Source organism: Salvia miltiorrhiza, chromosome 2 (genome assembly GCF_028751815.1).
Source record: "Salvia miltiorrhiza cultivar Shanhuang (shh) chromosome 2, IMPLAD_Smil_shh, whole genome shotgun sequence".
Lineage (NCBI taxonomy): Eukaryota > Viridiplantae > Streptophyta > Magnoliopsida > Lamiales > Lamiaceae > Salvia > Salvia miltiorrhiza.
This window is the reverse complement of record NC_080388.1, coordinates 69,625,271-69,694,342: the sequence shown is the minus strand read 5'-3', so window position 1 is coordinate 69,694,342 and position 69,072 is coordinate 69,625,271. Positions and strand designations below refer to the sequence as shown.

The window sequence follows — 69,072 nt, the reverse complement described above, 5'->3', positions numbered from 1 at the left end:
CTCTACAAAAAGAAATCTTAGGGTTTTGCAGTGGAGGCGGCGTGGGAGGGTGGTGGAGACGCGAGGCGGTGGAGGGTGTTGGAGGCATGAGGCAGGAGGGTGGTGGAGGCGGCGCAGGAGGCGAGAGGCCTGAGGGTGGTGGAGGCGCGCAGAAGGGTGGTGGAGGCGGTGGAGCGCGCAGGAGGATGGTGGTAGCGGCGCAGGAGACGGGAGGGTTGAGGGTGGTGGAGGCGCGCAGGAGGATGGTGGAGGCGGTGGAGCGCACAGGAGAATGGTGGAGGCGGCGGAGGAGGGTGGTGGAGGCGAGAGAGGTCCGAGGATGATGGAGGGCGCAGGAGGGTGGTGGAGACGATGGAGGAGGCGAGAGGCTTGAGGGTGGTGGAGGATGGTGGAGGCGGCGCATATGAGAGAGAGAGAGAGAGCAGAGAGCGGCGGAAGGAATTGAGGAGGAAAGATGTAGATTTAGGGTTTCTAATTTTGCTTTATATAGTTGCCTTAATTAAGTTGTTAATAGTTCCCTAATTATGTCCCAAAAAGGAAACGAGCCAAGTAGCTTGGGACGGCCCAAAAAGGAACACGAGCCATGAATAATGGGACGGAGGGAGTAATAATTAAAAAATCAAAATAGAATTAAAATGTAACCCACCCGGCCACCCCCTCCCCTCCCCTCCCCTCCATTCTTTTCTTCTCCCACAGGCCGGCACTCATCTGCTAAAATATTTTTGGTGGTTTTCGCCGCTGCTTCGCTGCCTGATGCGAGTGTGTATGTCGAGTCATGGGTTGTCTATGTTGACTAGAGGAAGGAGACGATGAGAAAGAGTTGAAGGTTTTTTTTGTTAATATATAAATTTTAAAATATAAGAATATTTTGGTAAAAGTATTTACAATTAATATATTTTTTATTTTTATGGTTATTATTAACCTTTGCTTAACCAAAATGGTTACTTTAATATTTGCTCAAAATGTGGAGTAAAATTATTTTTTATGGATAAATGAAACTTTTTTTCCTTTTCTTTTTTCGTGTAAACGGGATTATAAATTTTCAGATCCCAAATAATTGCCGTAATGGCTGCTCCGACATACCTCCACTCCACCGCCCTCACTCACACACTCCTCCCCTTCCTCCGCCCCCTATCCCGCCGTGCTGGTTCCTTCACCCCGTCTTCTCGCGGCCACAAGCTTGCGGTCCGACCAGTACTTGCGCAGGCACGGCGGAGCTCCTCTCCCGTAGCTAAAGTTGAACAAGTAGCTTCTCGTAAGTAACCAGAACACGATCATTTCTATTTATGTGGATTATGCACTTCATTACTGCTAATTTACCTGATAAATTATTGGATTGAAATTCGTATAATTTTTGCTTATTTTGGAACAGCCTCTGATTTGCTATTTAAGGGACCTCTTGAAATAATTAAGTATCCGGACCCCATTTTGAGAGCAAAGAACAAGCGAGTTGCCTCGTTTGATGAGAACTTGAAGAGGCTTGTTGACGAGATGTTCGACATAATGTACATGTAAGTTTTTTATTTATTTATTTTTAACTAAATTTTTCATTTTTGCTTCAATCGAATTTTATTTATGCTCTGAAATTAATTACTGGATCAGTTCGGAGAAACTAACAATGCACAGATATAACTTTCAGATTCTATGCACATTGATTTGTGATGGGGTTTGTGGTTTCTATCCTGCAAGATCATCAAAATATTGAACAAATAAACCTCGAGCTCCTTGGTGATAGTGTTGAGTTGTGTGATTTTCTTAAGTATTTTGATCTTGAATCTGATATTTATCATAATTTAAGTCTTATTTTTTAAAAAAAAAATTCATGTAATTTTAGTTTCGTTGCCAGAATTATAGGGAATGTTTGCAAATCCTGATAACAAATAAATAAATAAAATCCATGAAATCTTCGCAGAAGAAATTAAAATTTGGTGGGATGGTTTATTGATTTCACGATTCTTTGTGAAAACTAAATGAAGAAATGGTAAGAATCTTGTCCTTGTTGTATAGCGGACTTGCCATGTTAGTCTTATAGTGTGCTTGGCTAAGCTTATTTTAGAGCGCTTATAAGCTCCAATAGCTTATAAGACGTTTCAAGAGCTTATAAGATGTAATGTCTCGGGAGCTTATAAGTTGTCGAAGTGTTTGGATAATTGAGCTTATAAGCTAGAGATTGTGAGTTAATCTTAGTTGGAGAGAGAGAATTTAAGAGAAAATGGATTTGGATGCGTATATGATGTATATAGCAAACCGTGGTAGGATTACTTTTGTAAAATGGATCGTTGCTTATAAGATTATAAAAAAATAAGTTGGGTTGAGAAACTTAGTTTTTGGGATCTAATTTTGGCAACTTATAAGTTGTTTATGAACTTATTTTACTAAACATTTTTCAAGAGCTTATAAGCTCCTAAATTGCTTATAAGCTGTTTCAAGAAGCTTATAAGCTCAGCCAAACACCCCCTTAATTGGAGATTGTTGGTAATTACAGGAATGTGAACAATAGTTGTTGGCTTGCTTTTCCACAGAACTGATGGCATGGGGCTCTCAGCGCCTCAAGTTGGGATTAACGTTCAGCTCATGGTGTTTAATCCAGCTGGTGAGCGTGGTACAGGAGAAGAGATTGTTCTCGTAAATCCACAAATCAAGAGATACTCAAGAAAGATAGTACCTTTTGAAGAGGGTTGTCTATCATTCCCTAATATTTATGCTGATGTCAAGGTAACCTGTCCGTTGCACTACTTCTTAACTTATAGTAATATGTATTTGCATACTCCTTAATCTGCCATTATCATCAAACTGTTTTTGCTGCTGTTATCCAGTAGGAGATAGTTTAGCATTGGACTTCATCCGATGCTAATTCATGGCTTTGATTCCTTGTGATGGTCTTATTAATCATCCTATACTCGGTGCTTTACAGAGACCAGACTCGTTGAAGGTTGATGCACAGGATGTTAAGGGTGCAAGGTTTGAAATGAACTTAACCGGACTTGTTGCCCGAGTGTTTCAGCACGAATACGATCATTTGCAGGTTCATACACTCGGAACTGTGATACTCTTGATGTAGAAACCAAGCCTAGACTATCCTGGATTCCTAATCACTAGTCCAGCGTTGGAACTGACATCGTTAAATTGCAGGGAGTCCTTTTCTTCGATAGGATGGGCGACGAAGTTCTTGAGACTATTCGTGCACAGTTACAGGCAAGTTATGCTTCAAATATTAGATTAGATTTTCAGAGGGTTATTTGCCAAATAGACATTTCAATAATGAAAACCAGTTTTGGGTTTTGAGTTTGAAAGGATTACATTCCACACATGTAGGAAATTTGAGTGAGATAGAGATAGAGATGGAGATACTGTGGTAGCATGGAAAACATTTATGCCGAGTCAACTAAAAATGGGGTGATTTGTGGTGTGGGTTTGCAGGCATTAGAAAAGGAATACGAGAAAAGAACTGGATTGGAGAGCCCCGAGAAGATTGAAGCAAGAGAAATAAGGAAGAAAGCTGTTGGGTTTGGAAAATCATGATCACAAAATCTTGGTGTTGATAATTTACTTTTAGGGGTGAATGATTGAGTAAATTTTTAGTTTACTACTATTCAATTCTTATAACTACAAAGATCATTGAGGATCTGTAAATCAATGGATTGGGGAATTCATACTCTGCTGGTCGCACAAATATACGTCATAAAAATTTAAGGGCTCACATATAATTATTTTTATATTTAATGGATATAAGATTTGAACATAAATTTTAATTTCAATCCCATAAAATTAAAATTAAGGCGCGAGTATAAGGGTAATTAGGTTGTTAAGTGGTATTTGTCCTAATTCCATTGGGGACACTGGAATGTTGGGGCCCTTGGGGGTGCTAAGTGTTTTTTTTTTTTTTTTAATATTTATTCTGTAGATAAAAATCAATTTCTAATTTTTTTCGTACAAAAAAATCATCTAAATATTTATTTTTGGTATAAATTATGATGTACTATCTAATTAGTGGATTTAATTTAAAGCTCTTTGTAGTGGACTTATAAAAAATTATGATTTGAGTTTTTATAGCTCACGTTGAAAGAGTTCTATTAGGATCTGTTATAAATGAAGTTATATGCAACAATATTATAATATGAAAAATGCATAAATATTATGATAGTTCAAGAAAAGTATGGCATTATTTTTTATGTCCATCAAAATTCAAAAGTATGATATTTTCTTTTATAAAAAGAAATTAACCTCTTAATTTGTTATTTTGGTGGACCTAACACCACTAAAGAACAAGAATGACTTTCATTTGTGAGACTGTTAGACTAAAAATACTCTTATCAGTTCACAAAAAATAAAACACATTTTTTGAGCATGAATTTTAATAAAAAAGATAGTTAGCGGAGAAAGAGTATTATCAATGTATTAAATGAGTAGTTGAAATTGAATTAAAAATATTTTTTTTGTAAAGGGGAATGTCCTATTTTTCGTGTACGGTGGAGATGTATCTTCTAATCATTTTATTAAAATTCGTGTTTTTATGGACAATATTTTGTTTCAAGTATAATACTCCCTCCGTCCCATGAAGCATGACACACTTCTTTTCGGCACGAGAATTAAGAAATTGGTATTTTGTGTGTTAAATGTGTTAGGTGGAAAAGTGAAAATGTGAATAAAGGGTAAATTTTTTGCCATTTTTAGAAACGTGTCATGCTTCATGGGACAGACCAAAAAGAAAACTGTGTCATGCTTCGTGGGACGGAGGGAGTATTGTTTACTTTTAGTATTTATATATGAATACACGATAGATAGGGAAATTGATAAAATGGAGGTAAAGTATTTAGCAAATTTCGTCCAAATTAAATGCAACCTTTAAATCCAAATCCGAATTCAAATCAGGGCCCATCACATTTCCAATCGAGTCAACGCAGCCCGTTGGCTCACCCCCAACCGTCAGCAGACACGTGTCATCTATTTCAGCTTTCCGGGTTCCTAAACTCTTTATGAACTGCAGTTGATGAGATCCTTTGAGGTCCGTCCAAGCCAATGTTACTTCACATGATATACACAGAGGAGCATCCCACATCAAACAACCACAGAGAATCTAGAGAGAGAGACAGTGTGTGTGTGTGTTTCTACCCCAGTCAAAGCTTTTGTGGAAAACGAAAGCTCTCTGTAAGCTCGCCCACCCCGACCCCCTCCCTTCACTCTTCTGTTTGTATTTCTTACTATTTCCCTAAATCTCTTTGGCGCAATCGTTTGATTGCTTGAATGCGGGCTCTGTGTTGATCCCGAGCTTGGTGAGGTGGAAGATATGACTGATCAGTAGATGTAGGTATGGTTTCATTTTAGTTACTTCACGAATGCTGCTATTTTGCTGCTTTCGGTCATTCTTTTTATTTTTATTTTTTTCAAGGAAAAGTATACTTCCAGTGCCTGCTGTCTCTGATTTTTCATGTGGTTATTGTTAGGGTTTGAAGCTGCATCTCAATTTGTAAGTTTATCTACGTTTTGCGTTTAGAGGTATGGCTTCGGGTGGTGTAGCGGCTGATAAGCCGAAATGCGATGCAATGCTTGTGGATAAGCTTCCAGAGGAAATCAATGAGATGAAGATCAAGGATGTGAAGGTTGAAAAGGTGGGTTTAATGGAATTGTGTAGTGCGTATGTTGGATGCCTAGTCTAGGTGCTGGTGTTTTGTACTGATTGATTTTTTGGTTTTGATTGCAGGAAATGGAAGCCGCTGTAGTAGATGGAAATGGAACTGAGACAGGGCACATAATTGTGACGACTATCGGTGGTAAAAATGGTCAGCCTAAGCAGGTATTACGATGGAATTGTTTTGGTTTGAAGTTAGTGTTTAGGTTTAGGAAGTGTAAGTTACTTTGTATCACTAAGCTCTTCAGTGACTGATAATTTGAGAATTGAGGTAAGTAGAAATAGCTGTTATCTCTCTAGGATTAGTTGTTCTGCTGGTTTTGTTGTAATTGTTGCCGTCTACTTGAAAAAAATTTCAAAGAACTATCACGAGCTTAATAATTCAGGGGGTCTAGTTCGAACTTGACTTAAGATTCCAATTTGGAGCAATAGAAAATGGGGCGAAAAAAATTAAAGATAAAAAAGAAGCAGCAGAAGAAAGTTTCTTGCTATATGCAGGATCTTCTGTTACCTTCCTACATTGTATTAGATTGCACTTTTATGTTTTTGTACAACTATACAAGTTTATAATTCATTTGTCATGTGATATGGAGTGCATTACAAATTATGATCCTTGAAAGTTATTCTACAGTCAGGTGGTTTAGCTTCTAGATTTCTTATTTACTGAGAAATCTATGAAAGTGAGGCTTGTGGATCTGTTTATATAAAATAAGTTGGGAAACACTCTTGCACTTAATACATTTGCTTCCTCGCTTCTCAAATAAAACAAATATCAGTTACCTTACTCTAACAACTAGCTATCTTCTCTTGTTTTATTATGAATGAAGAGTGTGGTTGAATATTAGCCTTTCATTTGTTGTTGTCCTTATTTTCTTGTGAAGTGTGTGCATGCAAGTGTGTGTTATGAAGATCATGATCGATGCCTGACCTGTGTGTTATTTCTATTTCCTTTTTTATCAGACTATAAGTTACATGGCTGAGCGCATTGTAGGGCAGGGTTCTTTTGGAATTGTCTTCCAGGTACAATGTTATTCTTTTATGTGTTCTTGCAACATATGATTTTGAAATTCCCAGTTAGTGATGTTGACTGGATTCAGTTTGATCCCTTTTGGAACAAGAAAGGGTCATAGATTTATAAATTTGTTCAATGTATACATACACTGGTGTTGGTTTGATTTTTATACAGGAGATGTTAAGAGCTATGCTTGTTACATTGCAGGCCAAATGTCTTGAAACAGGTGAAACTGTTGCAATCAAGAAAGTTCTGCAGGATAAGAGATATAAAAACCGTGAATTGCAAACGATGCGCCTCCTGGATCACCCAAATGTTGTATCTCTTAAGCACTGCTTCTTCTCGACCACCGACAAAGATGAACTCTACCTTAATTTAGTTCTTGAATACGTGCCCGAGACAGTCTACCGTGTGACTAGACACTATAGCAAAGCAAACCAGCGAATGCCTATGATATACGTCAAGCTTTATACATATCAGGTTAGCTAACTTTCGATTATGTGTGCCTGCCTTGATAGAATCATCAAAATATAAGGCATCGCTATTTATATTTGAACTTTTTATAGTAGTTTGAATGCCACATAAACTTTTTATTTGAAAGTATTAAATATAGTGAAACATTAACTGCAGTCTCACAGTGTCATATGAATTCTGGTACATCAGATTTTTAGAGCGTTGGCATATATTCATGGCATAGGAGTCTGCCACAGAGACATCAAACCTCAAAACCTTTTGGTATGTAATTATTGCACAAGTAGTTAAGAAAATTCAGATACTGTCATTTGACTAATTCAATCTATTGCTACAGGTCAATCCCCATACACATCAGCTCAAACTCTGTGATTTTGGAAGTGCAAAAGTTTTGGTATTAACTTTATTCAATCCTTGTAATTTTGCTATTGCAACTGATGTTTCAATATTGACCTTCACCCTCCTCAGCTCTGAGTTGATGAAATTACATCAGACTACAAATTTTGCTTGCTTTTATTTTATTGGAAATGAGAAGGATCTTCCTCCAAATTAAAATTGAATAATACTTGCTCCCTCCGTCAACGAAAAGTGTGATCGTTTTGCATTTTGATCCATCCACAATAAGTGTGGTCTTTTCAATTTGGTACACATACCCTTATATTTTCAACCTCATTCACACACAATATTTACCAAAAACCCAACACTTAAAATACTCAAAACCCTTTGTGGGACCCTAATACAATACCCTTTGTAGGACCCTTTATCCACTCAAAACCCATCTCTCAATATTTTATTAAAACTTGTGCCCTCCAAACCACATCACCCTTTTGGGGGATGGAGGGAGTGATGATTAATACTATGTATTTCACAAGTTCTGTGGAACTTTGGCATAAAATGTAACTGTTGTGCTGTTTCTTGTCTAATGTTTCCAAATGTTGTCAGCACTGAACCTAAAAATTTCCTGTTCATGATGAATCTTGATGCTTTTCCTGTTTCCTTAAAGAATCTTGATGCTTTTCCTGTTTCCTTAAAGTGGGAGTATTCTTATCCACCAAATAGAAGCTTAAAGTATTCCATCACATGTAACAGGTGAAAGGTGAACCAAATATATCATATATTTGTTCCCGGTACTATCGTGCGCCTGAACTGATATTCGGGGCAACGGAATACACCAGTGCAATTGACATCTGGTCTGTTGGGTGTGTCCTTGCTGAACTTCTTCTCGGCCAGGTTCTTAACAAGCTAAACCATTTATGTTCTTAAACATACACCATATCAAATATCAATGTTTTATATCTTCTCTTTCTGTCCTTTTTATTGGTTTGGTAGCCTCTATTTCCTGGTGAGAGTGGAGTTGACCAGCTAGTGGAAATTATCAAGGTAAGCATGGCAAATTACTTTAGAAGAACATCTTGGTACTTCCTTTTGCTTTCCTCTGATTTCTGAATAACTATGTTCAAACTATTTTGGTACATGTATTGGTACATCTAGGTTCTTGGAACACCAACTCGTGAGGAAATAAAATGCATGAACCCAAATTACACGGAGTTCAAGTTTCCTCAAATTAAGGCCCATCCATGGCACAAGGTTGGAATATGTATCTGTTGATCACTATGCTTGCAATGCTTTAACTCTTTGTATGCTGATTATATTTTTTCCTTGCAGATTTTTCACAAAAGGACTCCCCCTGAAGCTGTGGATCTTGTATCTAGGCTGCTTCAATACTCTCCAAACTTAAGATACTCTGCTGTGAGTATTCTATTCTTTTGATGCATCATCATCTCTGTCTTCGTGGTCTCATTTTTGTCGTTATTCTGTGCTCAAAGCCAACTGGGGTGACTTTTAAGTGAACTGTACTTGTCTTAGCCACATGTCAATAATTTCTGATTGGCTTGTACTGATATCTTTGTACTTTTTCAAGGTGGAAGCTTGCATACACCCATTCTTCGATGAACTCCGCGATCCTAATGCCCGGCTTCCTAATGGCCGTCCATTGCCTCCACTTTTCAACTTTAAACCTCCAGGTCCTGCTCTCTTGTGTATTGCACTTTCACTTGATTCATCTTGAGCTCTGTTATGCTGATTCGACTCGGTGCATTTTCAGAGTTAAAGGGAGCGTCGTTGGAGTTGCTGTCGAAGTTGATACCGGAGCATGCTAGGAAGCAGTTCCCTCTGTAGCTTCCTAAGGTTTCTGGATATGTTGAAAGACCAATTTGTGTATTGTGTATGCTCACTCCCTAGCTATCTAACATCTGACCTTGATTGTCTCTTTATCTATTAGGCCTTATTTTGTTCAAATTTGGAGATTCAGTTCCAGTTTTTCCGGTTCTTATCATCTTATGGGATTCTGCAATTCTTTTTAATTTGAAGACTGTCGATTTATTTCATTTTGAATTAATTGAGAGTGGCATGTGATGATCTGGCCAAGATGAGGGACGAGTGAGTGAGATAAGAAAAATGAAGGTTAATTACGCTAAAAATCATGAACTTTGGTTGGATTTCCAAACTTTCCCTGAATTTAATCGTCTGAACAATTTTTTCATGATTTTCAAAAATTCCCAAATTGAGTGCTGGCATGGCATTTTTCAGTGACCGGAAATTTGGCATGGCACTGTCGGACGGGAACCAAAACGATGTCGTTTAAATGGGAGATAAAACGACGTTTTACCTTAAATTCCAGCAGCAGCCGCGAGCCACCGCGGCGAAGGCGCGGAGTTGCCGCGAGCCACCGCGGCGGCCGCCAACAGCAGGGGGAGGGGGGGGGGGATATCGGGCGAGGGATGGAGATCCAAGGGAACTTCGTCAAATTCACTGTCAATTCATTCTGGAAATCATCGCCGGTAATAGCAACAGCCCATGACTCAACGTTCGATTTTTGTCCTCTATTTGCAGAGCCCTCTCAGCGGCAGGGGATTTTCGATCTGGGAGCGGGAGGGGGATTTTGTCCTTTATTTGCAGAGCCCGCTCAGCACCGTCGGCGGCAGGGGCGGCGGATCTGGTGCGGCGGCGGGTGGAAGGAGGGGAAATTAGGGTTTGGAGGTGGGGGAAAGGGGGGAGACGATGGGGGTGGGGATTTTTGATCTGGGAGCCGCAGAGCCCTCTCAGCGGCGGCGGGCTAAAGGACGGGAAATTAGGGTTTGGGGGTGGGGGAAAGGGGGGAGACGATGGGGGATTTTGTTTCTTTTTGTTTTTTTTTTTTGCTCTTTTTTTTCCATGTGTCAATTTTCAGTCATAGTAGGCGCCACGTCGGTGCCATATCAACTCGTAATTGTCATGTCAGCTCGGAGCTTCAACGGAGCAAAAAAGGTATGGAAAAATTGTTCAGACGATTAAATTCAAGGAATTTTTTATATAAAAAAAAAAAAGTTCATGAAAAGTTTGAAAATCCGACCAAAATTCATGATTTTTCGCGTAATTAACCCAAAAATGAATAAGGTGATGAGGGATAAATAGAAAATAAACAATGGTTTAGGATTTGGGTTTTTAATTATTAATTTACCAAAATAAAATAAAATGAACAATTGGTTGACAATGCCATTGATCGACTTGTTTGGATGGTGAAGAGGTAAAAGGGTTATCATCTCTTCTGTTTTGTTCTCGTACAATCAATGGGTTTGAAAATATTTGAATAGCCGTAAAGATATGTTTAAAAAGTTATTATTAAATTACGAATGTTGACTAAATTTCCACTATGAGCAGGATTTTCCAGTTGATTGACATCGATCGGAATCCTTTATTTATGCAAGGCCCACTTTCAGTTAGACAATCATCATATGTCAATTCCTGTCTTCTTGATCAACATTTTTAATGATACATTTACATAGGAAATAAACTACAGGGTGTATTGGTTCAAGATTTTTATAGATTTCTGCATACTTTTAAAGTTTGAGTGTATTTGTTCAAGACTTTTAAAAGTCTATGAAAATCTGAGTGTATTCGTTCAAGACTTTTAAAAGTCTTTTAAAGTTTGGGTGTATTCGTTCAAGACTTTTAAGAGTCTATAAAAATCTGAGTGTATTTAAAAATCTACGAATTTTATCATTGGACTGATTTCCATGGATTTCATTCAAAAAATATACATGAACAAATCCGATCTCGAACCACGAAAATTCAAATCTTGAGAATTTCCAGCGCTCGCTGGGTACCAGCGGACGTGGCTGAAGAAGCCAGCGCCGGCTGGCACCTAGCGGCCGTTGATGGAGGAACTACAACGATGGCCGCTGGACCCTAGCGGGCGCTGGGTATCCAGCATTCACCGGAACCCAACGCTCGTTGGGTTCTTGGTATGTAGTGGCTGACCGTCTATATATGATTCTTGTTAAGGTCTTCTATCCAGGACCTGGAGCACAAGAAATTTATATAACTGAAAGTGATGAAATAAAGTTGCACGGTAACCAAGATGAATTTTGGAATATTCTCCCACTTTCAGAAGGTGTTAGTGCTAAGAGCAATTGTAGAATGTTGGATGCAAAATCATATGGATTGGGAAAGCTTACAGCAACTTTGGCTTATCACACTGGCCGTGATGTAAAGAAAGAAGTTCTTAAGGTTGTTCAAGAAGTCATGGTATGCGATCAAATTATGTTCATTATCGAAGGAGACAGTAGTGTTTCAGACAAAATTCTCCTTCCATGGGTCCATGGTATCCAGCGGCCGCTGGGTGCCTGTCTATCGCTCGTTCAATCCCCGCGCTCGTTGGGTTTGTGGATTTTAAGTACGAAAATATCACGTCAAATTCTTGCTAATTTATTAAAAATCCAATTAAGAATTCATTCAAAATCATGAAGAATCCGTGAGAATTCTATAGACTTTTAAAATCCACGGACTTTTAAAATCTATATAAATCTTGAACTAATACACCCCCTAAATGATATACAATTAAGAAGTAGTGATTGCAAAGAATAATAACAAATTTTACTTATTTTTACAATATGGCATTTAAATTTTGGCACAAGAAACATGACTTTTACATTATTTTCGGTTAAATTAAAATTGATGTGGTTGTCGAAAAAATATATGCAAATTAACCATACATGTTTAAAAATTGCAACGATATTATTTAAGAGGATTGGACTGCCAGTCACATATACTTTTCAAACCATCACTTTAGCTCTAGTTCATCCAATTTTGATCAATATTGTAAATTACATAAATTATACTTCCTCCGTCCTTGAAATAAGTTTCTCTTTTTCCTTTTCGGGACGTCCCCCAAATAAGTTCATCTTTCTTTCTTTCCATTTTTGGACAACTACCACATCACTAATAATACTTTATTTATTCTTACTTTTCACTTTTTCACCACTTTCAATACTAATTATAATACTTTTTCACATTTTCACTACTCTCAATACTAAATAATATATTTTTCTTTACTATCAATACACTTTACCATTTTTCTTAAAATTCGTGCCGTTCCCAACGAGGAACTTATTTTGCAGGCGGAGGGAGTAAACGTCATGTTTTTATATGAATTTTTTTATTGCCACGCACATTTCCTGTTGTTGAAAAGTTGGAAAATCAATGGAAACTCGAAGAGCAGATCAACAAAGGGCACAAAACACAATGAAACCATCATTGCAAACACTTTTCATCTAATCAATTTGACGTTATTGCGCAAAACTTTTATAGACCCTACGCCTACCAAAATGTGTTGATGGAGTTCACATTTGATCGATTATTAACAATATTAGATTACATCACTAACTAGTACTATAGCTTTTATTGATAACAATGTCGATTTTTATTTCTATTTTCCTGTATTCATATTCAATCTTTGTTTTGCACTCCCCCATAAAAAAAAAAAAAACTTTGTTTTGCACTTGGCATGTGGATGATAGTGGTGGGATCATTTTATGGCCAAACTCAAGTATTGGTTTAGACCGTACACTATTTTATAACCATAATTAGAATTATTTTCTTATAAAATACTCTCTCTAGTATTTATTTTTTCTTTTCTAATCCTCTCATATTTTAGTATCCATTTTTATTTAGTAAAATTAGATGCGATCTTTGTTCCACTTCAATTATTTTATTAAAATTCGTATCACTCTCAAATGAATACTAAAAATTGGACAATATATCCGATGATAAAGTAATTGCAACCTATTACTAGTCACCAATTTTTATTTTCAAATACACCACCTAATTCTTTGCTAAGTTCAACAACGTTACAGCATTCACAGCAGATCTTTCAAATTTTTATTCATAAAAATACTCCTAAAGTCTTCCCTAAATTATTTTTAACTCCTATTTTACAATTGCACACAGCAGCTCTCCTATTTTTCATTATCAATTTTATAAATTTAGGATTAGATTTAAGGGGGTGTAAATTTAGGATTAAATTTGAGGGGGTGTAATTTTTTTTATGGGCCCAAACTTAATATGGGTGATCTGTTAGATGATCATTTTATCTCACTTTTTATTATTTTAGCTCAAATTTAAAGTTATGATTACTTTTGAGAGATCTGCTGTGGATGCCCGAATTCCTAAAAAAATAAAATCTAAAGAATTATTCCATACAAGTCAAAACGACATCCTTGAGTTATGTGATATGATGTACCCAAATCAATATTTATCTTCTTCACCCACGCCTGAATCCCAAATTTCAAAAATGAAAATAAAAATTTCGTCTTATAACAAAAAAAGCAGATGCATATTTATTTATTCTTATTTTTAACTTTTTATATAAAATAATATTGTTTATTCAAATGATGCTAACAACAAATGTAAAATATTGGAGATTGAACACCATTTTATTACTCCATCCGTCCCAACTTTTTGTATCCACTTTTAATAGTATTTACTACTAAAAGTGGATACAAAAAGCTGGGATGAAGGGAATATTAAAACTGCTGTATAGTTGCAACATACTTGCCCTAACGAAATTATTATACTTGCTCTTGCCGCTCCTTAATTAAGGTTTATGATATAAAGCACATATTCACGAAATAAACTTCACTATATAAAATAAAAGACAATACAAAAAAAAAATGGATGATTTCAACGGCACAATTTGTGTACTTGCAAGTTGCAACATAATTGGAAATTCCAAGAGCAAAGCCCTAATAAAGCACCAAGGGTAACACCTCTTTTACACGATCAAACTATTGCCAAATTCTTTGCATATTGTATACTACCAAAATGCTTCATGGACTTTTACATTTTATTTGAAATTAGATTGTATTAATATGTGTATAGTTTAATTTGATCGAAATTTCAAATTCGAGATCGTTAAGTAAAATTCTAGATATTTTTTAATAATTGATAGGCTGTTCAGTTGGATATAATACATGAATATATATTTTTTTTAATTGTAAATGTACTGTCAAAGTTAATTATAAAGGACAAAATAGCAATCACCTTTATTTTGCATCAGTTTCAAGAAAAAAAAAACTTACCCACACCCGAGTGTATAGAATTCATGCTACTTGCTCTCCCTTCCCACACTTACCTACATTTTAAAGTGGTCAAGCTAGTCAAAGAGACCTCTAAAATTCAACTACTTAATTTTTTGTTACTAAAATTCGAAATAAAATAATCATTTATCCAACTTAATAATTAAAAGACATCTTAAAAACGAATATAAAATCTCAATCTTCAGTTGCTCTTAAGTATTTTATTTGGTTCATATCTATTTATTCATTCTTTATTGTTTTTGACCTTGGCGCGTGGGTTTCAAAATATTTGTACATAAACAATTATTCTGTTTTCTTAGGCGCACAAGGAAGTGGTGGGAGGAATCTCTCTTTCTTTCATCTTCTATTTTTTCGTTTCATAATTTCGCTACTGATTTTATTCCTCCCCAATTCTGCGCTCAATTCTCTAATTCAGTTTCGTTAGATTCTCTCTCAGTCCCGATTTTACAGGTGCGTGCTCTAATTAGGCGATGAGCGATTCGTTTTGGCTTTTGTTCTTGTTTAATTGTTCACTGGCATTGTGATTTTCAGCCGTCGCATTCGTTTTCAGTTGACCTAATTGTATCAATCTGTTTTATTGATTACGTTTTGAATTACTGTCCAGAGAAATTCTTGTCTTTCGGATTTTGTTTGAAGAAGAGGTAGTGGAGAATTGGCGTTGGGCTTTGGGGAGTGAAGTGGTTCGGAGAGCTCTCGTCTGAATTCCTTGTAAGTTTGTACTCTTTTTCCGTTCTTTCTTTTGTGGTATTTGTGTTTGGCGCATTTTGATTGAGTGTGGAAATGGAATTACGACCATGCAAAAGATGAGAGTGTTGAATAGGGTTCATTTCTGATCAGTGGTGTCACTGATAAGGGGTTGCGACCTAGGTTTCTCTTTGAGTTTGGATGACTTTTAGGGTTTAGTGAGTTCATTGGAACCAGCTGAACTTTGATTTAGTGTTTGTGTATGCATTCCTTCTGTTTGCTTTTATTTATTAATTTATTTTTGATAGACAACTAGGCTTTGTAGAAATTGTTAATTGGCTGTTTATACATCTCAATTTGGCTGTTTTGTTGGCCAAAATGGAAAATTTCCTGGTGTGTGTTTATGTGATATTGGGGGCAGCTTTTGTCCTGTGGTGTTGGTTCATATAAAACAATGCCTATGTTATTTGAATATATAAGATTCAATGCTTTATTGAAATTAATGGCCTTACTCCAATTAAATTCTATATTGAACAGGTAGAGGGTCTTTTGTTCAGTCGAAATTTGGGGAGCATGGTACATTTTTCTCCTTTCTCTTACTTTTTGTATACATTTTCTATGGATAACTTGCTGATTTCAAATTGTTCATTTTGTTGTCATTAATAGATACTAATGTTCCTAGTGCCTATTCAGGATGAAAATGTATCTGGAGGAGATGTTTCTGATGTTGATTGGACGACAGATGACGAGTCAGAGATTAATTTGAACCCCGTTACTACTATTGTTGGCAATGAGGAGGTAAAGTTGCATTCCTGTGTATGAAGGAATCTTAGTTATTATGTCTTCTCGATTGCTGCATGCATATCATCTTGATTGCTGCACGCATGTCTTCTCAGTTACTATGATAGATAAATTAACTTCTTGTTTTGTATGAAGGCTTGCTCCTCAAGAAGTGCTTCCCGTTCCAAGATGTTTGATCATTTTGTTGGAATGGGTTTTTCGGATAAATTGGTTTCAAAAGCCATTGAGGAAAATGGTACAGACTATTTTATATATTAACTAAGATTTGTTTGAGATATATGTTGGCTATTTTAGATTTTCAATTGTTTATCATGCAGGAGAAGAAGATTCAGACTCAATACTGAACTGGCTCTTAACATTCTCGGTGAGTGATGTGTGTTATGTTATTAAGTTAACATTGAGTTTAAATGGTTCCAAATCCCTTGACATGCTATCTCAAAATATTATTTGCTGTTTTCATGGGATACTGGGGACATGTAATTTCTTGTGCCTTTAATTTATCCATTATGGTTTTGAAAAGTTTTTGTCATAATATACCTTGTAACAAGAAATGACTGCCTTTTCCCTTGTGGCCTCAGATATTTTAGGTGTTAGTTGTAGTTAATGATTTATGTTACCTATACAATGCTTCAACTTTTTACTTGGATGTTTTTAAAATCGTGTGAGTAACATTACTTCAGAAGTAAATAGAACGACTGACAATATGAAATCAAATTGGCTCTCACCTGTCCTTGTCTTCATTTTTGTTCCCATGAAGTCAGTTGTGCCATTATTTAATTTTGTGAATTTTTTCAAATTCCTTCTCTAGCACACTGTTTTTGTTCCCATAACATTCCTTGGTTATGTATTATTTGGTTTTGCAGAGTCTTGAAGACTCTCCTCCACAACAGTTGAGTACAAATTTTGATCCATGCTCTTCTGATTACAATGAGATCTTTCCAAATGATCTTTCAGATATGGACAGCTGGTCTGACGATGAAATAGAAGTACGTGAGCTTTACTAGTCCTCTCATACTCCACATTCTATCCATATGCTTTCAGATGTATGCATGAGATGATATTTTGAGCAACTCTTAAGTGCATCTGTTATTGCTTTGTTATTTAGGTCCTTTGCAAGGCTACGTTTGACCAGGAATTTGTCTTGCTTTAGTTTCTTTTCGGTATATTATAATTTTATGTGTAAAATCAAAGACCATATGCTGTCATTGGTGTATACTGTTTAGCCACCTAAGTTTGCAAGATTAATTTGATATCTGGACTTCAGTTTATGGCACAGTATGTAATTATATTGCAAACCACAATAATAGAACTAAAGGATCCAGGCCATCTTTTTTTTTTTTTACCTTTCTGAAAATGATCCTAGTTTGGTGACTGCTTTGTGAATACACTGTTGCTACCTGCTACCAGTTTCTCCCATTTGCTATAAGAAGAAAGTTATATATATTTGAGGGACAAAGAAAGGTATCAAGTTGAATATACAGATACTAGCCAAAAAGACAGAAAGTCGTTTTAGGAAAATTCAGCTGATCTGACAGAATATGAACCAGTGGGACCGGAGATTATATATGTCCTATTTACTCCAAATCTTGAAAATCCATGCACATTGTCTTGAATTCTAAATGATTTTACTCTTATTATTATCTAGAGCTTCATTTGACAGTTATTTCGTCATTAAGGTCTCTATGCGCAGACATGTATACTCTGCATTCAGTTACAATCATTGACATTTAGTTATTATAATTTGTGACCATTTTAGTGCGTTTTATACTCCTGGCATGTAGGACTGCTTGAAGCCCAATGGTGCTCCCAATGGTGCTGCCAATGGTGTTTATAGATCAGAAAAGCACAAGATGTTGTTGTCATTGGCTGCATCTGGATCATTGACAGAGAGAGAGGAAAAATTGCTCTCCTTAGCAGATATGGGATACCCTCTGGAAGAGGCTGAAATTGCTCTGGAAAGATGTGGTGTGTACATTAATATGCTTCCTATTGTTTCTTTATTTTGGGGCGCAATCTGTGATATAAATACATTTTTGTGTTTATCTCCTTTTACTGCATAACCTTTTTGAAACTTGCTTTACGTTTTCTGGATAGTTTTCCTTTGATTGTGGGTAGTAATTGTTGCAGATTTATACGTGTACATTTTACCTTGTCTCACAATTGTGTTACCGGCATTGGGTTCAGTTTTGAATGTCGTGTGAAGTCAGAAATTGTTTGTGTGTTTTAATGTAGGATGATATATGTTATATGTGCCCATGGATTATAATCAATCAATATAGGTCTTGATGGTTAAGTAGGAAATGGGGGTTTCATCCTGATATTGTCCAGCTCTTGAACTTTGATAGATTATGAGATTCATAGAGTGTTTGAAAGATGCTGTGTTTGTTTTCGAACACTGTCCTTTTTTCTCATTCCTGATTTTACTTATATTCTTGAATGCTTTTGTTTGTTCCCTCGTAGTATTGCAACGCTGTCTGTTTGTTCTTAGTGTTTAATATTCCCCATGTAGGTCCAGGAATAATATTCATGGTAATCGTTAATCTTTCTTAAATTCTCGAAGGCATGCTTTGATCATAGAAAGATCTTAGAATAATATTTACTTGCTGCTACTTTTCAGGGCCAAAAGCCTTAATTGGTGAGTTGAGTGATTTCTTATGTGCTGCTCAAATGGCTAGAGAGGAAGACTGTTATTTGCCTGATGATGATCTCAAGGTCAACTTTCTACACCATATCTTCATTTCTATTAGATTATAGAGAATATTGCTGACCACTTTCTACCATTTCTCACAGCCAAAGCATCTTCTTAGTGGGAGCAGCAAGAGCAAGAAGAGGAAATTTCTAGAGATGAAGAAGAATGTCATTGAGGAGTCAATTCGCCTGCCTAATCCAATGATTGGATATGGTGTTCCTTCCATGCAGCTAGAGCGTGTTCATCGTTCCTTGCGAGATGATGCAAGAGCGCCCCCCTACTTCTACTATGAGAATGTAGCCCTTACACCAAAGGGGGTCTGGGACACCATCTCACGGTTCCTCTACGACATCGAGCCAGAATTCGTTGACTCGAAGTTCTTCTCAGCCTGTGCAAGAAAGAGAGGCTATGTCCACAATCTGCCCATCGAGAACAGGTTTCCCCTCATCCCTCTCCCACCCCTGACCATCCAGCAGGCTTTTCCCTTATCAAAAAGGTGGTGGCCTAGATGGGATCCACGAGACAAGCTGAACTGTATCCAGACTGCTATAGCTAGTGCAAAACTGACAGAGAGGATCCGCAGTGCGCTAGAGAGGGTTGAGAGTGAGGCTGACCCACCAGAGTCAGTCCAGCGCTATGTTATGGAACAGTGCAGAAAGTGGAATTTGGTGTGGGTGGGACGAAACAAAGTTGCCCCCCTAGAACCTGATGAGGTGGAAATGCTTTTGGGCTTCCCAAAGAACCACACGAGGGGTGGTGGGATAAGTAGAACCGACAGATACAAGTCTCTTGGAAACTCTTTTCAGGTCAGCAATCTTTAACTCTGTTTTTTTACTTCAGTTTTTATAATATGCCATTTTACTTATAAGAAAAGTCCGCATCTTGATCCTTGGTATATTGTTTTGGGTTTCAACATAGGTCGACACTGTGGCCTATCACCTGTCTGTTTTGAAGGATATATATCCTAACGGCGTCAATGTGCTGTCCCTCTTCTCTGGTATCGGTGGAGCAGAGGTTGCACTCCACCGACTTGGGATAAAATTGAAGAACGTTGTCTCGATTGAGAAATCTAAAGTCAACAGAGACATAGTGAGGAGTTGGTGGGAGCAGACCAACCAGACAGGGATGCTGATCGATTTCGACGATGTGCAGCAGTTCGACGACACCAGAATAGAGCAGATTATTGGGAGCATTGGTGGGTTCGATCTGGTGGTTGGTGGAAGCCCTTGCAACAATCTGGCTGGAAGCAATCGAGTCAGTCGAGATGGTCTGGAGGGGAAGGAGTCGTCGCTGTTTTATGATTATTTTCGTATCTTAGGTTCAGTTAAGTCGGTCATGCGCAACAATAGGTTCGCGTAGATGTAAACTTTATTGAAACCAGATGCTTTTGCACACTGTATTCTCATTTGTTTATGAAATTCATTTTGTAACTCGAGATGCTACACTTCCCCCCTTCTCACCACCAATTATTATGAACCAATCAAATATTATTTCGCCTTTTTCTCTTCCCAATTACAGCTGCATAATTTCTATGCAATTACAAGTCACATTGTTATAATAATACCTATGAATCATAAATTTTTACTAGCTTGATTACTTCTTTATAATGTATACTTATGATATGATATGATATGCATAAAAAACAAAAATGTGAGATAGGTCGAATAGACTCTTGGTTTTACCTGCCGTGTACAAAAATATTTCCTCTATGGTTTAAATACTTTCCAAGAAAATTTTAGATTAAAATCTAGAATTTTTTTGTATAAGCTCGAATAGACTCTATGGTTTAAATACATTTTACTGGGTTCCACCATAAATTGGTCAACTATATGCCAGTGAAAATAAATTGCTTAGGCTAAGAGAGACGCGTATTAATGAATTATTTTTGTATACAAAGATACAAGATTGATGTATTTGTACCCAAAATATTTGAAGAATGATCATGAGTCTTGAAGGAAACATCAACGAAAAAATACTTGAAATGTTAGAGTTGAGCTTGGGAGAAAATATACATTAGTATTTAATCAAAATATACTAAGATAATAAAATATAATTTTCTAATAGGGAAATATGAAATGAAATATAATAACAACGCAAACGAGATCGATGATATAAGTTGTAGCAACCCTTTTCTCGAATCACACTTATGACTTATGAGTTGTAACTGTTGTAGCAATGCACAAATTAACACATGTTCATGAGAATGAGTTATTGAATCGTAATTCCAGTAACTGATGAGTATGTTTTAGTTCAATTAGACCCCAAACCAAACTTCTTTCCAATAATAATAATAATAATAATAATATATGGTTATCAATGTCCCAACAACATTCTTCTAACAAGCCATAAATCTATAATCTATAATAATTCTAAAATACGTAACATCCCCTACAGCTTCCCAAACTTAATAATTCAGCCATTGAGTAATAAATGCACAGACTATATATCTAATTGTATATGAATAAATAATTGATAAAATAATTAATATAATGATTTTCATCAAATCTAGTTGCCAATTAGAGAGCTCAAATAATGAAATAATCATCGAATCCACAATTTTCATTAGAGCATTTTCAATGGGGCTCACTGGACGGGCTCGGGCATCAATGCCGAGTCCGGGAGCTCGAGAGGAGGCGCAAGGGGGCGAGTCGGGTGCGAAGGCAAAAATTTCGTTTTTGTTTTAAAAATCAACTGTTGACTATTGTTTATTTATTTTTTATTTATTTATGCCGTTGAATGACTTTTTTGTAATTTATTTAAATTTCCCCCTACAATATCTTTATTATAAACTCATTCCATTTATTTTCACACCAAAATCATTCTATTTTAATATTACTTATTTTAAATTTAAATATTAGTACTATTTAAAAAAAAAAATTCTCAAATTTTAAAAAAGAAAATGAAAAATCTATATGGGCCCGATTACAGAGGGATATCTCTATAGAGATGGCCCCTATATAAAGCCCAAAGGGAGCTCCAGCATTGAGGTTGCTCTTAATCTCTCGTCTTAGACATACAAAATGGAGTATTATCAAATTATCAAATCACAAGGTTTGTGTCTGTGTGTAGTGTGTACGAATTAAATTACGTATTAATTTGGATACTGTTCATATATACATATAATTAAAAAAATGTTTACAGAATAAAGTCGCATCCATCCTTTCTCTCTCTTGAGTTGCCCACTTCTGCTTTCTCGAAGGCATATACTCTCACTCTCTCTCTCAAACGTAGAATACATATATACGCAGAAGCTTAGAATGTTGGTTGCTTTTTAGAGAGAGAAGAAGCGGTCCTTGGAAAGCCACCGCGGAGAGATCATTTCCTTTGTGTGCTCTGTTCTGTTCTGTTCTGCTATTTTCTTTTTCTTTTTTCGAGACGACGGCGTAAGGTACCTTTGCCACCCCTTGCCCTGAATCTCTTGTACAGTCTTCACGTTTTTGTTGTTAACCTTGAACACTGATCTGAATGTAATGCTTGATGTTATGCATGTTTTTTTGGTAAATGCATTTGTGCATTTTCTTATTTTTTTAGGGTTTAAGATGTGAACCTTCAATGCGGGTTTTTTTCCGCGTTATTTCTTCTTCCTTTTTCGTATTTCTATATCCTTGCATTTTTGTGTTTCGTTTCTTTCGTTTTTGTTCTACCTGTTTCTTATGCCATTTGAAGGGTAAGTGTAACAGCTTTAAGTGTAACAGCTTTACGAGTAGGAAATTTCGAATTTATAAGGCGTTGATGTTAATGCATGCAGGCTTGAGTTCATGTTCTCAGTTCTGTGGTAAGAGATGGGCAAATTATTGTAGCGAATTAGCTTTACGGGGATATTATTTCATGTCCATGTTAATGTTCTCACTTCTGTGTGTGTGTTTTGTTTATCTCTATCCAGTCAAGAGGTTGTAATGTTGTACTGGTATAATTATGTGTGTATATTTTTGGCTGTACTTGGATTTGCTTCTTGCGTTCCTTATTGGGGGTTATTGGCTTGTGGCTTGAAACTAGTGCTCCTGTGTGTTTTGACTTTGAAGCAATACTCCTATCTTATATTATGCATATGTTTTATTGGATGTGGTGCAAGCTTGATGACCTTTGAGTGTGATGTTTATTCTTCATTATATGTTTTGTTGGGATAACTGCAGGGTACGTAAGAGTGAAGCTTTGATATGGCTGCAGCTACGGCAGTTGCATCTTCTGCTAGTGTACGGTATGCACCAGAGGACCCTTCGCTTCCAAAACCATGGAGAGGACTGGTTGATGGTAGGACTGGAAATCTTTACTTCTGGAACCCCGTGACTAACGTAACCCAGTACGAGAGACCTGTTGCCTCCTCGGGTGTAAGCTCGGAACAGTCTAACAATGCTTTGGGTTCATCTGCTGCTCAAAAGGACCCACAGTGCCGTGGATCTCATGATGAAGGCAGATATAGCAATGCTGGTTCAGCAAAGTACACTTCTGATCCAGAAATTGACCAGGTGCTTCAAGTTGTTCTCTCATAAATAGACTCAGAAACAGAAAGTTCTCTTATCCAATTTACATAGATCTTCTCTATTCTCTTGAGCATATGGAGCTTCATATTATATCTCCTGCATTGTTTTGGAGTAATTTAAGAGCTTTTCTTTGCAATTTTTATGCATGTGATTTAACCTATAATGCTTGATGTATAATTTGTCTGTGTGTATTTTGTAAGAGGCTGACAGTGTATAGCTTCATTTACATGCTACTGTGTTATAGTCTGCCAGAAACAGACCAGATTATTCACAGAGTGATCCAGTTGTGGCAAAAAATGCTGTGCATAAACCCATTGAATCTAAAGGCCCAGAAACTGGGTTGTCTGTGGAGGCATATTGTCGTCGTCATGAAATTTCTGTAACTGTAAGCGTTCATCTATTCTGTTTACGTATTATTTGTGTACTAAATTTTTGCAGAAGTGACGTTCATCTTGGGACCCAATACTCAATTGAGAATTTGAGATAGATGACTCATGACTCCTAGCCTCTACCAACTTACCTCCAATCTGGCTCCATCTAACTCCGAATTTGTGCTTAATCAAGAGTTGAACCAATATTGTTTGTTGGATTTTGATCAGAGATGCAATATCTTGGCAACTAGGGAATAATGATATTTATTGTAGCCACATAATCCGAGACCTCTTATGACTGACCTCATGCTTAGTAAAGCTTGGCAATCTTTTATAATGATAATTTTTGTATAACTGAGCTATTTACAGTTCAGATTTTGCTGTTTGCAAACTTTTGAAACCTAATTTTATTTTTGAAATGTATCATTTGAGACCGCACAAGAAGAGGCATAGATATTATTCTAGTTATGGTGTTTCCTTTAAGATGTTCTTACGGAGTTCTTTCGATCTTCAGTTTTTCTTTTACCATGTCTACATAATCAGATGAGGTCCAAACCTGTTTAAGTTTTAGTTTCAAGTTCCTTTGTCAGTGAACTTAGTCCTTATAAGGATTAATCATTTATTCCTTTCTGATAATATAGTCTGTCTTTTCTGGTTATCCCTATGTAAGTTACTTTCCTTTGTTTATTTTGATTATTAATTGTTATATTATTTCTCAATAAATCTGAATTTATTGGTTGTATTCAATTGGCTAGGGAGGAAATGTCCCGCCTTTCATGTCGTTTCAATCCACTGGTTTTCCTTCAGAGATATTAAGAGAGGTACGGGAACCACTTTTATCTCAAGAATTACATAGACAGATGCTCTCATGAATCTGAATTGTTGATCAAATGTTTTTGTTTTTTTGTTTTATGTTGAAGTGCAACTAGAGATCCAATGAGGAGTTTTAGAACTCATGACTCATGAGTACACTATTTTTCATTTAAACTTTCTGTTGCAGGTGCGATATTTGCTCCAGAGAGGAGCCAAATGTCGTACACTGTGTCACCCTTCTTTTGGGACTTGCTTATTATTGGAGTGCTCTTACAGGTCCTTCAATTCATGTGAAGGGCTTCTTGACTCACACTGAGGACTTGCCTTCTTGGTGATTTATAAACTGGCCTCTGGTCAGAAGAGAAGAAGAATCATACTCTCACTCTTGCTCACATCAGCAAATAGTGCCTGATAACGCTAGAGGATGAGGCTTCTTCTTTTCTTGGAAACTTGCATAAGTTCATGACAAGCCAGTCCTATTTGGAGCAGTAGTGCACTACATCTGCTTATAGAGATCCTTAATTTTCTTTTCTTCTTTTTGTTCCCCTTATCTATGCTTCTCGCCCTCTCTCTTCCCCCATCACAATTCCCAGGCACAACAAGCTGGTTTCTCTGCTCCAACTCCAATCCAGGCACAATCATGGCCGATTGCTATGCAAGGTCGTGATATTGTGGCCATTGCCAAGACAGGATCTGGGAAGACTTTGGGTTACTTGATTCCTGGATTTCTTCATCTGAAACAAAAGCGAAATAACCCTAAATTAGGTCCAACAATTTTGGTGCTCTCACCAACAAGAGAGTTGGCCACACAGATACAAGATGAAGCAGTGAAGTTTGGGAGATCATCTAGGATATCTTGTACGGTATGATTTATCATGGCTATGTTACAGTAGTGTATTATTTCTTGTATTCTATCCATTTCTTCAAATCTCCTTAGAAGTCATATCCTTTTGACATTAACAGAGGACTTTTTGTTGGGCTAAGATTTTCTTTATCCTTTTGGGTTTTCATCGTTGATTGTAAATGTGGTTGCATTTGAAACCCATTCATGTGGATGTGGTCATTTTCCTAATTTCTCTGCTTCATGTTGAATTTGCTGCCATTTTTGTTTAATAGTGTCTGTATGGGGGTGCACCAAAAGGACCTCAGTTGAAAGACTTAGACAGAGGTGTGGATATTGTGGTGGCTACTCCTGGTCGATTGAATGATCTTTTGGAGATGAAAAGAGTTTATCTCCATCAAATTTCGTATTTGGTATTGGATGAGGCAGACAGGATGCTAGACATGGGCTTTGAACCCCAAATAAGGAAAATTGTGAAGGAGGTGCCTCCTAGTAGGCAAACCTTGATGTACACAGCAACATGGCCAAAGGAGGTGCGGAGAATTGCTGCTGATTTACTGGTGAACCCTGTTCAGGTTAACATTGGGAATGCTGATGAGCTTGTTGCCAACAAGTCAATAACCCAGGTAAAGTTTAATTTCTTATCATGGTCATTTTTTCTTTTAATACACTATATATTTCTCCTGTTTGGCTGCATATGAGGTTTAATTTTGAATTGACTTGTTTTTTGTTCTTAATGTAACAGCATATTGAAGTTTTATCCCAAATGGATAAGCGTCGTCGTTTGGAACAGATATTGAGGTCTCAACAACCAGGATCAAAGATAATTATCTTTTGCTCTACTAAGAAAATGTGCGATATCCTCGCTGATAACCTAAACCGGCAATTTGGAGCTGCTGCTATTCACGGTGACAAATCTCAGGATGATAGGGATCATGTGCTGAGTCAATTTCGAACTGGAAGGTCCCCAGTGCTTGTAGCCACTGATGTTGCTGCTCGTGGATTGGACGTTAAGGATATTAGGTTGGTAGCTGTTAAATTGATGTTGGTATATGCAATAGGCATAAATCAGTTGTTAGGATAGACTTCAACACATGCATGATAATGAGAGCCCCACTGGAAATTTTTATCATCCACCTCAGCCCATATGGGTAAACTCGTAGTTTTGGCATCTATACAGTTTTCTTTACTTATCTGTATTTTATTTTGTTACTTCTTGTAGAAAATTCATTGCACTAATATTAAATTATATGCTCCAATACATAAGATTGTGTGATTGATGTATCAAGATTTTGCTGGATACAAAAGGTTGTCAATTCTTTTGCAATAACAGATGATTTGCACCATTTCTGTATTTTATTTGTGGTTCATCTGATGGTAATGTAAGTCTCGATTTTGTTACAGGGTGGTAGTAAACTATGACTTCCCGACGGGAATTGAGGATTATGTTCATAGAATTGGAAGAACTGGACGAGCAGGTGCCACTGGAGAGGCTTACACTTTTTTTGGTGATCAGGATGCAAGGCATGCATCGGATCTTGTCAAAATTCTGGAAGGAGCAAATCAAAATGTCCCTGCTGAACTTCGTGATTTGGCATCACGTGGTGGTGGGATGGGAAGAGGGAGGCGCCAGTGGGGCTCTGGTCCTTCCGGACGTGATGTCGGATATGGTGGACGTAACGATTCTTCTTATGGTGGACGTAATGATTCTTCTTATGGTGGAAGGGGAGGCGGAGGAAGGGGAGGAGGTTGGGGAACACCATCGTCTCCTGATAGGCAGGACAGGTATATGTTATTTTCATCCTTTTTGACTGATTGATTGCCTGCCTGCAGCATATGGATGGTACTTGATTTGATTAGTGTTATTATATGTTATTTGGGCTTGTGATTTATTTAATATTGTCTTCATATTCTTGCAGGTATGGTTCTGAATCGTTTGGTCACAACTCAAATGCTACTGGAAGCTTTCATCAGAAGAGCTTTCATGAGAGCATGATGGCTGCTTCCAAGAGCAGAGATAGAAGTCGCAGCAGAAGCCCCAACAGGAATTCAGAATGGGCTAACAACTCCAGCGCAGAGAAATTTGATGGAGCTGCCACCAACCAGCGCAGTTTTCACGAAACCATGATGGGGGCAGCTCAACCACCACCATCTTTAGATGCCCGAGCCTCACCTAATGATGACCCTCAAGAGTCATTGCCAGAAATCAACCTCCTCTCCTGATGTTCAGGATGACGCTGCAGCTGTGCAGTCAGGAAACGGTCAACTTGACCACGAACATAACTCCAACTTCAAAGGGGATGATGCATCAATCAAACCATCAAAGGAGGATCAACCTGCTTTCGTCTGACTTGACATCCTAGGTACTCTTGCATTTTGTTAATATCTGCCTGAGGGGTAACTCGTAAGTAGAACTTGGAACACGTTGTAATTGAACCCCCTGAGATGCCCCCATAAACTCTTCTAAAGTGGGCAATTTTTTGCTGTACATGGTTAATGCTGCAGTAGGCACAGCTTACATGGTCTGACACAAATGCTGCTGCCATAGACAATGTCTCTCTTGTTGGATACTTAAATCTATGGTAGCTAAAACATATATATTTTGTTGCTCCACATATCTAATGATTGGTATTTTATTACTGATATTATGTTTTTGTATGCATGTACACATTAGATTATGTACACAAGTAAAAAAGATATATAGCCTATATATCTATTTGGATTGTGTTATTCTTTAATGAGTATGAACCCTAGTGGGAATGTCACGAACTGCCGGCGAAAATTGAGCCTGCAACCAAATCTTGCAGTTTTATTTGTGGTCTGTTCATCATCATCTGGAATCTATTGATACTTTCTATCAATATCTTCAATTTAAGCAGCTTTTGGCTTCATCTTCTTTGCTCTGGAATACAAGAAGACTCCGGCGAGAGCCAAAGCAGTTCCTGAGCCGTAAATGAATGTAAAAAAAAGTGTATTTCTTTAGGTAAAGTTAGACGGGAGATACGAGTGTGATAGATACCTAAAGAATTTACGAGTGAGACAGGTGTTCGGAAGAAGATGACTGAGGACACGATCACCGCCACTCTCTTCACACTGTTTCCGACTGCGTGTGTCACCGGATTCACCATTCCTAGTATATAGTAAGAAACCTGCCCACAACAAAACACATCTCAAATTCCATCTACATTGTTGTTCTGAGTTATTTTGAGAAAGTTACCTGCTGGTAAGAATGGAAGCACAAACCAGATAGAAGAGCTCTCACACACAACTCCTTCACATTCAAACCTTCACTTGCCTAAATCAAAACTAGATAAATCAATCAATCTCATCGTTAAATCCTAGTGAATTCCTATCTGTTACTTACAGCATATTGGAAGTATGAAGGGCCGAACTTGACACCTTCCATGATAATGGCAGCAGGTAGAAGAAACAAGAACGATATGATTGTTATGATGGAGAAGAGATTGACGTTATCCAAGCCTTCCTGTTAATCAGAGACCAACAATTTCTCATTATCTAATCTTCATTTGTAGATTATATTATAACACAGGCACAGCAGATATACCTCGTTCTTGCGCATTAGTTTTTTGCTAAACACGTTACGCGTCTGGTTGGTGACATTGGAAGCCATTGCAGTGCCAAAACCTATCCTGTTGGGAGATTCATCATCTCAAATAATTGATTTGCATACATGATGGGATGAATGCATGATTTGATTCTTACCAGTTGAAGGAGACTTCAGTGCATGATGCCAATGCCACACCACCAACGATGGGAACGAGAGAAGAAACAACCCACGGAGAGGGCCTCTGTTATCAAGCAACTCATTCAATCATACATGTTATCAGTCTTAAATAATAAACACCTCTTTAGAGTATCACAAACCCTTAACCTCACTCCCTCTTAATAAAAGTTCCACGGGCGGAGTGAGACACAGAATGGGACACCAAACGCAACGAGAGTGGATACGGTTTCATACCTCACCGAAGAAAAGGACAGAGAGCAAGACAGTGAAGAAGGGCTCCATTGCCTTGATGGTGTGTGTGAATGAAACTGCCACTTTCCCTAAACTGATGTTCGTTAAAAGGTTTCCTAAGGTGTGCCCCACAGCAAGTAGAAATATTTGTAGGAACTGCAAAAACACCACAATTACCATCAACCAATATCATTTTAATTACTCAAAGTTTTACCAACTTTAATTTGATTTTACTTTTCGATACGTTTTAAACATTCTTCCAATAAAAACACCAATCTTCAGTTTGTAGCTAAATACACGCATTCTAATTTTTCCGACAACCGAAAAAGTGATGTGGCGTGATTTTTTTGCACCTAAGCAAAAAATTTGATGCGCACACGCCACTTGTACCACTATTTATTTCTTTATATTTTTAAATTATTTTTTATTCAATTTTAATTTATTATGCTTTTATATAACATAAAGATAATTAACAAGGGCTCACTCATCCATTTAGAGTTTATAATTATTTTTTATATTTATTTGAATTAATAATAGATTATTTGGGTTCATTAATTCAAAGTTAGGGTATATAATTTTTAAAATTTTAATTTTTCAATGATAAATACTAATTAGAGTTTATAGTATAATAGTAATTTTTATTTTTATAAAAAATAATTTATAAAACAAAGAAATAAAGAGTGGTACACGTGGTACACACAATATTCTGGGACAGAGGATTCCATCTGAACAATGCCACATGCAAAAGCAAAACTATCCCGAACGTGTCTATTTTGCTACAATAAAAAAATAATGTTATTGCTATAATAATTTACCGACGTATCCAAAATCAAAATTGGATCAAAGTTCATTAATTATTTAACAATTAACCCTTCCTTTTGGGGTAAATACTAATTATTGTCTATTACCGAAAATATCACAACATAAATATAATTGTAAAAAGTATCTAACATTTTGAAGAAAAAAAAAACACATTTGTGTTCCAAAAATTATTTTCGGCACCCGAAAGACGACATGAGCGTGCTCTAAAAAACCCATATGGTAGTCTTATAATTAGAATAAATAAATAAAATATAAAACTAAGCCCTTAAATACAATTATTTATGATCTCAATCCCCAATTTTCTCCATAAAAATCACTTTCGGCGCTAAATACTCCGACGGGATACGTCATCTTTCAGGCGCCGAAAATAATTTATAAGACACAAATACAATTTTCTTCTGTTACAATTATATTTATTGGGACAATAATTGATATTTACCCTTTTCCTTTTCAAAACCTAATATTTAATCTGGTGTCTCACTATTATACAGTAAGAAATTACCTGGGACTTGTTGATTTTGGGTTTAGGGTAAAGATTGAAGCCCCACATTAGAAGTATAATAACTGTCCCACAACCGAACTGAAAGGCCGTTAATGTTGCCGGAAAGTGGTAAACCTTCAACACCTTCAACAACATTAAATTCAAATCTAAAAAAATCAGTATAATTCACACCTTCACAGTAATTAAAAAAAAAAAATGAAAAAGGGACCTGTTTATTGAAGATGTTGAAGTATATATTCAACAAATACCAGACAGCAAACATGGCTGCAAGCTGCAATGTCCTGAGCAATTTGTCGGCTTTCGCCCGCTCGCTTCGACTCTCTGGAAGAGCTGCCGATCTGAGCTTGAAATCGGACAATCTCCTGCTGCTGTGTACGAGGTTTCTGCTGCTGAAATTCGAGTTTGGATTTGAAAAAATGACATGTTTCTGGTCACAAGATTTTGGAATATTATTGATTGCCGCTAATCTGCAATGAAATGATGATTGCTTGAGGCAAGTGATGAATGGCTTCGGAGTTGAGAGAGCCAATGCATAATTAGTTGCCATGTTGTGTGTTTTTGAAGCCTTGTGAGGATTATTCATGCAGCTTCAATTCAATTGGAGGCATGTTTTTTGTGGGGGTCAGATTTTGTTGCTGCTACCAAAAAATAGCCTCCATAAATCACGTGTGGTTTCAAACTCGTGACACTCAATTCAGTTATTTTGTGGGCTTCACTTTATGGAGCTGCTATTCTCTACACTTGCTAGTTTTGGGACGAAGGATTAAATTTCAATATATCATAAATAAAAAGTTAGTCCATCATAATTAAATGACCGCCAATAGCTATCACAGATAGAGTAATGTTAAGTGGTTAGCTTTGTATAGATGACTATGAGCATGAGGATTGAGGGGGGTCACATTAGGCCTGCAGGAAGTACTTTTCTAGTATCCGTATTTTATTACTGTAGCTCGACTCGCAATAGTTGAATATCCCGAGCAAAAGTCCACGATTCAAGTAAATAAATGAAGCTTCAAATCTATTAAATGATGACAATCTATCCTTCCATACTAAAAATGGATAATTTTTATAATTTTTTTTAACAATGATTTTTTTTTTCGTCTTTTGATTTTATAAGCGAATAAAAATTACCACCAATTCTATTGTTATTATTGTTATATGACTCCGATAAAATTTGTTGTTTATAACTTATAACTCATAAATACGCATTTTAATGCCTATGTTCTGGAAATAGGGTCTTGTGATTAATAGATTCTAAATTTGGGTCATCTTTTCGAATGATAATAGCAAAATATTTGGACATTAGTGGTAATTGTATATGCAAATCCACGTATCCATGGTTCTTAGAAATGAGGTCCTTTGATTAATAAATCCTAATTAAAAATTATGGAATGCGTAATTAACGCAAAATTAATTAGTGATGAACTTAGTTCCGTACACCAGTATTATTGTTGAGTAAACAGTAAATATATGAAGGGCAAAAAACATAGAAAGTTGGAGAAGATGAAGGGGTGGGAGTAGCATTAATTTGATATATTCCCTTTGACAACATTGACATGGTAGAAAGTAATATAGGGATGAATAAGTGATTTATTGGATTGGTTGAAGATAAATATCAAAGTACTAATTTAGAATTTGGATTTTTGTGGTGAGTGGTGGTGATGAATCGTGTGAATGTATGGATGGAAGAAACTGTGTCCCCAAATTGAGAGAGAAGTTATTACCAACCATATAAAGGAAGAGATCCGGTGTCCCACAATTTCATTAGTGTTACTATGTCCTATGCTTATATCTATTATTTTAAAAATATTTTTTATAAAATAAAATTTATTAAAATACTAGGAATTATATTTAATTTTTATTTCAAAAGATTAAATTTTTTAGAAAGTATTAGCTAATAAAAATGAAATTAAATGATAAAAAAATAATTATATACTAAATTGATGGAATAAACCCTAGTTTATAATCACAAAATTAAACTAAAACATATAAAGTTGAAATTGACGAAAGTATATATAAGAAATTAAATAAAATTGAAAGTGGAACACAAAGTGGGACATAAAATATAGTACACTGAATCTCATTCCGTTAATACGTGTATGAAACAAATATTTTTGAAGCGTAATTTACTTGTAATTTGACTAATGGAAAAATCAAACGGTTCATTGATGATGACGCCTCCCTAGATGCTATACCAGTACCACACTTCCTTCAAAATAAATAGTAATGGATAAATTCTTTTGAATCAAATTGATCCGGATTAACAGAGCAAAATGGTCACAATATTAATAATATCTTAAATACTTCTAATATAGATTTAGAATTATAAGAGTAAAAAATTTCAAATGGATTATTTTTTTCCTATAATTCATTCAAACTTATTTATTTAAATTCGTAATTCGTCTCGCCAGTCGCCACCATAACTCAATTAAAAAAAATGAAAGGTCATAACTCAACTCAACCTTCATTTCTACTATCTTTAATTAACCCATCATCACTTCTCATTTTGTAAACAAATCAAATAACACATGCATTTTGCACTTTAAACATGCTATGTATTGAACAACATCATTAACAGGGGAAGATTTGAAAAATCTACTAAATTTTTTCTTCCACGTTATGTTGTATGTTCCAAATGTTTCGTTTCAGCATCTTATGATTGTAATTCTCTATTCGCAGGGCCAAAGGCAAAACTTGGACCACCAATAAATTTTAGGGTTAATTGCCGCTAAATTCAAAAGCTTTTTGAAATTTCGCGATATTCTCACCAACTTCAAAATCGGCGTATAAATACACGAATTGAGAATTCGTTCTTAATGTTCCCAAAATTAAAAAATCCGGCGAGATGACATGGCAAATACCTATGACATGTCAATTTCATGCCAAATCAGCTATGACATGTCATTGTTTTAATTTTTTTAATAATTTTATTTATTTATTTATAATTAATTTTAAAAAAAAATAAAAATCACCTACGCTACCCCATACCCAAACACCCCCCCAAACCTACCCCCTTCCCCAACCCCCCGACCACCACCTCCCCAAACCCCCGGCGCCACCCCGACCATCACCTCCCAAACTCCCGGCCTGCAAACACCCCCCAAGCCTACCTCTTTCCCCAAACCCTGTTCGCCTCCTCCATCTACCCTCATCCCCACCCACATCGCCGCCTCATCCACCCACGTCGCTTCCCTCACCTTCCGCCTGCTCCACGCCGCCGAGACTTAAGGTTTGTGGCTTCGGGATCGGAGGAGAGCAACCATGCCCTTTCTTCGCCGTCAGTCGCCTCTTTCTCTCTCTCCATTTTCGGCTCGTCAACAACCCTCACCCAATTTCATCCCCATTTTAGTTTGTTAATTTGGGGATTTGTTGATTTAGGGATTTTATTGATTTCATCCCCAAATTTACCCCTTTCTGAAATCTCGTAGATTTATCCCGGAAATTGAGGAGTCCTCTTGCTCACCGGCGAAATCTCGTGAATTTCTTCGTCTGGGGTTTAGGGGAAGAGGTGGCGGAGGAGGAGGGCGGCAGAGCGGGCGTTATGGGTGCGGAGAGTGTGGGTTTCTTCGTCTGGGGTTTGGGGGGAGAGGTGGCGGAGGAGGAGGGCGGCACAGTGGGTGTTGTGGAAGAGCGCGGTGGCGGCGGGAGGAGGAGGAGATGGGGAGGGTGAGGTCGCGATTTGGTGAGGCGATTTGAAGGAAGGGAGGCCACGATTTGCAGAGCGGCGGTGAAAGGCGAGAGAGAGATGGAGCGGCGGCGGTTGTAGGTGAGTGTGTGTGTTGTTGTTGACAGTTGAGAACAGGCGGAGATGGGCGGTGGTGGTGGTGGTCTGGTGGCTGGAAGTCCAGAGCTCGGCGATGGTGGTGGCTAGAAGTCCAGAGCTCGGCGATGGTGGTGGCTGGAAGTCCAGAACTCGGCGGCGGTGGTGGTGTGCAAGAGAGAGAGATTTCTGCAATTTTTTTTCTTTTTTTTTTTAATGTTGTTGGAAATCAAAACGACGTCGTTTTGATTTTGAAAAAACGACGTCGTTTCCTTATGCCGCCGACTATGCCACGCTGTAATTACGGTAGTCCACGTCAGTTTCAAATTGGGGGAATTTTTTAATTTTGGGAACATTAAGAATGAATTCTCAATTCGTGTATTTATACGCTGATTTTGAAGTTGGTGAGAATATCGCGAAATTTCAAAAAGCTTTTGAATTTAGCGGCAATTAACCCTAAATTTTAATTAGTTAAAGCTTAATAATTAATAATTAGAGTTTGTAACTCGTAGTTAAAATAAATCCCCATTCTATTCGTACCAACCACACAAGATACAACTGAAAAATCTCTCTATTTTCGCGAGCAAATGTTTGGTTAGATTTTGGGCGGACAACTGTTTGGTTTGAGCGATAAGATACACTAGATAAAATAATTCAATTTAATAAAGTGTTTGATTTACATGACTCGGCCCATAAATCTGTGATGCTTGGTTTGCATGATAAAATAATTCAATTAAAATTTATCTCATCCAACACACGTTATAATTGATTTGTTCGTAAAGTTTTACTGACTTGTTCGTTAATTTTATTAACTTAGTTCGTTACTTATATTTTTCGTTTATCTTAGATCTGGACTATAGATATAATAATCCTATGTTCTATAAGTCATCCCATTTCTTAGGTTAAGGTATATGATAACAAAGCGCAATTCAATTAGTAAGACGCTTACCGTCCAACATTAAAGTTGATGGTTCAAATTATATGTGTGTTTATGAAATTAAAAAAAAAATGTATAAATACGCAAGGACAGTCTACAATATTGTTGGCCCTGTAACAAGTTCAAAAATTGACCATTTATTTATGGTTAAAAAATATAGGGTTAATACCGTGAAAAACCATGAACTTTGGTGCGATTTCCAAACTTTCCATGAACTATTTTTTTTATCAAATTTTCCATGAATTTAAACGCCTGAACAATTTTTCCACGGTTTTTACCTCCGGTGAAGGTCCGGTCTTAGTTGGCGCCTACGTGGCAATACCGAGGTGACATGACGCCTACGTGGTAATAATGAGTTGACGTGGCCTCCTACTTGGAAAAAAAATAAGCAAAAAAATAGAAAATCGATTATTTTTCCTCCCTTTCCTCCAGGTCGGCCGATGGACCGCTGCCTTCCTCCGGCGAAGCAGCGCCGACGACCACCACATCTGCCTTCCTCCTTCGCGACGGTCACCTCGCTCGATCTCAGACACGAAGAGCTATGCTGTTCCAGACCTCGCGCCGCTGCTGTGCTCGCGCCGCCTCCGAAGAGCTATGTCGTCTTCGTTTCCGATCGTCCACAAGAAATCCCCAAAATCCTCCTCCCCAAACCTGCACCGCCACCCTATTCAAATCAGCGATTCCGCCGCATTGAACCCCCTCTACCGCCCTCTCTCTCTCCACCGCCCTCCACCATCATCATTACGAAGACCCGCCGTGAGAGAAGGGGACGCGAAGACTCGCTGGCCCTAATTTCAGCAGATGCGGCCAAAACCCTACCTCCTCCGCCGTACCTGCTCCACTGTGCCTCCACCGCCGCTATCTTCCCAATTTCAGCAGACGCAATCAAACCTTATCTTCCCATTCATCTCGACTCACGACACCTCCCCCTCTCTCGCCACCGCTCCCTCTCTCTCCATCGCCCTCCACCACCAACATCACCAGATTCGCCGTCACCAACCACCCCCGTAGCTCCGCCGCCTCCCCTGGCATGGTTGGACTCGCAAATTCACCGCCTCTAGCCCTGGTATGGTTGGGCTCGCAGATCTGCCGCCACCAACCACCCCCGTAGCTTCGCCGCCTCTCCTGGCATGCTCGCAGATCCACCGCCACCAGCCACGGCGGCGAGTTCGACCTCCAACCGAGAGAGAGAGGTTTTGGCTCAAAACGACGTCGTTTTACCCTCAACTAAACGACGTCGTTTCTTTTCGCCGCCGGCTACGCCATGTCAGCACTCAATTTGGGGATTTTTGAAAATCGTGGAAAAATTGTTCAACCCCTTAAGTTCATGGAAAATTTGATAAAAAAAATAGTTCATGGAAAGTTTGGAAATTGCACCAAAGTTCATGGTTTTTCACGGCATTAACCCAAAAATATATAAATTATGAATTAATTATATTTTTGTATAATTAACTATAAATTATGAATTAATTTATTCATCAAATTACATAATTGAAAAATAAAAAACTAAGACAATTACTTTAAAATTATAAACATATGACTTTTAAAAATATACAATAAAATTGGTATAAGATGTGTTTTTTAGACGAAAATTTATCAAAAGTTAAGAAAAGAGCACGTTTTTGTTTGAAGGCTTTAATCATTTCAGACCCTTATTAAAATTTTGCATTTATTTATAGTTATTTTTTTTTAATTTTAAAGAATTTTTATGCATTAAGAGATCTAAAAAATATCAAAGTTATACAATACTTCCTGCGTCCCATAACAATTGTTCTATTCATATCACCAATTTTATTCACACCATAATACCCTCTCTGAGAATAAGCTCATTTTTCATTTTGGGATGTCCCACTATAATAGACTCGTTTTTCATTTTGAGAGATTAAGGATATACTTTAAATGCTTAATTGGTGTGGACCACACCACATTTTTCCCTCAAAAGTAAATTTTTTAATCTCCGTGCCAAAAAAAAATTGAACATATTATAGTGAGATGGAGAGAGTACTAGTCAAAAATCTCATTGAAAATACAAAATATTTAATGAAATTAATATATATATATAGGTATATATATATATATATAATTGATATATTAAATTATAAAAAATATATCAAGGGTAAGAATGACTTTTTATATTCAAATGTGAGAATTTATTACATTTGATCCGAATTAAATTGACCCAAATAGCATCGCTCATAAATAATTATAACTCCAAATAAAATTGGCTTCAATATATACTTGAAAAAATGGGTATTTATTGGGTATGAAAATTGTCATTACTGACTTCTATTAAGATCGATAAACGAGTCATATTATTGGGATGGAACAATAAAATTTATCTATGTTTTTCCAAAAATAAAATAAAATTGGCCACTTCACCCAATAAAATGACCCCCGTTCCACGTCATTATGCCATCTGGAATATGAAATAAATAATCAGAATAACAAAGAAAATCCAAAACCATCAAGATATTGAACTTTTATAAAATGATTAAAATCTAATATACCTGTGAGTTGTTAGGAACTCTAGATAAAAACTAGCCGCAGCCAAGCTAGCTCCACAAAAAGATGTCCAAAGTCACACTGATCTCTGTCCATCTTCTTGATTCACAAATAATAGCTTCATTTCCCTCCATATAGATGTATGTGTTTTTCCAATCATCTTTTACACAAGCACATACATAGGGTTGGAGTTAACCAAGAAAATGACCAGATTTTTCAAGCCAGATATGATTGTCTTTCAGTATTCAACAGCTGCAAAATCCACTGCATTTGTGTCCATTGAGTATGAGTCTCATCCTGAGAATAGAACACATGCACTCGATTTCTGAGCTCGATCCAACTGCAACCTCCGCTCTTCTTGATCCCTTTCCGGCTCATCATGTTTCTCGTGTTCATCGCATCAACCCATCGCCCTCCTGAAGCATAGCTGTTCGACAGGAGGACATACGCTCCAGGCTTCGCCTCAGCAAGCTCCGAGAGCTTCTCAGACGCCCTTGCCCCCAACTCCTCGTCCCCGTATGTTTTACAGCCACTGAGTAGAGCGGACCACGCATTCGCCTCAGCTTCACATGGCATTGGCATACTCGTTATGAACTTCTCCGCCTCACATAGACGCCCTGCTCGAGACAGCATGTCCACCACGCACGTGTAGTGCCTCTGATTCGGCCTGATGCCGTAAACCCTCTCCATTGAGTTGAAGTAAGCAAGCCCTTTATCAACTAAACCACAATGAGAGCAAGCAAACAACACTGACAAAAGAATGAGCTCGTTTGGGGCAACGGATTCCATTTCCTCAAACCGTTGCAGTGATTCCTCTGCAAATCCATTCTCAGCAAGCCCTTGAATCATAGCTGTCCATACTACATCGTTCTTGTTTTCCATCCCATTAAAGATCTTCACAGAACTCCCGATCTCTCCAGACTTGGCGTACATGTCTAGGAGCGCGGTGTCAACAAAGAGATCACGCTGAAACCCAAGTTTCACAGCTTTCGCGTGTGCATACTTGCCCTTCTCCAACGAGGCCAAGCTCGCGCAAGCCCTCAACACACTCGAAAAAGTGGATTTACTCGGCTGCTCTCCACACAAAATCATGTGATGGAACACTTCAAAGGCCTCACCGAAATCCTCAACAACTAGATGGCCAGCAATCAACGAGTTCCACGACACATTATTCCTCTGAGGCATAAGGTTAAACAGCTCCACAGCTTCTGAAATCCGGCCATTGGAGCTATAACCAGAGACCATCGAGTTCCAACAGACAACATTCTTCTGTGGAAGCGCATCAAACACCAAGCGCCCGTCGTTACTATTCCCACACTTGCAGTACAAGTCTATAAGAGAGCAACCAACGAAAACATTCATATCTACACCACTCTTCAACACATGTCCATGAATGCTCTTCCCACCTTCCAAACCCTGCAGGCTGGCCAATGCACTGATCACACTCGAATAGCAAGATATATTCGGCTTGAAACCACAACGAACCATCTCCTGAAACAGCCTTGCCGCCTCCACTGCATCGCCACTCTGGCTCAATCTCGCTATCATGGCGCTCCAAGTAACCTCATTCCTCTCCGGCATCTCATCAAACACCCGACGAGCTTCCACCAACTCGCCCATCTCAACGTACATATCCAGCATCGTCGTCCAAGAAACAACATCCTTCACTTGAATCCTATCAAATGTCTTCCTCGCAGAATCAATGTGGCCCAACCGCAGAAAAAAAGTAACCAAAGAATTCAAGACACATACATTTCCCTCAAAACCAAGCTTCATAATCAGCCCCAAAACACTCATTGCCAATCCCAAATCCCGCAACTCGATACAAGCCTTAACCACAGAAGTAAAAGTAATTGCATTAGGCAAAACCCCAAATCGAAGCATTTCTCTAAACAGCATCATTGCTCGAAAGCTCAGCCTATTATATACAAGCCCGCTAATCGTTGCAGTCCAAGAAAACACATCCGAAAATGGATTCCTCTTGAAATAATGGATCGCTTCATCCACTTTCCCGTGTTTTAGTAATCCAGAAATCAGTGAGGTCCAAGAAACCTCATTTCTCTCAGGCATTTCGTCGAACAGGCGGCACGCGTCAGCCGCATTGCCCCATTTTAGGTTTGCATTGATCAAACAGTTGTGAACGACTAAATTAAAGCCATCGAACCCCTTCAGCATCTGATTTATCTCAAGGGATTTCCTCGAGTCTAGATACATGATCAGTAATTTTACGGCGATGTATTTGTGGGAGGAGAGTCCCATTTTGATTAATTGGCAGTGGAGGGCGTTTCCGTGATTGATCAACCTCTCGTTTGTGCAAATTTCTAGCAGAGAAACGCTTTTCCGAATGAATGCATTCAAGTTTTTTCTTGCATTAGTAGAAAACATTTTTGAGTCGAATGTAATTATAATCACAATTTTTTTACTCCTCTCTCTCTCTCTATTAGACGCTGTTAATGTGGATTCGGGTTAGCGGGCTGCATCCGAATTCAACCCGCCTCAACTTGGGCTGCAGTTTGTTGGGCCGGCTTTTCCAAAATCGTAAAATGATTTATTTTTGTTTTGAAGAAAAGTGGAGGAATTATAGTTTAATTTAAGACTGCTCTCTCAAAAAAGAAGGTGTAATTTAAGACTTATAACGCTGATAAAATTCAAAATACTAATCATCTACTAAAATTAATCCAAAATTCAAAAGTGAAAAATTAATTAAATAATGAATCAATAAAAAGTTAATAACTAAACATCTACTAAAAAATCATGGGCTTTGCTCCCCTTCCTTTCCTGATTCCCCCAACCAAGTGAAAAAATCATGGCCTTTGCTTCCCTTCCCTTCCTTTAATCGAAATATATCATTCAAGTATCTTCAACATGTCCCTCGTTTTTGAACAGAATGCTATTGCTCATGGTTTCGCAAAGGATGCGAGAAATATTAATTCACATCATGTCTGGAATGTACCTTCGTCGTTTGTGGTGGGTCATCTCCATATTTCATGTTCTTCATGTGATCAATAAAATCTATTATCGCTTTCTCAAAAAAAAAAAATGTCCCTCGTTTTTGTATTCATTTGGTAATCTAAGCAATTATAATTTAATTAAGAGTTTGTTTGGCTAACTTACAATTATTGAAAACTGTATTATAAAATAATTTAATAAATATTTTATAAGCTGTAAAAATAAACACGAACAACTAATAAACTCCTAAAAAGATAAGTTAATCAATTCCAAGTTATTTTTTCATAATCTTATAATCAACAATAAACTCATAAAAATACGAATTTTCATTTCCAATATATATCATTTCAATTTCATATATTTTTAAATCCCCTCTCTCTAATTTATAAGCTTAATTATCCAAAGACTTTGATAACTTACAAGCTCTTGAAATATTATATCTTATAAACTCTTAAAACATCTAATAAATTGTTGGAGCTTATAAGTTCTCTAAAATAAACTTAGTGAAACACTCTCTAAACATGTTTGGCATGTTAGAATGGACGAGGGAATGAAATGATGAATCCTACCTCCATTCTATTCATTTGGTTGGTACATTTGTTTTTGGAATCACCATTCTTACTTGTATGATAATTTTCAAAGTTTTTCATTTCTTTTTATCCCTCAATTCCATTCATATATTTATTTCATTCCATTATGCGCATGTAGTAAGTGGAGATGGAGTACCAATAAACTTCTTACGTCGATGATATGTGCACTAGACTTTGGTCGGGATTCAAAATTGGTAAATTTAGGCCATAATTGGAAAATATGGTGGTAATATCGATATTTGAAATGTCCACACATACTTGATCACCACTTGCTTGGGATGAAGGCTTACATTGGTTTGGTTAGACATGATGTTACTTTTGCGTTTGTAATTTGTGGATCATATTTCGACTAATAAGGGTTCTTTTCTAAGTTAGCACGAAACTAAGAATGTGACTCATCAGAGTACAATAAATGTACTCTATCGCTCTTTAAAAATTGTGATCCAGTGAGGATGACACGAAATTTCAAAAAAATATGGTAATTGTGTTTGAGTGGAGATTGAGTCTCATCTTTTTTATAAATAATGAGAAGAAAAATTTATGGGGTCATTTTTATATAAAGAAATGTCACAATTTTCAGGAATATCATAGTAATAAGGTCACAATTTTCAGGGACGAATATAGTAATTTACATTGGTACGGGTAGGGATGGGCCGGATGGCAACGGGCCGATCTGGACTGAATCTCATCAATATTAGATTCAAATCCGTTTTAATTTATGGGATCCAGATCCGCCCCAGATCCAACGGATATGAAAATTTGGGATACGAATCCAGCTCTGCAGGTTGACGGGTCCAGATCCATGGATCTACTGTTTTTAAATTATTTTTTTTTTTTAAAAGAAGTCACAAAGTCACTAAAAAATCAAAATAAACAAATCTCAATGCTCAAGTCAATGATAACAAGTCTTCGGTCTTTCAAATTATATTTCCTAATAAAAAAAGTCTCCATAGTGTATTGTTTTTAATTTTTAATATATTTAATATTATTAATAAAAAAAATATACTAAAATGTAAAAAATATATATATCAAATAAAACGGATCCACGAGTCGGATCTGGATTGGATCCGGATCTAAAATTTCAAGATCCAAATCCAAATCCGTTTTAAAAATTAAGATTCAGATTCGAATTCAAATCCGTCGAGTCTAAAAAATTGAGATTCAAACCCTAAAAAACGGATCTAGATCTACAGATTTGGGCCGGGTCCAAGATCCACTGCCATCCCTAGGTACGGGCCTCATTTAGAATTTCATTTATAATGATCCCTAGCCTGTTGAAATATTAAATTCGAAGAATTAATGGAATACGCAATTTAATTGAATTAGTGGCCTAAAACAGAGTTAAAATGGATGTAGGAGTTTTATCTCCAAAAACCATTATACAGTTCTGTGTGTATGCTACACTTGCATTTCAAACTGCATAATTTATAAACTGTACACATTATTTGAAAATTTAAGATTTAATCATAATTTCAGTGAAATAGAAGTTAGTATAAATAATTTGGGTTTACATCTTCCACGAGTGACGATATTGGTCACATACTCTGCTATTAGTGAAAAACGCGCTCCTAAATCTTAACTGATCAGACCATACTTGATGATACCAATTTTTTTATGGACAAATAGCGCTAAAATTCACCAATTTTGGATAAATTCTTATTTTTTTTCATGATTTTCAAATATTAGTGTAAAATACATAAATTTTTGTTTGAGTCTAATTTTTCCCACAGCGAAGTCTTCTGGCCATGCTTTTGTTGACTTCTAAGTAGGGATGGCAACGGGCCGGATCTGGACCGGATCTCATCAATACCAGATCCAGATCCAGATCCACCAGAACCGCGGATCCGCGGGTCCAAATCCATGGATCCATGGAACAGCAATCTTCCTGCACAGCAAAACAAAACAGCAAGCCGAAGACATTCATTCAGTCTGCAGGAAAGAATTGGAGGAGTACAATAAACGGATCGGTGCAACTCCTAAAGGAAAATCCCCAAATCCTCCGATCGTCGGAGATCTCTTCCACGTCGGAAATTAACCCTCTCCACGCGGCGGCGCTCCTAGGCCAACTCGAATTCGCGAGGAAGCTGCTCAGCGCGAACCCCGAGCTGTCGAAGTCGCTGGCCTCAAACGGCTCGTCGGCGCTTCATCTGACGGCGGCGAAGGGGAACGCGAGCTTGAACTGGAATGGTCCGAGAAGGGAAAGAGAAGCGGCGGGCGAACTGGAGGAAGAAGGGTGCGTGCCGCGTGTGCTGCAACTGCTGCTGTCCCCGCCTTCGCCGGCGGCGGGCGAGCGAACTAGTGGGGCGACGGGCAGCGAACTGGTAAGGCGGCGGACGGCGGCCGGGCGAGGGAGTGAGGGAGAGTGACTGAGGTGGCGGGTGAGTGAGGGAAATTTGGAGAGGAACCGAGAGAGGAGAGGTTAGAGGAGAATTAGAAAATTAGGGTTTCAATTTTCAAAGTTATTCTATTTTTTCTATTATTTTTAATTTTTAATATATCTAATACTATTAATAAAATAAATATAAAAAATAAATAATATATTTTAAATAAAATCGGATCCACGGGTCGGATCTGGGTCGGATCCGGATCTCAAATCTCAAGATCCAGATCCAGATCCGTTTTAGAAAATGAGATCCAGATCCGGATCCAGATCCGCGGATCCAAAAAATTGAGATCCAGATCCGTAAAATCGGATCTGGATCCACGGATCTGGACCGGGTCCAGGATCCACTGCCATCCCTACTTCTAAGTGACGTGGCTTACTGATATTGACTTGAAAACAACGTTGTTTGATAAAATAGATAAAACAACATGATTTTAGTCATTGATTTAATTAATAGCCTTGATTTTCTCCTAATTTCATATTTATTTCTTATTCTACTCTCATTTGTGCACTATAAGTCGTTGTCTCATCCCTTTCTTGTGGAGCTGTTGGAATCGTCGTAGAAAATGATTGTTTATTAAAGATGAATCTTGCTTGTTGTCTAGGATAAGGATGCAATTTATGGAAAAAGTCATACTCATTCAAAAGTTTATTGGTAATTGAAAAAATAAGAATTCATCAAAAGTTAGCGAATTTTGACGCTATTTTTTTAATTTTTAATTTTTAAAAATTCAGATGTATTTCTCCATACACTTGAATGTTTGGGTATGATTAACTTTCCACTTATTCAATTTGAACATGGAACTTGATCAAGCTAGCTTATTAGATTATCCTAACTTTCAACTGATCAAATCGAAAATTTATACTCAAATATACCTGAGGCTGAGGGGACCAACAGTATTCCACATTTTCGTAATACGAGTGCTTGTCCAAATTACCAACTAGTCATCCCGAAATTCAAATTAATAGACAAATTTAATTTCGTTTGTGGTTCTGAGAAAATGAGTGACAAATTGAGAATTCTCTTTTTTTGAGAGCGAATGGCAGAGGGCCCCACCAATTCAAAAGAAGTTATGCTTACGGTTGTAAATATAGGACTTTCCCTACACTTGGACTTCTTCCAAATTTATGTCGCACTGAATAATGTTCTCACCACAGATATTATTGGAATACGGGACCGACGTAAAAGAAATTATTCAGCTACCATCAATTAAATTATACTCCAATTTGACAAATATTTTTATAAAGTACGTGTTAATTTAAAAGAAATTGGTACATAATTACTTATCACAAGATATTTTCTTCACCATCTAATCTATATAATATATAAAAGAGGAGTTTTCCCCCTCCAATTTTTTCCTCCATTTTTCTCTCTTCTTTCACATTTTTTTCTCTATTTTTTTTCTTTAGTTTTTTTTTTTCTAAACATCATAAAATTTAGTACATGAAAAAATACTTAATATACTATAAAAAGTCATCAAAAATAAATTTAAAATGAAAAAATTATATAAAAAAATTAAAATTAAAAATATTTTATTTTTTCTCTCTTCCTTAACATTTAGAAATGCTTTATTTATATTTGGGTATGAAAATATTAATTTATTTATTATGACGCTTAATACTCTATAATAATAATAATGTGTAATGTCAATTTTCATTGTCAAACAATTTAAATTTATCTAATAACTATAATTATCATTATACTTAATACAAAGTTGAAAATCTACATTTCAAATTCAAGATTTTATTGAGCAATTGATGTGGATTATTTTATTTTATTATTAAAACATATTTTTCATTTATTTATATTTTAATTTTATTTAATACTCCCTCCGTCTCACAAAACATGAACATTTTTTCATTTTGGGGTGTCTCACAAAAACATGAACCTTTCCATTTTAGTACATTATGGTCCACCACTACTTTTCCTTAATTAATTCATTACTCTCACAACACCTTCTAAAGTGGGACCCATTTTCCACTTACTTTAACTTTCAACTAACATTTCTTAAAACCCGTACATTTCTCTTTGTTTATGTTTTTATGAGACAGATGAAATATCTTTTTATTATTTAAACATGCCATTTAATTTCGATGTTCGTCGTGCATCGCACGAATGGAAGTTCTAGTCTAATAAATGTTTGACATATATCATTGACATAAGAAAGAGAAGATTACTGAAGCTACACAATTAATTTCTAATTTTCTACTCTATATCCTTTTTAAAGCGAAAACAAAAACTCTTTATTGTCTATTTAACTAAATGGATAATTAAAAAAAAATTAACTAAATGGAACTAACTATACCTTTTCGGAAAAAAAAAAAAAAAACTAAAAACTGGAACTGCCTATATATATAGCCGGACAAATTCAACATAAAAGATTATAAAAACTAGTAAAATTTACATCGTTGCAAAAAAAAAAAAAGTTTACCTGGAAATGTCAAATCAATATTGGATATATAAGCTACCAAATTTTACAAAGAAATTCTACCATGCTTTAGAGTTTAGATTAACTACCAAGTCACATAAAATGGACTAACATAATTTACATTCTTAGTTGTGAATTTAGTTTTTAATTTGTCAATTAAAGGTAAAACAGTACTTTAAATTTAGAAATGACTAATTTTTATCTGTTTAAGTTTTTATAATCTTTAATTATGATATAAGACTGTCTATTTTAATATATAATCCATACCGTACGTGCCATGCTTACACTAGGTAGCTAGTAATAAGGTGACGAGTGATGAGAATATATATGGCAGGTGATCCTGAAGTGCAATTGCGACAACGCTATATAGTATATATACTTCCATATTGTGAAATGGTTTATATATAATATAGAGTTAACCTCTGGCATGCTATATTGGTGCTGCTATAATCGGAAAAACCAACAAATACTGATATACCCGTAGGCGGCGACGGCAGCCACGATGGATCTGCCTTCCAAAACCACCGCCGCCTTCCCCTACCCCCTCCCTGTCGACTCCCTCCACCGCGCCACCCAATTCCGCCCATTCTCCCTCTCCGGCCCCCACATGCGCGCCTTCCATCTCGCCTGGCTCTCCCTCTTCTCCTGCTTCTTCTCCACCTTCGCCGTCCCGCCCCTCCTCCCCGCCATCCGCCGCGACGTCCTCCTCTCCGACGCCGACGTCGGCTCCGCCGGCATCGCCGCCTTCGCCGGCTCCATCCTATCCCGCCTCGCCATGGGTCCCGCCTGCGACCTCTTTGGCCCCCGCGCCGCCTCCGCCGCCATCTCCCTCGTCACCGCCCCCGCCGTCCTCTCCCTCGCATTCGTCTCCTCCCCCGCTGCCTTCATCGCCGCCCGCTTCTTCATCGGCTTTTCCCTCGCCAACTTCGTCGCCTGCCAGTTCTGGATGAGCTCCATGTTCTCCGGCAACGTCGTCGGCGTAGCCAACGGCGTCTCCGCCGGCTGGGCCAACGTCGGCTCCGGCCTCACCCAGCTCATCATGCCCCTCATCTACTCCTTCCTCACCGCCACCGCGAAAATCTCCTCCTCCACCGCCTGGCGCGCGGCCTTCGTCGTCCCGGCCGCTCTGCAAGTCGCGACGGCGCTCATGGTCCTCGCCTTCGGTCAGGACCTTCCCCACGGAAAATACCGACGAAAACAGAAATCGGATTCGTCGGGAAATTCATTAATGAGTGTCTTATTCAATGGGCTCAAGAATTATAGAGGTTGGATTTTTTTTTTGCATTAAAGAGAAAGCGTCTTATTAATTGATATATTTATATGTTTTATTATCAGGTTGGATTTTAGGGTTGACGTATGGTTTCTGCTTCGGGGTGGAATTGACGACGGATAATATCATCGACGAGTATTTCTACGAGAGGTTCGGGGTGGACATGGCTGCGGCGGGGGCGATCGCGGCGAGCTTTGGGCTGGCGAACGTGGTGTCGCGGCCGGCGGGAGGGGTGGCGTCGGACGCGATGGGAAGGAGGTTCGGGATGAGGGGGCGGCTGTGGAGTTTGTGGGCGGTGATGACGGCGGCGGGGTTGCTGTGTTTTTGGCTGGGGCGCGTCGCCACCTTGTGGGGCTCCGTTATGGTGATGTGTTGTTTCTCCTTTTTTGTGCAAGCCGCCTCGGGGCTTACCTTCGGAGTTGTACCTTTCGTTTCCACCAGGTATTTCTACGCTTTATTGTTATTTAAAATATAATATTTCTAACAAGTAATAACTCTGCATTTTCTACACGACTTTTAAAATGTGTTATACTAATAATTTTAGAATTTTGTCGTACCAAATTATTCGACACTTTCAATTGACAAATTCGGTCGAAGAATTGAGATTTGAGAATATTAATTAAATTTGTTGTATGAATTGGAAAGTGAAGATATTGTTGAAATATTTTTTAAAATCGGGTGGGAATATGAAATTGATCAAACATAATATTATATAGTTTTTTTTAGGGTAGAGAGAGATATTTTATTAATATTATATAGTTGGCGACCTTTGATTAGTAGTTATCATGTTTTATATAGTTTACTGGTTCCGAGTATATTACCGAAAAAGCAAAGCATATTATCATGGTTTGATGCATATGCTATTTTGTGTTTTGCTGCCTATCATGCACCACTCACTATATATAGTACATGTCACGCGCATGTATATTTATGATGCCATGCATTCCATAATAGTATAACTTCACTTTTCCCCCTTGAAATAAAGAATATGAATATTAAATTTAAATCTTAGCTAGTATCACATTTACTTAATGAATTATATTTTATTATGTTATATTCACCAACAAGTCAACGTTACAGCATTAAAACAATGCAAAAAATAGATTTTATTATGTCATAAATTTTATTCAACACCAAGTCAAGCTTAAAAGCATTAAAACAATGCAAAAAACTGTGTGTGTGCAGCCGTCAGCACCACATGGACAAATTTAATACTTAGTAATTAATTAGTATAATTAATGTTGATCAAACGATAAGAGGCTAATGCCAAGACATGAGGTCCTAGCTTTGAATCCTTTGTCGTACGATTTTTAAATTTTCTTTATTTTCATATATAATTTATCAAAAAAAAGTATATATTATTAAAATTTAATTAAGGTTTAAATTTCTCAATTAGGATAAATTAGTTATACGCACTTAGGATTTAACTAAACTCCTAATTAAGGTTTTAAATATGGTTTAAATCAATTATCTCAAAGAAATAGGATTTATTTATCCAAATTAATCAAAGTTTATCAGTTATCCCAAATTACTAGTATTTAGTATTTTTTTTTATCAATGTTTATTAATTCTAAATTATGATTTATTAATACCAATTCGAGTTTATTAGCCATAATTAATTAGAGCGAATACAAATGTGCATTTTTAAACAACTGGTGGGACACATTTGCTTTAATACCAAAATAAGATCCATTCATACACTCATCTACCACAATAAATTAAAGCACACTTAATTGGGAGGTCTTGATGCTCTTGCACAATTTCCATATGAATAACACCTAACCATAAATTCAAATTTAAGAACTCCATTGCTTACACTCAACTTCAAATAATTATAGATATTTCCATTACCCCTAAGCAAACCAAAGCAAACAATGATGGCATCAACAAAGCTATTAATTTTACAATAAATAACTATGAAGTAATTAAGGTTTTCTCTTTTGAAGGTATCTGGGAGTAATTTCAGGCATGACAGGCAGCGGTGGAACAATGGGTGCAGTATTCACACAATATTTGCTATTTTCAGGCACAAAAAGAATTTCGACAGAAACAGGAATCTCAGTTATGGGATTGATGATGATTGTTTGTGCTCTTCCAATCACCCTACTTTACTTCCCTGAGTCTGGAGGAATGCTTTGTGGCCCTAATTCATCACAAATACAATCTTATGACGATGATCAATATCAAAACTTGCTTCCATCAACCACTACATAAATTTTGTTTCATACAGTAGTATTTTTAGTTTATTTGGTCGTTTTCATAAGTGATTATGTCATCTACATTGATGGCCTATGTCGACCATCAAATAAAGAAAGAGATTCCGTCACGGATACTTCTTTGTTTTGGTATATTCACGGGAATTTTTTATCTTTATTGAATACAATTACACACGCCTTATCGCTGTGGGTCTTGTTTATAGGAAAATCTGTGTAATTAATATTCGATAAATTGGTAATAAATTCTTTAAAGTTATAAATTTATTTGGTTTGAACTTTCCAAATTTATTTATTAGGGTGTGTTTATTTTAGTTGTAAAATTTTCATTGAAAAAAAATGGATAAGAAAATATGAGAAATATTTTTATTTCTTCGCTTTTTTTATCATATGTTTAGTAAAGATGAAAAGATAAAAAAAATATTGAAAAATATTTTTACACCCCTATTTTAGGATAATATTATTCAACATTAGAGAGAAAATGAGTAAAAAGGGATAGTCCAAGAAAATATTTCACCTAGCTAAAAAAATTCCTTCACAATAAATTTGTAAAAATGGTGAAAAATCGGTAAAAATTTTTTACTCCCCAATGTAATTATCTCAACGTGCACACACTGACACACTCTTCTAGATTGTTACTTTCGGATACTCCACGGCCCAAATACGGAGAGGGAGAGAGAGAGAGGGGCATGTCATAAGCCCAAAATACCAACGCAAATTTTTTTTTTTGAGGGACAATACCAACGCAAATTAAAAAGGCATTGAGAAGCAAATATCAAGATTCCATTCCACTGAAATAAAAAGATTCCACTCCTAAATCCCCTCGTAAACCCTAATCAAATTACAGCACCTCAAATCAGTTACAATTCCGGCGGTAATTTTCTGAATTCCGATTTCTTGCTCGCTGCCGATCGCCAGACTGAGATGACTATACTTTCCGAACTTAATGACGACATCATCCGCAGCATGTCGGTTGGAGCCGTCTTCTCAGATTTTGTCGGTTCTTCTCTCCTCAATATGTTATGTTTATTTGCTGAATGTATACTTCTATATCTATATTAGTAATTAAGTTCCGAGGCACCTCATCTGAATTACGGTTACGAGAAACAATTTAGGAATTATGCTGCGATATTTTTGTTTTCCAATTGAAAGCTTCGGTTGGTTTTAAGATGGCCGTGGATTTTATAATTCTATGCGATGCGATTGGATTGTTATATTGCTACTGTTTTGTAGGAAATTGGACATTTTTTACAATTCTTGTGTTATTGCTGTCTTGCGATTCGTTGAGATGAATTGCTTGGGAAGAACTGGATTATGATTCTCTCTCTTTCTCTCTCTCTCTCTCTCTCTCTCTCTCTCTCCAGGGTGGCAAAATTAATTCGCTTGATTTTCATCGGACAGCAGATGTGTTGGTTACAGCAAGTGATGATGATTTGGTTCGATTTTATGACATAACTAATGCTCAGTAAGACATTGTCATATTTAGCCAGATAACATTGACATCTCTACCTCCTGCCTATTTCATTTTTATTTTAATATATTTTGTGGGTTCTGCTAAGTTCAGATTAGTGAAGACAACATATCATAAGAAACATGGGGCTGATAGGGTTTGTTTCAGTCACCACCCGAGTTCCGTTATATGCTCTTCGAAATACAATTTGGACTCTAATGGAGGTGAGTTGCATTTGCTGCATTTGATGGTCTGATTTTTTATAACAAACGAAATGATATGTTTTTCCGCTTTTGTTCCAGAATCCTTGAGATATCTATCTCTATATGATAATAGGTGCCTTCGGTATTTTAAAGGGCATAAAGACAGGTAATTTTGCAGTTATGTCCTCATTTGTAGGTGCCACAATTGCACTTTTTTACTTAGAAACTAGAACTGAAGTCCTCCAATTTATCTCCATCTATGGTTTAGCTTTATAAGGATAGCTTACGACTATACTGGGTAAATTAAGTGACATTCACTCCCTTGAACTCACTCTTGGCTCGGTTCTATGGGTTTACGTCGACCACACATCAGACTGCTTAATCCTAAAAGACTTTGTTCCATTTTGGTATTTTGCCTAAAATGCTACCTCCTTATGTTGTCTGTTCAAAATCATTAGTGAGCATAACCTTGTTAAGAACCCACTCAGTTACATTTTACTCTGTCCTCCTTACACATGGGTAGATGGATAAAATGAATGAGTTGACTACAAAGTGGCCTATCGACTCAACAGCATGTTTTTCAAAAATTGGGATTTGGGATCAATCAACTAAGATTAAGAAGTAATTTTTGTTGTTCCTTAATTGAAGCTGGTGTTGAATAAAGATGCATATCTGCTTGCTTGAATTGGATTATGTATTCATTGTGCTTACTTCATTTGTCAAGTTTCACGATGAGCTTATGAAAAATAATTCTGATTGTTCTAAGTGTTTTCTTCCGTGTTGAATTATAGGGTGGTATCTCTGTGCATGTCTCCAGTCAACGACAGTTTCATGTCTGGTTCACTAGATCACAGTGTACGCATGTGGGATCTACGCGTCAATGCCTGCCAGGTTGGTTAATTGCTTTCTAATCCAATTCTAATTTATGCTCATATTTCCTTTGATGTATGAGCAATTATGCTTAATTTGACTGGAATATCACTTTTCTAATTCTGCGATTTGATTTTGCTTTGATGAATAACTAATGACTTCGACGAAAGTGCAAAATTGAACTTTAAAAGGAGGTCGTTTTGTGATGGTATGGCATAGTCTAAGTTTGTAATTTCTTTATAACCAAAGAATGTCTCTCAGTAAACCTTGTAAAAGAACAAGTTGTGGTTGTTGCAGATTTCCAGTTCTTGGAAGGTTGTTTTGCTTTCAAAGAGCTTGTCAAATCTGATGTGTGCTCACTGATGTAGCTTTCAGGGAATATTACATCTGCGAGGTAGGCCTACTGTTGCTTATGATCAACAAGGCTTGGTCTTTGCTGTGGCAATGGAAGGAGGTGCAATTAAACTATTTGATTCTAGATCATATGACAAGGTTTGCAATGTTGAGTAATTCTTTTTTTTTTTTTTCTTCAAATTATAACTTGTATTTTTCAACATCATTATCTTTTCTTCTGCTCAGGGTCCCTTTGATACCTTCCTAGTTGGTGGGGACACTGCTGAGGTGTGTGATATTAAATTCAGCAATGACGGTAAATCAATGCTTCTGACAACTACAAACAACAATGTATATCTCCTCGATGCATATCATGGGGAAAAGGTCAGTTTTGTCCTGGAACCTTATTGTGACTCTGCAGTTCTTATAACTTTGAAAATTTAGCTAAAGTCTTAGAAGCTTAACTTTCACGTGGTGCAGAAGTGTGGATTTAATATGGACTCTTCTGCGAATGCCACCATAGAAGCATCCTTCACGCCTGATGGCCAATATGTGCTTTCTGGTACAGCTATTCTTGAACTGTAAATTTCCTTTATAATCAATTTTGCCTTCTTTATTACATGTCTGGAAGTTTCTGATCTGTTATTTATCTTTCATTGAATCATTTCTCAATTTGATGTGTACATGTGACTTATTTGGAGATTTTATTCTTGCCTTGTCAGGCTACAAGGTTAACATCTTAATGAGAACATTCACATAAAGTTTATAGTTGATTTCGCTGCACCTCTAATATCATAATAACTGACATCCACAGTGCAGTTTCGTTGAATTATCTGTTTCATTTTAACTAAATTTATCTTGACCTTGTTCCAGGTTCTGGGGACGGAAATATACATGCATGGAACATCAGTGACGAGCCAAATAAGGTACTTAAACCCTCTGCAATACTAAAGATGAAAAGATCCTGACACACACACCCACTATTTAATCCATCTATCTCGTTTTGCTGCTATGGGGCCTCGATTCAAGAATAGTCATACGTCCAAGTTATAGGCGCTAGTCCCCTCATTCACACGATCTCATAAGTTCTTTAGTCTACCAAGCTGCTACCTAAAAAAAATTGCTTTCGTTTGTGCACAGATTGCTTCTTTGGATAGCCACATAGGTGTTGCAGCGTGCCTGAGATGGGCACCTCGTAGAGTCATGTTTGCCGCCGCTGCTGCTTCCGTTCTAACCTTTTGGATTCCTGATGATGCCAAGGCTGATGCTGAGCCGGGCGCCCCTGCTCCAGCCTCTTGACCCTGAATGTCAACGTCAAAACAATCGTATTCATCAATTACTCTCTCTCTCACTTTCTCTCTGTGCGGTGTGGAAGACAAGGAAACTTGGCTCTGATCAAATGATTGTTGCAAGAATGATTGCTAGGATCTTAAGACTGAGATTCTGTAATATACAGTCGCTAGGGTCGGTCGCATAAGATCCTAGCTTATTTTTTTGTTTAATATTCAATGTCTTTTGTGATTTAAGTTAATATTCCCTACCAAGCTAGGCCAGAAAATTGGACGAGAAAAAAAGGATTCTGACCTCCAAAGAACCCATTCGCTCCACCTGTTTTATTTTCAGTATTTTTATTTTATTTAAAAATCCAAAGTTTCACATCATTATTTTGTAGATAAAGTTCATCTATTATCATGAATTTTGGCTCTTTTTATAATAAAGTCATAACATTTAAATTTAATAAATGCATACATGACGTTTGATATTTTTGCAATAATGTTATGGATTCCCCAAAATTTTTATATCAATATTTTTGTATAACATTGTCATGAATTCCTATTCGAAAAATAATAATTTGATGCTCTATTTTCCAATCGAAAAGTTTTTTTTTTTTTAACGAAAAAAAAAAAACATGCTTCAGTTTAAAATGAGTTTAAAATATTTTTATTAATCCTCTTCAGAAAGTGAGAAAATGAGGACGTGTGTGTATTAATAGTTTATACATGAAGTCAAAAGTCTAAAGTTCGACTCCCGTAACGGGTTTTGGTCTAAGGTATGACTACCGTGGTTGATATTTTTTTTTTTAAATTACAAGAGATATCTATTATATAATCAAATAAGCTATTTACATATAAATTGGACCTCTACACCATACAAAGGTGGTTGATCTTTAAATAAATTAACGTTAATATTATGTGTTGGCCTAATGATACAATAGTTAGTGCATGAGACCTACGATTTAAGGTTTGATTATTGTGGTGGATCATTAAATTTAATATGGTAGTATTAAATTTAATATTACAATTACCGAAAAATGAAAGAAAATGGAGGTAGTTATTGTGGTAAAATTTATATTTATTTAAACATAAAAGGAGACGATTGGTTTGAGTGATAAGACATGATTGATACAATAATTTATCTTAATCAAGTGTTCGGTTTGGATGATTGAGACCGGGATTGATAACTCGACCCACATCTAATAACCCAAATGAGTGATTGTTTACCACTCAAAAGGTGGGTGAATTATTTAATCACCCCTCCAATCTTATCAATCTTATTTATCTCATCCACCAAATCAACCACCTCTAAAGTATATTAAAATGAGGTAATAATATGTCAAATCTTTTATGAACGAAGAAAATATTATATCTTCTACTCTGTAAACCTTTACCACGGTTAAAAAGCCTTTACCACGAATAAAAACTATATTAAGATATTGCATAATACTCCTTATATGAAATGTCAAGGGCCCGGCACGGTCGAGAAAAACGAGATGAGTGTTGGCCATTCATTTAAGATAGACCTCAATTGAGCTTTGGGTAATTCTATTCATAGCCCCATTTTACTCTATATAGCCTCACATCTAAAATAATAATAATAAATAATTAAAAAATTATTATTTTATCCTAACCCATAGCCTCCAAATAATATACTAGTAATTCATATTCTTTCGTCTGCAATCTTTCTTCCAGAATTCCAGAGCAAGCAACTCCAAATTGCACCATTATCTGCACATGCATTAGAGGTGCCTAAATATGAAGGGGACACTTGGAATTTGATAGGTATCGCTAGTCAAAGAAGATGAACAGGTCATACCTTCACTCTCCTCAAAATAATCATCAACAAAATAAAAAATCAAAATAAATAAAAAAGACACACATACGCAGACCACCATTCTTATTCATCTGGGGGAGAAGGAAATCATATGTTTTGGCATTGGTTCCCGATTTCATTATGTTATCCACATCACATCAACCAAGTAAAGGCTTGTTTGGGAATAATTCTTTCTTCAAAGCCTTTTTCTCTTCTCCCAAAATCTTGATTCCCAACAATGACTTCCACTTCAGCAATCTCACTACATCGCGGATCAGCACCAACCCTCTCCCCCCCAGCTTGAGGCCATTCTCTTATGCTGTTGCGCTCAGTGTTACCGCTCAGCAGGAGAAGTGATTGATTCTTTGTAGTTCTTAGGGATGGCAACGGGCCGGATCTGGATCGGGTCTGGCCAATACCAGATCCAGATCCGTTTTCATATACCAGATCAAGATCTAGATCTGTCAGATCCGCGGGTCCACGGGTCCAGATCCATGGATCTACTATTTTTAAATTAAATTAAAAAAATTTCACAAAATCAACAATATCTAATTTCCATCATGAAAAATATAACACAAAATACTTTTATCTAATTACTTTTAATTTTTATTCTTTTGAATATAATTTATTTATTATTTTTAATTTAATTAATATTATTAGTAAACTAAATATAAAATATAAAAAATATATATAAAATAAAACGGATCCACGGGTCGGATCTGGGCCGGATCCGAATCTAAAATTTTAAGATCCAGATCCAGATCCGTTTTCAAAATTGAGATCCAAATCCAGATCCGTCGGGTCCAAAAAATTGAGATCCAGATCCATAAAAATGGATCTGGATCCACGGATCTGGACCGGGTCCAAGATCCACTGCCGTCCCTAGTAGTTCCATTATCATGAGCAATCAATCGCCAAAAATTATATTTTTCGAAGGTTGTCATTGTAGGGTATTTAATTTGGGAGTTATGGGCATAGAATAAAATAGTATTTTTTTTAATTATTATTTTAAATAAGGGGTTATAAAGAATAAAATTGGGGATATGAATAGAATCACCCTTGAGCTTTTTATTAAACCCAAATCCCACTCATGCCTAGGGCCCTTTGAAGCCCAGTTTAAGCTCAGGCCCGGCTTAAAACCGAACCATATGAAGGACCCAATTAATTAATCTTATTTTTGGCATCAATTCCCAACTAACATGTGCACGAGGTCACATAGGAATTGTGATTATTAACTTACAGTGCACAAACGGGGCCATGTATAATATCTACTTGTGTTTAAATTGTATCCGAAAAATTGAAAATCCTCAAAGTAATTCATAACTTAAGATAAATGGCACAAAAACTAAGATAATTAATCGACCAACTCGAAGCCCAACCCACTTTCAAACTGATTGTGCCATATGGGCTGGGTTCGATTTTGTACCATATGGGTTGGGCCATGTCTCATGCATAGCGGTGCTCCGAGCCTCAGCTCCGGACCCACTTGACAACTCTAAATTTTACAATCCAATCCTCATCGCCCATTTCCTCCGCCGACTAGTAAAACAGTAATGAAAAAAACATAAATTATTTTTATTCAGTAACTTAATTAATGAAGTAGATAAAAAGTGCATTTTATCACTGGCCTTATGAAGTAGGTCAAGTGACCAAGTGCATTTTGCAGGTTATATTTAAATGTATTGAAAATAATATACATGTACAATTATGAAATTTCTTCTCAGTCAAGAAAAACTACATCATAATAATTGAAAAAACCTATGTATAGTAAATGAAAAATTGGAGACAATCCCACGAAGAAGCACAGTTGTAATTGCCGGTTGTGACAGTGTTGAAAAGGGGACATCAAATCAATCAGTCACTATTGAAACATTGGACTTGGGCTGAAGTGGGCCTCCTTTTCATTGGGCCACCTACTAATATCTGGACGGTTACTATGGCCCATCTTCAGATTTGACTGATGGGACTTATTCTATTTTCATTCTTGGACTCATTCCAAATATATTGCCAAAAAATCGTATGCCACATATAAATATGTAATTTACTCCTTCCAATAATTAAAGAATTTACATTGAAAATAAAGGTGCAATGAAAAGTTTTAACTCTGTTTTTCTATTAAATTTTGAGATAGAACGGCTAATAATGAACACATTTTATTTCTAAATATGACATTTTTTTATAAATAATTAATTAAACAAAAAAATTAAATACTGCACTACGGTGAACTTGAATCCAATACCTTTAATTAGCTTAGGCATTAACCACTAAATATGACACTTATTAAGTGACAGATTGAGTGTTGGTTTTGTGACATGAAAAAAAGGTTATTGTATATTCAATTAAAGTTTCAATTCAACATATAAACCTAATAATGAAATAATATCATCAAACAATTGTCAACAAGGGTTGGCTGAACAATTGTCAACAAAATACAAATCAAACAAAACTAAAATTAACCTATCAACCAAATTAGTAACTATTTTAGTTAAATATATATTGTTCATTTGAACACTCACTAGAAATAAAAGTTGAGATTCATGACCGAGTGTTGGAAAAATTGCAAGGAAAACTTACCGCCTATTAACCATTTTTTTAATATAAATGTAGTATCTTTCTTTCATAATTCATCATTTTTTTATAATTATTTTAACACCTTGGTCATCATAAATATTCGATTTTTAACTCTTCCCAAACTATTTTTCTGCATATACTCGTAGCTGCAGTTAAATTACAATAAATGCAATAGTAACTCTCAATGGTGCTCTAAATTCTAGAAACACCATTGGACTTGAATTATATTTTCTTAAAAACAAAACTCGTCACAATTTTATTATTTCATGAAACATGTATATATATTAATTTATACTACGCGTGGATGACTTTATACTAAAGAGAGAGAGAGAAAGAGAAAGAGAAAGTAAGAGAGACAAGATAGCATATTTTGATGTAGAAGTTTGTGCACATAATCTTCTCCCGTGGAGAAATCACTCTTCAATCATCTTCACCAACCCTACCTCAAATTAAACCATAGTCCCCCTCCACTAGCCTACCACCCTTAGTGACCCCGCCCCCCCCCCCCCCCCACCCCACCCCCCACCCCAGAGTACGACATACATTGTTTTTATCCATCTACATATTTTCCAGAAAACCGGTCATTCAAATTGCACTTTTTGCGTAGGCCCTTCTTATATAAAACATGTGTACATGGTCATGATATGGTGGGTACCTTTTAATATAAATCACTCCTTTTTGCCCCAAATAATAATCAAAGCTTTTGCTTCACTATATTCAATTTTATTTTTATTTCTTATTTTATGGTTTCTCTTTTCAGTTGTGAGCTACGAGAGGAGATCGATAGTAGAACGCCAAACCTTATATAATTTACCTTTTTTAATGTAAATTAATAATAATGCATGCCACTTAAACTGTAAAATTGGTCCCACGAAAAATAAAGGATCATCAATAAAGTAGCGTGTGTGATTTTATTTTTTTCCGTCTCAACCCTAAACATTAATTTGATACGCGTGCTAATTAATTAATTATTCTTTGATGCGAAGAATATGAGTGACTTTGAACATGCTAAGCGACTTGTCCTAGTCTAAGTTGACGTCACTAACTCTTAGTATATATATGAATTTGAGAATTCAATATAAGTACCGTTAAGAAAGAGATAAATCGATTCTCAAAAAGAAAAAAAAAAGCGATAAATCGATATTAATTTCTCAATATTTATAAACGGTCAAATAGAGCGCAAGTCCTAGGACAATTTACTAATGAAACGTTAGATTATGTTTATAGGGGCGCGCTCCAGTGAGACCCCATATTTTTCGTGAAACACTAGGACAATGAATAAGACATATAATACTAATGAACAAAACGTATATCTAATGAACAAGATGTATATACTGATGAAAAATAAAATTTAAAAAATTCGTAATGAATAAGACATATATACTGATGAACAGGGCCGTATATACTGATGAACAATGCAGTATATACTGATGAATAACAAAATTTAAAATATTATGCTCCCTCCACGATTCGAACCCCGCGAAAAAAAAATCACCCTCTAGATACAATATCAGCCATAGGATTGATAAAATAAACGCACCAGATCGTGCCCTAAATCTCACTAAAATTAGAGGGTCTCATTGGAGCGGCCCCCTATGTTTATATTGGCCATGTGATTGAAGAGAAGCAATATGTTAGCTAGCAATAATCAAGCAATCACTCCATTCCCATTTAGTTAAAATATGAGCGAAAATAGTTAGAAATCTATATTTATATATAGGCAAGGGAGATGATAAAAGCTTTTTGTCGAGTGTTTATATAAAAATCAATATATGATCTATAACTTTCATGAAAAAAATACTACACCATCCGTCCCATAAAAACATGCATAGTCCATTTATAATAATAGTTCTCCCACTAAATATCACAATCAATGTTGGGAACCTTTCTCCACTCACACTACACTTTACATGATTTCTTAAAACCCGTGCCGTGCCATGATATGTATGTTTTTATGGGACGGAGGAAGTATTAATTAATATATACATTAAAAAGGTTAATGCAACGTATAAAAATAATTAACATAAAAGAGACATTATTGTATACACATTTAAAAAAATAATGGTTCATAATTTCTATGAGGGTGCGTAAACTTTGATGGAAAAAGAGAGAAAAAATATATTTTCACCCATTTTTCATCTTTTTCACATGTTTATTATGATGGGGAAGAAAAAAAATTCGGACAGGGTGGGATTTTTTCTAGGGCAGCTTCTTTTCACTCATTTTCTCTCCAATGTTGGATAATATTATCCTAGGTTAGATATGTAAAAATATTTTTCAACATTTTTTTATCTTTTCATCTCTAGTAGACATATGATAAAAAAAAAATCTCATCTTTTCTTATCCATCATTTTCCAATGAAAATTTTACAACCAAAGTAAACGCATCCTGAGAGAAAAATTTTCTAGTATATATATTTACTGGAGACAAAATTTTGAATAGCATCGGGTTATAATATCCTATTCTTAAAGGTGCATTTACTTTGGTTTTAATATCGTTTTTTTTATCATATGTTTACTAGAGATGAAAAGATAAGAAAATATTGAAAAATATTTTTACATTCTTATCTTAGAATAATATTATTCAACATTATAGAAAAAATGAGTGATAATGGATTGTCTGAGAAAATATTTCATCCTGTTCGAGGAAAATTTTATATCAGAGTAAATATGTGAAAATAATTAAAAATAGGTAAAAATATATTTTTTTTTCTCTTCTATTCCCTCAAAGTAGACTTGCGTAGATTTGGGTGGATCAAATTTAAAGCATACAGATTGATGGCTGTATACCTGAAATACTCGTACAAGGGCAAGAATGTAGTATGCATTATGTGACACTTGGTTTTCGTGATTTCAGGCCTAAAATATTACACGTGCACTTTTATGTTCAATATTTTATAATTTTTATTTAATACTATTATACAATTTTGTGTTAGGGTAAATAAAAATCAGGGTTATACAATTTTGTGTTAGGGTAAATAAAAATCAGGGTAAATATCACTTTAGTGAATGTACTCTGACAGTATGATGAAATTTAGTTACAATAGAGATTGATTCTTGAAAAATGTATATTTACTTATACCGTTATACGCTTTTGTGTTTAGAATTATTTAAACGTGAAAAATATGGATATACTTCACCGCACGATGAAACCCCGTTAAAGTAAGATTAGATAAATTCCAAAAATATGTAAATTTTTTAAATTACTTAATACTACTTATGTACTTTTGTGTTCAAAGAAAGAAAAAGAAAGGCAGACTTCTTAAGGTAAATCTCATTGCACCACAGGCAGTGAAAGTGCTCTTGGAAGTGCATGTAGGCTTTATTGATAAACTTTCTTGCAATTTTAATCTAAAAATTTCTTCCTTATTTCACATGCAGATCGGTTCCCAAGTTTATGTTGAATATTTTTAAAGTTTCTAGATGTCAAGTTTGTTTATTAGTTTTGTTTGCGGAGATGTTGAATTGTCGGAATTTTTGCTCATAAATGAATCATTACATGAGCAAATCTTGTAACCTTTTATCCCGTTATAAATTTGAATATAAATATACAAAATAGATCCATTTTTGTACGTTATAAAAAATACTTTTTTTTGTCCACAAACTCATTTGTTTTGAAAATTAATTAAATATGTGTGAGTAGAATAAGGCGTCCATTCTTATAGATCCATAATGGCGGTTCTTAGATAGGCCTTCCGCCGTAAATTGGGACTCTTCACGACAACACAAAGGGGCAAAAGAACCGAGACGAGAGGAAACGATGAATTTACAAGGGACGACAAAGAATTAGGGTTTCACCAGAATAGGGCGACGTAAATAGAGAGAGTCGGCCAGAGAGTGAGAAATGAAGTGTAAATTACTACTTATATTCTCTTTAATTAGGTAATCAAGTTAATTTTACTTAAAATAGAAATATGTCGTGCATGTTACTTGGGACAGTAAAAAAAAAGAAAAAAAAGAATGTGTGTCTTAAATAATAGGACGGATGTGTCTTAAATAATAGGACGGATGGAGTAACGTTTATAAGTGTTACTGACTCACTGTATATCAAAAATCATGTCACTACTGGAATATTTTATTGTATTGTATGTATGACAAAAAATACTATATGATCTCTGCTCTATGTGTATGTATATATCCAGATATATATCGTATAAATTATGAGTCATTTTTTAGTTATTAGATAATTAAGATCTACCGTGAATTCAAAATTTTGATGAATAAATTCATGGTTCAAGTTTTGAATTCCGGATGTGGCAAAAATTTCATTTTTTTGAATTCACAATTTTTCACAGCCTATTTATAATGTTTCATGACGAATTCATGGAGTCATTTTATACAATAAGTATGATTTATACAATAACCTTTCCATATATATATATATATAATATTAATACATATACGTATGAGTTAATTAGCTGCATGCAAGTTCTGTTGGCTCACGTTAGTTCACATGACAGAAAAATCTTCTTCGGATTCTTTTACTGTTGTAGAAAATGACGGTCATATTTAGAAGATGCTCACACATTACTTGGCCATCCATCACCACAGTAATATACATTTCTTGACACAGTAAAACACAATAACTAACCATATAAAAAGAATTCAAACATCCTATTTTCTTAACACATGAATAATGCAGAAACACACAACTGCAAATCTCATAAAATGCTCAAATTTCTTTAATTGTCCATGCTTCTTTGAACAATTATTAATCCCTCTTAATTAAAGTGCTAAATTTTAATGAGATCCGAATGTATCTTTCTATAGGTTGAGCATCACATCCAATTTTCAAATATTATTTACCTAATTACCTGTCATGTAAGATTTGCAAGTTATTACAAAAAAAAATGAGGTTTATCTTAAGAGACAACAAAAGCTAATTCAATCTGATTCCAAAACCTATTCTTTATTAATTCCAAACGCAATATAATGTTGAACTCTTATTCCCACAAATCAATATAAGTACAAGACATGATATCACATATCAAAAGTGTATATATAAGTGATCAACACTAGATGATCACAAGCATGCATGCAATATTAATGATAGTGTTATATATATGTATATACACACACACATATATATGAAAAGGAAGAAGATGATGAGATTCAGTTGGTGCCATGAGCAGCCGGGTTTTCCCCATAAGAATATGCAACCGAATAGCCCGGGTTGGAGTTGTACGACCCGACTCCGGATCCATAACCCATATTCCTCCTCTGCTGACCATAATTCTGATTAGTGTAACGCATCAAATCTGCATTGGTGGCGTCGAGCTCCTTCTGGAGCTGAATGACCTGCCTCTGCAAGACGGAGATGGCGCCCACGCAGCCGTAGACGGGGTCTTTGAGCCGAGCTTCGGCTTCATATGCCAGCGAATTCACAGCATCTTCTCTTTGGTGAGGGAGGATCTCGTTCAGCAGCTTGCTCACGTTGCTCGCGCCGAAGATTTTGTGGACGTTGGCGAATTTCGTCGGCTCCTCCGGCGGGAAATACGGGGCGAAGATGCAGCCGGAGAGGCATTTCCGCCGCAGGAATTTGCACGCCGCGCACGGAGGGTTTGAGTAAGTGCTGCTTGAAGAGGCCATTCTATATATTCTTTTTTCCTGCAATTTTTTATTCATTCATCATATCACTATAATTAGCTTCTTTTTGTGCAATCATACATTTTTCCTATATCGATTGTGATTCGGACTATTGTAGGAGGTGTTATTTGATTTGAGATGTGGAATACAAGATTTGAAGATCACTTTATTCATTTTTTTTGTTGAGTTACAACTCAGGCACATTGAATGACTCTAACTCTCGACCTATTGATTGAAGGGGAAGTGTCTTTCCAACTGAGTTGGATTCATCGTCTTAAGATCAATTCATATGTTGTATGGAGTTTTTATTTTAAATAAAAAAAACGAAAACAAAACACACTAGAGAGAGAGAGAGATGGGGGGAGGTTACTTATTCTGTTTTGGCTTTGACAAGCATGAAGCATGAATCTTGGGGAATTGACTAAACAGGAAAGCATAGTCAAATTTTCAACAACTTAAGATTTTGGATTGAAATCATCGCAGAAGCAAATTATTCCATAATTAAACACCCCTGAATCTCAGCAAATTTCACAATCACGAAACAAGATCGAAAATCACATATAATTGAATAATTAGGATATTCACTTTTTAACAATCGTGAATTATATATATATATATATATATATATATATATATATATATATAATCTTGTCTAATCATTTTATAGGAAAAACAAAAGAACTTGATTTTTGTTGATGAAGCTGCAAAAATATTTCTAATGAGAATCGGAAATCAATTAAAATATGGATCTGTGTAGGAATCTGAGAAGCATACCTTCCTTAAAATATCAAACAGTTGAAGAAGATGTTTTCGTGGAAATTAAGATTAGTGATGAGGATCGGAAAAACAAGGGTTTCTTATATCAGAAGAAAAGCCTGCAGCTACTGAATCTGGAGATCTTCTTCTTTCTTTCTTCCTTTTAAAAGCTGTTTTCGCAACTAACCCATGATTCTTTTAAGGTTGATTGAGCAAATCAGCCATGAAAATAGGAAGAAAAAAATAAAATCAGGTGGGAAATGGAAAACCCTAGAAGCAGCAGATAGTAATGTAAAAGTGATGATGAGAGAGAACAATGGCAAATTGAAGCATTTTGGAGTGAATGGTGGTGCTAACTGCTAATGGAAAGCAAAAGCCTCTGCCATAATTAATATACCTAAATATTCAACAGTTCAGATAATCAATACTCTGACCCTTTTATCTATCAAAAGGAGGAACATAAATAAAATAAAATAGAATAAGGATTAAAATATAACTCGAAAAATATATGGCATAAAATGAGATATATAATTGGCCAATAAAAATATACTATAATCATTTCCTATTTTATTTTAATATTGAAAGTAGTTAGAATTAATAATTTGCGTTCCATGCCGCAATAGCAACACTTATTTTTATCTTGTCATTTCTCTCTCTATTTCGTTTTTATTCCTTTTTATCATCCACAAAAATAATTTAGTCAAAGTATAATAGTAATGCTTTTCACTCTCCTCTCTCCTTATTTTCTTTTGCGATAACCGTGATGTCCATATATATATATATATATATATAAAATACATATATATAAAATAAATTTTATAAAAATTATTTAATCTTTCTCGCTTTCTCGACTGCAAAGTTACTTATTAAATCTTTATAACAAAAGTCATCTAAAAAAAATCTTTATAATAAAAGTATTTCAACATATCTCTCTCACTAGATAATATACTTACCTAGTTCATCTTATAAAGAGAGTTTTGAGAAGTAAAAAGTTTGTAAAAGAATTAGATCAGAAGTATTTTAATTAAGATAAATTTGTTATTGAGCATCATATATTTTACCATTAAAAAAATAGAGTGATTTTGAGAACAAATTATTAGTGGATGTAATTTTCAAGCAGATAATATTGTACATGAGGCCTTAATTTCATCGGGAGCCTGAGACGACCGCTTCGGTCGCCTCATGAGCTGACATGTCCTTATACATATATAGAGGGTACGGTTATATTATAAACTAAGTTTAATCTTTAAATTACGAATTAATAAATTCATTGTGTAAAATAATAAAATCATATTACTTGATTTTCACCCTTAAGATTGAAATATAGGTATTCACTACATGAAAATTTGGGTATAATCTAGTATTACAATAAAAGTTTCACCTTATATTTCACCGTCGAACAATATATCCAAATACAATATTTTTTCAATATTATATCTGGTTGACTATGGCTGAGTTTACTGTTTCAACAGATATGGGGAAATGGAGTATCAACCTATATAGCTACTTATTTCATTCAATTGTTTACCCCCTACCTAGCTTAATTTTACCACAAGTACCATTTTTTTCATTCTATTTGCCTCGTGAATTCAAATCGTACGTTGAAATGTCCCATTTTTGTTAATTGATTTTAAGGCCCTAAAATAGGAATGGGATATGATCATCCCAAGCTCATATGAGTTGTATTTAATTAATTAATCAAATATGAGGGTGCATCCATATTAATTAATTAAGCTTGTGGGGTTGGGATGAAATCGACTTCTTACTTCAAATTTATACTCATATATATAGCCAAAATGAAATCATTTGACTGCGTATGTTCATTGAAAGTTGATAGTACTAATCAATTAATTCCATACCTTTTACACAATTACATCATAGAAATTTGATAGTACACTCATTATTAGTGGGCAGTAAGTAAAAATAATGTTTGTTGTATTCTAGTAATATTTTAAAAAGAAAAGGGGAAGTAGAGGACAAGAGCTATGTATGAAATATGAAAGGCCATACGTTAAAAAGTGATGGTATGTTGTGAATGGACATATATATGCTTATATTCCTCTGTAAATCGTAATTGGTTTCAGTCTGCAGTCAGTCTTCATAATTGAATTCGACTGATGAACAACATCCTTTCAATTTTTGCTTTTTTCACTGTTTCAACTCTCTTATGTTCATTGCAGCCCAAATAATCATTTTTCCATGCATCTATAATGTAATGGATCTATATATATATATACACATGGAGTGGTTATATCCTATAAATTATAAATCATTTTCGACCGTTAAATCATGAAAATTTACCGTTGATTCGTTACCCTGATGGTGAATTTGTGGTATAGAATTTGAATTTTATAGGTGACGAATTTTTTTTTTAATTTATCGTTTTTCACAACAAATTTCATAGTGTTTCACCGGCACATGATATTTTATAGTATAATATATTGTATACAGCTCAACCGTAAATCTTAATGATCTAAGAGTTGAAAATGATTCATATGTTATATTCTAAGAAGTGTTTTTTATTTAACCCACCCCTCAATATATATATATATATATATATATATATATATATATATATATATATATATAGATTGATGTTGAGACACACATAGTTGCATATCAATATGTTGATCCTTTTTCCACTTTGCTGCTCTTTTTCTCTTGTTCTTCGCCGACATGTCGACAACTTGCACGTAATGAGTATTTGTCAGAAAATTTTAGATTTTTATGAACAAATTGTACTGTATAGTAATAGTGTTCATACTTAATTCATATGTATATCATATACAAAAGTCTGATTTTGATGAGGGATCATCTAATAATTAAATTCCATAGAAATTAATATATATGTGTATATAATAGGAATGTTAGTATTAATAAATACTTCTGGTATCGTGGAAAAATAGATTTTAGTTCGAAACTATAATTTTATTTCATTCATTATGAAGTGATAAAAAGGCGAATTTCCTTGCTCAATTATGGTGGGCTTTATATCCACTAAAATTGTTTTATTAATATGTGACTAAAAAAAACCTTATTTTCGAACGTTAAAAATCCTTATTTTGGTTATATATTAAGTTTATTTTAAAATTGTTATAAAAAAAACAAACAAACATATTCACATACACACTAGCTAACCTTTAATTGGAAGGAAGCATCGTACCAACGGACTACATCTTGCCTTAAGTTCGTGGAGTACGTAGTTTTAGGGGGTATGGAGTATGTAGTTTTAGTGCCCTTAAACTAATTGCTATGTTTGACTCTAATTCGATGTCTATATTAATAATATAAATTGTGCCTTGTTTTAATGGGGAGTTTTGGGGAATGATTAGTCCGAAGCTCAGAACCTCTCATCATTTTTTCTTCTTTCTTATCTTGGTTCGCTCATAGTTACTTTTTTTTGTTTTAGCGAGACCTGATCCTTAGTTTGCTATTTGTGCTTTCAAGGGTTTCTCGTTCATTTTTCTCTTTTTTGGTTTGATGATAAAATTTAATTTAATAATAAAATGTGCCTTGTTTATAAAAGTATAGATTATTATTATATCCCTACAGGACCCTACTATATATATGTTTAAATTTAAGGAGAATTATATAAAATAAATATCTTATTTAGAGTGCAATAAGATATACGTCAATATTATCTCAAATGTTATGATTCCCCCTCCAATTTCTTTATTAAATCATTTAACGAGTTAAATTAAATGCAATAATCACTAAATCATTAGGTCGTCAATTGTAAGAAATTTAAAGTAGCAACCTTTCTCTTGATAATGCTCATGTTAATCCGTGATACATGTGTATTAGTATTAGACAAAAACTTTCATGCTTTCCCCTCCCTATGTGCGTAGATCGAGTTAGCCTAACCCAAATTCTGACTTAAAACTTGTATTCAATTCGATTCTATTCAAATTTTAACTCATAGCTTGTTCAAATCGATCCGGACCTAACCCAATCCTATTCAAACCTTAGAAATCCAAATTCCTACGTGTTTGAATTGGGTCGGACCTAAGTTTGGATCGGGTCCGATATATATATATATGTGTGTGTGTACTGTGGGACTGCATATTTTGATTGGTTTGATTTGAAGTTTTGAACCGACATTATATAAATTTTTTTGGAGACTTTGGCAAATAAAATCACAATTTATTGTAAAATTGTAATTTTAATGTAACTTATAAAGTGCGACGAATTAAATCACCATCTTTTCAATTTTGACAATTTCATCTCTTCAATTTTTTTTTAGCGCCGAATTATTGAATTGAGGATATAAAATTGTAAGAATTCAAAAATATGTGATTACAATTTTGAAATAATCTGTAATTTTTTTTTCCCAAAGTCCCTTTTTCATAAAGGATGAGTGGAGGATTTTCGTGGGGCATTTATAAACTAGATGCTTTACAATAATAATGTCCTATAACGAGGAACGCAAAATACTGAGAATAATTCTTTTGAGAGGTTGATATTGAGAAGAATTAAAAAAAAAAAAAAAAAAGGGAAAACGGTGACCGGCCTCTATAACTAGGCCTAATATTTTAGGCCCTTCAAATGTTGAAGTGTAATGGTTAATTAAAAATAATGCAAAAGTGATGATGAAACCTAATATAATTTTCCCACCTTTATTGTAGAAGTCATGCCTGTGTGCGAGTAACTTATTTGATTTGATAATGGATACCT

The 69,072-nt window shown here is 35.8% G+C and overlaps 10 protein-coding genes across 11 annotated transcripts in view; 6 read left to right on the top strand and 4 right to left on the bottom strand.

The window, feature by feature from the left end:
- Positions 1–403, bottom strand: part of LOC131009937 (sulfated surface glycoprotein 185-like) — a 686-nt gene extending 283 nt beyond the window's left edge. The window contains exon 1 of the mRNA XM_057937335.1: positions 1–403. This exon is cut by the window's left edge and continues 53 nt beyond it. Coding sequence (XP_057793318.1) covers positions 1–403 — 403 coding nt within the window.
- Positions 404–989: 586 nt separating this feature from the next.
- On the top strand, positions 990–3,658 carry LOC131008737 (peptide deformylase 1B, chloroplastic-like). Its single transcript, XM_057935768.1, has 6 exons — positions 990–1,255; positions 1,373–1,511; positions 2,523–2,715; positions 2,915–3,025; positions 3,133–3,195; positions 3,421–3,658. The coding sequence occupies exons 1-6, from the start codon at positions 1,066–1,068 to the stop codon at positions 3,520–3,522; spliced, it is 798 nt and encodes a 265-aa protein (XP_057791751.1). The 5' UTR covers positions 990–1,065; the 3' UTR covers positions 3,523–3,658.
- Positions 3,659–4,830: 1,172 nt separating this feature from the next.
- LOC131008702 (shaggy-related protein kinase epsilon) lies at positions 4,831–9,499 on the top strand. Of its 2 annotated transcripts, none has more exons than XM_057935714.1 (13): positions 4,831–5,304; positions 5,445–5,609; positions 5,702–5,794; positions 6,590–6,649; positions 6,849–7,121; positions 7,305–7,376; positions 7,450–7,506; positions 8,202–8,342; positions 8,442–8,492; positions 8,604–8,699; positions 8,778–8,861; positions 9,034–9,136; positions 9,217–9,499. In XM_057935714.1, the coding sequence occupies exons 2-13, from the start codon at positions 5,499–5,501 to the stop codon at positions 9,288–9,290; spliced, it is 1,215 nt and encodes a 404-aa protein (XP_057791697.1). In that variant the 5' UTR covers positions 4,831–5,304; positions 5,445–5,498; the 3' UTR covers positions 9,291–9,499. The 2 variants fall into 2 exon arrangements, with proteins under 2 accessions (XP_057791697.1, XP_057791696.1); XM_057935713.1 differs by having other exon boundaries at positions 4,984–5,308.
- A 5,230-nt stretch (positions 9,500–14,729) lies between these two features.
- Positions 14,730–20,131, top strand: LOC131008681 (DNA (cytosine-5)-methyltransferase DRM2). The gene is made up of 11 exons (XM_057935668.1): positions 14,730–14,977; positions 15,132–15,235; positions 15,749–15,787; positions 15,905–16,009; positions 16,148–16,247; positions 16,330–16,376; positions 16,876–16,998; positions 17,794–17,977; positions 18,630–18,724; positions 18,803–19,507; positions 19,620–20,131. Exons 3-11 carry the CDS (start codon positions 15,785–15,787, stop codon positions 20,058–20,060), a joined length of 1,803 nt encoding a protein of 600 aa, XP_057791651.1. The 5' UTR covers positions 14,730–14,977; positions 15,132–15,235; positions 15,749–15,784; the 3' UTR covers positions 20,061–20,131.
- Positions 20,132–21,856: 1,725 nt separating this feature from the next.
- LOC131008671 (ATP-dependent RNA helicase-like protein DB10) lies at positions 21,857–27,852 on the top strand. The gene is made up of 9 exons (XM_057935641.1): positions 21,857–22,089; positions 22,835–23,167; positions 23,427–23,567; positions 24,309–24,374; positions 24,960–25,229; positions 25,483–25,833; positions 25,953–26,230; positions 26,612–26,992; positions 27,127–27,852. The coding sequence occupies exons 2-9, from the start codon at positions 22,859–22,861 to the stop codon at positions 27,428–27,430; spliced, it is 2,100 nt and encodes a 699-aa protein (XP_057791624.1). The 5' UTR covers positions 21,857–22,089; positions 22,835–22,858; the 3' UTR covers positions 27,431–27,852.
- Positions 27,823–31,284, bottom strand: LOC131008705 (phosphoenolpyruvate/phosphate translocator 2, chloroplastic). The gene is made up of 9 exons (XM_057935717.1): positions 30,716–31,284; positions 30,508–30,630; positions 29,187–29,339; positions 28,931–29,016; positions 28,773–28,857; positions 28,572–28,691; positions 28,425–28,502; positions 28,227–28,356; positions 27,823–28,149 (listed from the first exon to the last, which is right to left on the bottom strand). The coding sequence occupies exons 1-9, from the start codon at positions 31,088–31,090 to the stop codon at positions 28,079–28,081; spliced, it is 1,221 nt and encodes a 406-aa protein (XP_057791700.1). The 5' UTR covers positions 31,091–31,284; the 3' UTR covers positions 27,823–28,078.
- A 6,182-nt stretch (positions 31,285–37,466) lies between these two features.
- On the bottom strand, positions 37,467–40,138 carry LOC131008669 (pentatricopeptide repeat-containing protein At2g13600-like). Its single transcript, XM_057935636.1, has 2 exons — positions 37,712–40,138; positions 37,467–37,620 (listed from the first exon to the last, which is right to left on the bottom strand). The coding sequence occupies exon 1, from the start codon at positions 40,089–40,091 to the stop codon at positions 37,923–37,925; it is 2,169 nt and encodes a 722-aa protein (XP_057791619.1). The 5' UTR covers positions 40,092–40,138; the 3' UTR covers positions 37,467–37,620; positions 37,712–37,922.
- Positions 40,139–46,350: 6,212 nt separating this feature from the next.
- On the top strand, positions 46,351–49,803 carry LOC131008695 (high affinity nitrate transporter 2.7). The gene is made up of 3 exons (XM_057935704.1): positions 46,351–47,322; positions 47,393–47,768; positions 49,274–49,803. Exons 1-3 carry the CDS (start codon positions 46,560–46,562, stop codon positions 49,539–49,541), a joined length of 1,407 nt encoding a protein of 468 aa, XP_057791687.1. The 5' UTR covers positions 46,351–46,559; the 3' UTR covers positions 49,542–49,803.
- A 418-nt stretch (positions 49,804–50,221) lies between these two features.
- Positions 50,222–54,057, top strand: LOC131008717 (protein ANTHESIS POMOTING FACTOR 1). The gene is made up of 10 exons (XM_057935732.1): positions 50,222–50,536; positions 50,905–51,005; positions 51,105–51,214; positions 51,293–51,359; positions 51,985–52,084; positions 52,439–52,555; positions 52,643–52,780; positions 52,877–52,958; positions 53,270–53,322; positions 53,537–54,057. The coding sequence occupies exons 1-10, from the start codon at positions 50,465–50,467 to the stop codon at positions 53,693–53,695; spliced, it is 999 nt and encodes a 332-aa protein (XP_057791715.1). The 5' UTR covers positions 50,222–50,464; the 3' UTR covers positions 53,696–54,057.
- Positions 54,058–62,946: 8,889 nt separating this feature from the next.
- On the bottom strand, positions 62,947–64,892 carry LOC131008754 (LOB domain-containing protein 25-like). The gene is made up of 2 exons (XM_057935788.1): positions 64,417–64,892; positions 62,947–63,663 (listed from the first exon to the last, which is right to left on the bottom strand). Exon 2 carries the CDS (start codon positions 63,643–63,645, stop codon positions 63,169–63,171), a length of 477 nt encoding a protein of 158 aa, XP_057791771.1. The 5' UTR covers positions 63,646–63,663; positions 64,417–64,892; the 3' UTR covers positions 62,947–63,168.
- Positions 64,893–69,072: the final 4,180 nt, after the last annotated feature.

Bases quoted from the DNA above. Each gene is read 5' to 3' on its own strand.
- LOC131008737 (XM_057935768.1), top strand. From the start codon at position 1,066: ATGGCTGCTCCGACATACCTCCACTCCACCGCCCTCACTCACACACTC. The intron at 1,512-2,522 runs GTAAGTTTTTTA...GCTTTTCCACAG, and splicing joins ATGTTCGACATAATGTACAT to AACTGATGGCATGGGGCTCT. The intron at 3,196-3,420 runs GCAAGTTATGCT...GTGGGTTTGCAG, and splicing joins CTATTCGTGCACAGTTACAG to GCATTAGAAAAGGAATACGA.
- LOC131008702 (XM_057935714.1), top strand. From the start codon at position 5,499: ATGGCTTCGGGTGGTGTAGCGGCTGATAAGCCGAAATGCGATGCAATG. The intron at 5,610-5,701 runs GTGGGTTTAATG...TTTTGATTGCAG, and splicing joins AGGATGTGAAGGTTGAAAAG to GAAATGGAAGCCGCTGTAGT. The intron at 7,122-7,304 runs GTTAGCTAACTT...CTGGTACATCAG, and splicing joins TCAAGCTTTATACATATCAG to ATTTTTAGAGCGTTGGCATA.
- LOC131008681 (XM_057935668.1), top strand. The intron at 16,010-16,147 runs GTAAAGTTGCAT...TTTTGTATGAAG, and splicing joins CTATTGTTGGCAATGAGGAG to GCTTGCTCCTCAAGAAGTGC. The intron at 18,725-18,802 runs GTCAACTTTCTA...CATTTCTCACAG, and splicing joins TGCCTGATGATGATCTCAAG to CCAAAGCATCTTCTTAGTGG.
- LOC131008671 (XM_057935641.1), top strand. From the start codon at position 22,859: ATGGCTGCAGCTACGGCAGTTGCATCTTCTGCTAGTGTACGGTATGCA. The intron at 24,375-24,959 runs GTACGGGAACCA...CACAATTCCCAG, and splicing joins CTTCAGAGATATTAAGAGAG to GCACAACAAGCTGGTTTCTC. The intron at 25,834-25,952 runs GTAAAGTTTAAT...TTAATGTAACAG, and splicing joins CCAACAAGTCAATAACCCAG to CATATTGAAGTTTTATCCCA.
- LOC131008705 (XM_057935717.1), bottom strand. From the start codon at position 31,090: ATGAATAATCCTCACAAGGCTTCAAAAACACACAACATGGCAACTAAT. The intron at 30,631-30,715 runs GTCCCTTTTTCA...ATGTTGTTGAAG, and splicing joins TCAACATCTTCAATAAACAG to GTGTTGAAGGTTTACCACTT. The intron at 28,503-28,571 runs GTAAGTAACAGA...GTTTTGATTTAG, and splicing joins CTTCATACTTCCAATATGCT to GCAAGTGAAGGTTTGAATGT.
- LOC131008669 (XM_057935636.1), bottom strand. From the start codon at position 40,091: ATGTTTTCTACTAATGCAAGAAAAAACTTGAATGCATTCATTCGGAAA.
- LOC131008695 (XM_057935704.1), top strand. From the start codon at position 46,560: ATGGATCTGCCTTCCAAAACCACCGCCGCCTTCCCCTACCCCCTCCCT. The intron at 47,323-47,392 runs GTTGGATTTTTT...TTTTATTATCAG, and splicing joins TGGGCTCAAGAATTATAGAG to GTTGGATTTTAGGGTTGACG. The intron at 47,769-49,273 runs GTATTTCTACGC...TCTCTTTTGAAG, and splicing joins GTACCTTTCGTTTCCACCAG to GTATCTGGGAGTAATTTCAG.
- LOC131008717 (XM_057935732.1), top strand. From the start codon at position 50,465: ATGACTATACTTTCCGAACTTAATGACGACATCATCCGCAGCATGTCG. The intron at 51,215-51,292 runs GTGAGTTGCATT...CTTTTGTTCCAG, and splicing joins CAATTTGGACTCTAATGGAG to AATCCTTGAGATATCTATCT. The intron at 53,323-53,536 runs GTACTTAAACCC...GTTTGTGCACAG, and splicing joins TCAGTGACGAGCCAAATAAG to ATTGCTTCTTTGGATAGCCA.
- LOC131008754 (XM_057935788.1), bottom strand. From the start codon at position 63,645: ATGGCCTCTTCAAGCAGCACTTACTCAAACCCTCCGTGCGCGGCGTGC.